Source organism: Cuculus canorus, chromosome Z (genome assembly GCF_017976375.1).
Source record: "Cuculus canorus isolate bCucCan1 chromosome Z, bCucCan1.pri, whole genome shotgun sequence".
Taxonomy (NCBI): domain Eukaryota; kingdom Metazoa; phylum Chordata; class Aves; order Cuculiformes; family Cuculidae; genus Cuculus; species Cuculus canorus.
The window spans coordinates 32491176-32563264 of NC_071441.1; positions in this window are offsets into that span (position 1 = coordinate 32491176).

Consider the following 72089-nt stretch of genomic DNA (forward strand, 5'->3'; position numbering starts at 1 on the left):
TATTTCCAGTTACTGGGGTCTTTGCCTGACTGCCATGACTTTTCAAGTATCATAGAGATTTGGCTTGATGACTACATCAGCCAGTTCCCTCAGAACATACTCTCAGATGTATCTCATCCAGTCCCACAGACTTACACATATCCAAATTCAAGTGGTTGCAAACCTGTTTCTTGCAGCGAGAGGGACTTTGCCCTCCCAGTCCTCATCTTGCAGCTCATCCTGTCAAACAGGAAAGACAGTTTGTTAGTGAAGGCTGAGGTAACAAAGTTGTTGAGTACTTCAGCCTTCTCTTTGTCTGCCAGTCTCATTTATGAGGGCAGACACAATTTCTTTGAACTTTCTTTTCTGATTTATATACCAGTTCAACCCCTTCTTGTTATTCATTACATACCTAGCTAATTTCTGCTCCAGGTGGGCCTTGGTCTTCCTGATCCCAACTGGGCAGCAGTGCTATACTCCTCTCAGGGTATTTGACCTAGCTTCCATTTCTTGTGCTTTTGCTTCTTGCGATTTAGTTTGAGCCACAGGGCACGACTCAGCCATGCTGGTCTCATGCCTTTCCTTCCGAACTTCTCACACATGGGGATGGTGAGCGCTTGTGCTCTATGAAAAGCATCTTTAAAGACCTGCCAGATCTGCTCTGCTTCCTTGACCCTGAGGACAGTTATACAGGGAATCCTATGGACTAACTTCTTGCAGAGCAATTTCTTTCCTGAAATTCGGGGTTCTGACCTTACTCTTCTCTTGACCCATATCTTTTGAGAGCACAAACTCTTACAGTGCGTGATCACTACATCCCAGACAGCCTCCAACCCTGATCTTGCCACTTAGCTCACTCACATTGGTGATCACCAGGTCTTCAGTGCATTCCGGGTGTCTCCTGGATTGCCTACAGTTTACTGTGTTACTCTTCTAACAGATGTCCATGTGGTTGAAGGCCCCTAGCAAAACAAGAGCCTTCGAGTGTCATGCCTCCTGCAGCTGGAGTAGGAAGGCTTCATCAATCACCTCCTCTTAATCAGGCAACCTGTAGTATGTTCCAGCCACTAGGTTCCCTCTGTTGCCTCAGTCTCTGACTTCTAGCCACGAGCTTTCAATCTATCACAGTGGTTCTTCAGAGACTGCAATTCACAGTCTATCCATTTCTTGTTGTACAGAGCAACTTCTCTGCCCCTTCTTCCTTCCTTGTCTCTTCTGAACATGGCGTAGCCATCAATAGCCACACTCCAGTCATGAGAGTCATCCTACCAATTTTCAGCAGTGGCAACTGGGTCACAAAGCATGAAGATCACGGAGTATTTGATATTATGAAGTATTTGTTTATCTCATTAAATATAAACAAGTTTTAATCTATTCACATTCTCTGCTACAAATAAAAAATCCTGTGTATGTTAGACAAGAGTTTGAAAAGGCCATTTTGTTGTATTTCACATTAAATTGAAGGTACTCACAAATACTGCATCAGGATGTGCAGAACATTTGCAATCAATTACATTTTCACATTCAGTTTTTGGAAGTAAGTGGGAAAGTCAAGTTTTCCGGTCATCCTCCTGGGAAAAACTAATAGAGAAAGAGAAACAGGAATTGCAGCTAGAAGAAAATTCATTCACTAAAAGAAACAGTAAGGATCAGAAGGAAAAAAAAAAAGCATCTGTGAAGGTGAAAAAAGTTTCTGAATAAAATCTAAACCCCATAAATTTTTTTGGTTTATATCTCTTATCTCTAGCACACACAAATGTAATCTAATTTACTAGAACTTTCTTAATTTTCTCTCTCAAATACATCCAGTGTGAAAAACACATTCAAAGGTGACAATAGGGAAAAAAAAAGATAGAATATCTATCAAACATAAATTCCTCATTAAAAAGGCATAGGCTTCAATGTGGCACAAATGGTTCAACTACCATTACAATACTCCTATTTGCCTTATCAGTTGAAATATGTGAGATTTCATCCCTGTCAACTGCTGAATTCAACTTTTTCTTACCAGTAAGCATACACCCAGGACAGTGTCTTCTTTCCCAGCTGTTATCGTTACGATTCCTGATACAGAGAGTTCAGTGTAATACAGAAAAGAGTTGAGGGAAACCTTGTTGGAGCCCATAACAGCTGTATGGTGGGGAACCATATTCCCTCAGAGAAAACACAGCAGATACTAGAACAACCTTTAGTCTTCACCTTGCATTCTCATACTGAGAAGATAACAGAAAATCACTTGGTCTGATCAGGGATGTTGCATTACCAGGTCTTACTTGGACCCAAGACATGACCCTGATTACTAGCCCACTCCACAGCAGAGCTCAGTGTCCTATTCCAATCTCCTGAGCAATGAGCTCCAAAAATGTTTTCCATAGTGTGAAAGTTCGGGTTTTTTTTCCATGTTCTTTTAAAATTATTTAGCTGTTCCTAACTCCTGCGCATAACATTCCTTTGTCTGCTGCAATGAGAGTTTTATGAGTGTGTTTAAGGTGTAGAGTGAGTGAATACTCACAGCAGACAAATGACCGTTGGATTTAAGCATCTGCAGGTATTCTCAGACATGAGTGACTGAAACTCCCCCCAAAGAAATCATTGCAAGCTATTGGATTACAAACTTCCCTTGAACAGGGCTAAAATTAAGAAGATTTGAACATGCTGAAATATATTACAAAAAAAGTAATTTCTAAAACACCCTTAAATAAGACATCTAAATCTAATGTTGAAAACATACATGCTTTTTCTATTATAAAAAATAAACTAAATGAGTAACAATTTTTCTATTCCTGATTCCTACAAGAGTTGCATTTTTTTGTAGCAAGAATACTTTTTTAACGCGTTTTACAATAATATTTTAGAGAAAAATAATTTTTATTCATAGCTTATCTTCACATATCATGCTTTTATTCCTATATTCTTTTAAGAAAATACATTGGAACTGAAAAACAGTTTTTAAATTAAGCCAATTAAAGTACATGAAACTAGATAGAAAACTCATTGCTATCCTTCTTCACCTCAAATTTAAACTGAGATTTCTCTCATTCATCCATTTAAATTTTGAAAATCAGAATTAAAAATATATTTGCCTCAACTCCTGAATTTCAGCATTGATCACATATATGCGATGTGTTTTCTATGTATCTTGTATGATTAGATACCAGAGACACAGTCTTTGTCTAGAGCAGGAAGCCTTCTAGATCATATGATCTGCTATACAGGGACATGACAGAATGAGTTAATATGCAGATCTGGAAGATTAACTGAGAACATCTTGGTTTTCTAGCATTTAACCTGGTTATTACAATAATTTTAAACAGAGTTTTTATGTGTGAATAATCTACATCACCTGTTGAGAGTAAAAACATCATGGGAATAATGCAACCTGGACACAAAAGCATTACTTTTACTACTATATTTTGTGAACAGATGCTTAGAATAAAGTTCAGTTCCTGGAATAAAATATGTATTCAGGCACAATCTAAAGATTAATAAACTTGTACTGTTCTCACACATCCTAACCCTTCAAAAGGCTGAATATGAGAAAAAAACCTTACCAATTATGTTCTTTGAGTAGCTAAATTACATAGGAAATAATGCTTTTTTTTTTGCTCTGGTGATTTTAAGAAATAGCTGCAAAAATACCGAATGGTAGAATTCCAGTGTTTTAAAAAGATGTGGTAGAAAAACACATAATGGAATAAGAAGGGAGAAGAGAAAATAAAATCAGCAAATTAAGTAGCTAAGCTCAGTATCTGGATGTTTACAAGTTTTCACACCATGGCTAACAGTGTTGATCTTACACAGACCCAAAGGTGTGGTGAGTTTCCTACCACAGTCAAGTGTTTACATATGAGTAGTTTTGTTTGGTCACATGTGAGACTACGCATTGCAAAACAAATTAAAAACTGAGCAGATAACATCTATGCCTCAAAATACAGAGGTTTATGAAAAAGACACAAACATCTGAAAAAGACACAAGTAGGTAATACTTGCTTTTGTCTTGAGTATCTGACTGTAATTTTAATTCTGATCTCTCGGCAGCTACCAAGGTAGTGTGAGTTTCATTGAAAGATATCCTGTTTAACTTAATTACTCATGTATGATTCAGGGTATTTTTGTTCCTACTGTGTTCAAAATGATGGTGAAAATAATATACCCTTGCTGCTATTATCCTTTTTCCCATAGTCAATTGTTGAGTTTTCTTACTGAGACCAGACTTTGGCCCTTCTCCAGTGACTTGAATTTTGCGCCTTGCTTGAGCCACTGGCCATGGATCTCACATCCCAGACTGAGATGTGCAGGAAGATGTGGTGGATTCATCCCCCGTGATAAAGAAAATAAAGGGTTTGTTAGCAGTAATGTAAACAATTTAGGACATAGGTACATACAAAATAATTAACATAGACAAGCTGCATAAGTACTTCAGAAGACTTTACAAGAACTCAGTGGTAAAATGGTATTTGCTTCAACCATTCTGGTACCATTTTTGTGTTGTTAGCAATTGAACAAGCGAACCATAAAAAATAGAGAAAAAGAATTTCTCACACATATGTGCTTATGCTAGTAGAGCTCAATAGATTCAGAAAAGAGGCAGGATTTTCAAACCCTAATGGTGACCTACAACATATAGCAATAAACATGAAAGGAATAGTTCTCACTACTTCCTTTGTAGATAAGGTTTTATGTGAACCACCTCAGACCACAGCACTCTAGAACAATGAATGTATTGTTTACAGTGTAGTACGACATCTCAAAGCAGAAGTTTTTCTCAGTTTCTAGACACTACCACCACTGAAGGTCGTGGATTTAACAGGCAAGTTTTGACTGCATCCTTCAAAGTGGGGGACTGAAATCTTATTTTGGGGGTAGGTGTAATAAGATAGTTTACATAATTTCAGCATTGACTGCCATTACTGTAATTTTATGTTAATCTACTTTCTGTTCATCTGTAAGGGTCGGTCAAAGGATCAATCTCTGTCACAACATTTCTCATCAGGTGCTAAGCCTCAGAAATCACAGATGCAGGCCTTATGAAAATGGCCAAAGCGGGTATGTAAAGAAAGCTTTGCACCCACCAAAGCTGGTACAGAACAAATGCTTTGTACCTGTCTCCAAGTCTCCCTGCTACCTCTACCTAGCTACTATCGTGAAAGATCCATGAAGCAAGACAGAAAATTAATGATAGGACTCACCACAGACCCCGACCACAGACCCCACCAGAGTATGCACACAGACAAGTTCATCCAATGTTCAGGGTAATGATGACTGCTGGCCTTCGTCAGGGACTCCAAGTCTACCACTGCCGTCAGGGGAGTGTACAAGGGAGAAGACCTGCCTCCAAAGACCACCCTGCTTCAAACACTCCTCTCTTGGCATGTGTGGCCTGCTAGGTGGAGATTGGCATATCTCCACAGGACTGAGGTGGAGCAAAGGCGGTTTGCAAGGAGGAATTTTGAAGATCTTCCCTACTGTGAGACCACATCGATCGAAGACAGAAGCAGTAGAAAGCCTTCTGGACCAGGACTCCCAGAGACACTGGATGTCTGTGGACCCATGGTGGTACCTATAAACCCCTTTTTCCTTCCCTTCGTTCCCCACCTTTTTCTTTATTCTCTCTCTCTTTCTATCACAAGCCCCTTTACAGGCAAAATTAATAAAGTTCCTGTTTGGATTGAAATTTAACTCCCTTGACTTGTTGAAACATTGCTTTTTTGCTGTCCGAGATCACAGCTGAAACTAACCATCACATGTCCACTTATGAGTGGACCGTGCATCATCTCCAAGTGATACATAGATCTTTTAATCTACAATTGTAAGGGTTTAGATCTTAATAAAAAGCTATAATCCTATTCATAGGAGTCATTTACTTGCTCACTTTTTTGCTCTGAGACATTCTCATTACTCTTTTCTCCTTTCACCTAAGTAAGACAGTTTCAGAAGCTATTTAGTTTGGGTTTGTAATATTCATATTCTATTCACAGGGTTAGAGATACAATGAGACATCAGAACATTTATATGTCTAATCACTGATTAAAAAACCCAAAATATTAAAAAAGCTGACAAGATTGACTTATAGAAGACTTAGATACGTGGTTCTGTGCAACCAAAAAAAAGGCTTTGCTGGATTAATCTGGAGTAAATTGTTTTCCAAACATGACTGCTCTTCCATTAATACTGCCAGGATTAACTTTTTTGATTAATTTCTTTAGTAAAAATCACTAAAGTTCTTATTATCAACACTTGGATGCATCAGAGAATTTAAGAAAAACTAAAATACCTTTATAGCATAATTTGGTCTGATTATTTTATACAGGTTCATAGAACTAAAATACATGTTCTTCTATCACACATTCTTTGGAGCTGACTTTCTAAGGAGGTCAATATTTTGGAAAAAAAATTAGTAAAATTAAGCAATATAGTAAAAACTGTTGTCTGCTCTACACATGCTGCACAGTTTCCAAGCTAAAGTATTATTTTTAAAGGCTGACTGACTAGTTGAAAAGCTCTGAATTTTTTTATTTTTATGTACAAGCATTCCAACGACAGCTCATTTCTTTAGTTATAGTTCAATGTTTCAAATAAATGGCTTTTGGAAAAAGAGTTTCTGGAGAGATTTATATTGGAGGGACTTTAAATGACTTTTATCCATCCAAATATATCCGCAAAGACAGTGTGATTTCCCAATAATGAAGTTAGTTTACATACATTTCTGGACAAAAGGAGAGTATTGATGGGAAAATACTATTAAATTTGATAGCCAACAGTATCCTAGAAAGTAAGTTAAACTAATTTTATTTATGCATTTTTATTTCCCAGAAGATGAACAATTACAAGCTTTGTGTGAAACCTACAATTTCTATGTAGCACAACTGCTGGAGTAAAATCGACTCCTTCAGATAGAAGTGAAATGATAAAAATGAAGTGAGTTTGCAATAAATGAGTTTTTTGATAGTGATGCATCACAGAAAGAATCTTAACTACATCTAGTTTAGGGTTATTTCTAAATACAATTTTGTTCAGAAATACCTTTCAGTCATCTGTAAAGTTCTCATAATGTATTACTATTATTTGCCAGATGGTGATGGTGGATGTTGAAGTGCTTAACATCTTATAAACAACTCACAGTAATCTGCAGGAACGGATCATCAAACACTGATCTGAGGAGAAAGTTGGGAAGGTTTTATTCTTGAAACAAACAAACATACAAAACCAGCCCAGACTCCTGACAAGCAGGTATTTTATTCAGAGTTTTATGATCTACTACTCTATTCCTAAATAATTTATCATCTACAAAAGCCACAAAGTAGATCTATAACTCTCCAAAAGTAAAGCAATCAGAAAGGCTGTGGTAGGTAGAGGTGAATATCAGAGTTGCTTAAGTATGAGAGTTGTCAAAAACATGAAAAAAATATCAGTTTAAAATGACCTATTGTCTACTGCAAAACAGTAGGAAGCTGTCTCTGTCTCTGCATTTTACAACTAATAAGAAACACAGATATGGAAAAAGCACTGTCTATTTCCTTTGAAGTGCAAATTTATGTATAAAGTTTATATAAAATTGACACACAACTACCTATTTTCCATTTTCTTTAAACATTGAAAAAGAAAAGTATAATGCAGGGGTAAGGGCAACACAAGGTTTACACAATTATACTAATTTATATACATTCTACAGCCTTTAACTTTTTACAAACAAGGTTATTTTTTTTTTCTTTTCATAAAGATGAAGTCTCCGGTTAATAGCTAGTCAATGTCTGGCAACCTGGAGCACTACTGGCCTAATAGATCACCCAAGGACACACAGTAAAATTATTAGAAGTTGAATATAAAAGGGATTTATAAAATGAAGGACAGAAAACCTCAAAACCCACAAAAAGTAAAGGATGTTTGAGTTGTCATAGCTGAGATGAAGTAGAGCAGAAACACATGAAAATTAAACACAGCAGTAATCTTGGTGCTAAACGTTTGGGTTGGCCTATGAAACAGAGCATTCACTCAAAGTGCTGAGCAATTTCAATTCCCTTGGGCTTGAATTCTTCCAGATATCATTCACTATCTTGCATTCTTTCTGGCTATTTCAGTCTTATATTTAATTTTGCACAAGAAATTCTTGCTGATCCTAGCCTGCCAAACCAAATGTAATGGCAATTAATCCAACAGTTTTTAAATTATACTGACCTGAAAAAAAACCTTTTTGTACAGAGAACAATTTGAGACAATTGAAGTTTTGAGTTTCTGAAGAGTTCGCATCTCTACAACAAGGATTAAACAATCAAAAGAATGAGGGAGGGAAGGTGACTTCTTAATGAAATGCTCTGCAAATGTCTTAAAACCATAGCTAAAATTCTGTTGCCTGTATCTGTAATTTGAATTCTGAGTATGCTACATGCAAAGATATCGAAATTATGTATCAAGCATACACTTTACAACGCTGTCTATGTCTGTAAGAGTTGTGTCCACTCCAAAGAAAACATTGGGTTTAGTACAGGCATATGTTTTAAATAATCTAGGGATAGTGCGCAGTCTGAAATGATATATTATGCCTTCTGTAAAAATGCTGCATTTTAAATAACACAGCTTTTGTTATAGTTTAACATTATTTACTTAGGAGGAGGGGAGAATACTGACAGTTTTAACAAATCTGTTTGCTTCCTTAATAAAAAAGAAAACAAAATCCTCAACACTCGATTCAGTCCACATTATATTCGATCATTCTGCATGGTTTTGTGACTTTCATACTTTTCAAATGGTGAAACAGAGGATTAAATCTCAAAATGTGCATTTTTAAATGGAAACAGCTTTTAACAGAAGCAGAGAGAAATCTTTGTTCCAAGCTTACAGCAAAGGGCTGCATTTTGCCCTTGACACAGATACACGCTACTCATCGGCGTGAGGAAAGCCATGAGAACGAGCTGAAGGGCTTGCTATTCTTTGGGCATCTGCTCTGCTTTCTTTTATTTTTCTTTTGTTATGTGAGGGGATGGATTCTGTTGGAAAGAAATTTTCTATCTCGCTGTGTGGAAATATCATTGGTAAAGGCTGCTTATGATTACATTGCTTCAGAGCAACACCATGGGAGAGCCCTGCCAGCACCCCTTAGTTCTGGGAAGGTGGTGACTCAGTGCATGTTTCACTTCCTAGAGCTCAAAGCAGCCCTGGCCACACAACAGCATGGACATCTTAAGCAGGAGTCCTCCATGGACATGTAAATGCAAAAGAAAATCTAAGACATTCATAACCCTGCAGAAGGGGAGAACTATAGATTTTAGATTTTTCTATTTGGAGAAATTTATCCCTGGTATGATAGAAAGGACAAGAACTCATAGCATTTTGCAACCGGCAGAACAAAGAAAGTACGCTCCAACTGAAGTGATCAAGTTACCTTCTGTAGTTCTACATAATCACAGCCTTCCAGTCCTTGTTTCCCACAAGTCACACCCCTCAGCTTGCTCTTGGCATGAGAAAACTGCAGTTTCGAGCCTGCTGTTTTACTCTTGCCCACAGATCCTGGAAGCTTATATCTCTCTGAATGTGATATTTCTAAAGGAATAGTGTTTGTCTGTTTGGATAATATTCCCATCTCCCTATATTTATTTTCACTTCCCGTCTGCATACAGAGCACATGCCAGATAGGAGTTTTGAAGCCAAGACATATTTCCTGAATATAGTACTAGTGGGACATCCTTCTCTTGAAGGAGCCACCCTTTCTATCAAATTCCAACTCTTATTCTTCCCTGCTATCTATAAAGGCCAGCAGTTGCACCAAAAATGATATGTTCTATCAGGCATCAGTACATAATTTTGCCTTCTGGTATAATGTTAAGGGTGGGATTTGGAACTCCTATCAACTGTGCTTTACCTCTTGCTACTAATTTCAACAGATTACCTGGAAAAGTCATCAAAGATTCTCTCTCATATCATTTCTCCTCTTTTCCAAATGAAGTAGCAACTTTTCTGTACTTTTGGCCTTTGCGTTAATTCAATTTATTTCTTAAAACTTAAAACATTAACATTATCAAGTACACTTATTAAGCAATTGCATAATAAACCTGTGAGAATGAAAAATCTTCCTCAAGTTTCTTCATATATATTTAACAGCAAATAAAGCTTTCAAACAACATCTTGGCAGAATTATTTGACAAAGATGCATAATCTAGAAATATCAATAAATTTCATTTGGATATAGTCAGATTTCATAGACAGTGCGTTACAAAAAATGTAGGTTTAGGTAACTATGAGTTATGTACTGCACAGGCAAAACATCATCAGGAGTAAAGTTGCTGAGATTAAATAATAAACATATCAACAATTTATGGTGTTAACAGAAAGTGGAGGATACAGCATCTACAGAACTGCAATTTGACAGAGAGTTTTTGTTCAGAGCACAAACTGGTAAAAAAAAATAGGAATATCAATTTAAAAATCCATTATTTATAATAATTGAGTGTTCTTTACTGGAAGGGACCTTTAAGATCATCTAGTTCATGCCCACCCACCGTGGGCAGTGATAATATTCATAGAAGAGGTTGCTCAAAGCCTTGTTGAACCTGGTCTTGTACATTTCCAGGAAGGGGGCACCCATGACTTCTTTGGGCAGCTTGTTCTAGTGCCTCACCACTCTCACAGTAAAAAAATTTCTTCCTAATATCAAGTCTAAATGGATAGTGTCAGCTCATATGTTTTTCACAGGTTTAATTGTACATATAGATGTGATCATTAGCAGTACAACATTGAAAACAAGGTGCTGTATTATATTGTGTTATGCAGAAGCAATATAAATATGCCCGAGTTCGACATCTTATGATTTCAGCATCTGTTATGGGAAAAAAAATGGAATGACATTTTTGGTTTTGCTCTGGCTATATCTTGAGAATAATGGTAATAGATTAGATTTTGGCACTCATAAATATTGCACAGGTCTCTCTGTGATTTAATATAATCTGCGTTATCCATTCTAAAGGACAAATTAGAAGGTCCCTCCTCCTTCCTCCCTCTTTCTTTGAGAAGAAATGAAAAGATAATATTCTAGGAAACAGGAGTGAAAAGAATCTCAAGTTATCAATTAAATCTTCCCTTCTCAGAATGTGCAGTCCAGTGGAGACATGTAGACTGCCACAAATGATGTTGCACAGAGTTCCCAGCAGACTAAAGGGGCATGCACTGGTAACTGACAGAGGATAACTGACCCGTTTAACCCTTATGCTGGAATAAACTCTGCATGTAGACTAAAATATAGAAGATCTAGAAACAGAAAAGATCTTAAAGATCACAGAAAGATGACAGCTAGAGATGTCAAATCATGACTAGAGACAAAATTACCCTCCCTAAAGCCATACTATATCGCCTCTATTAAGGAAATATCTCAAGTAAAACTCTGATTTCTGGACTTAAAAGACTGCAAGTATCTGACTACAAGTATTTGAGAAAACAAAGTACTGCTACAGAAGTCTATAGCCCGTGGATCCACATTACCTGACTATACTCAATACAAACTTTGTTCCAAATAACAATATTCCACAGGGCATATAGTGCTAGTAAAAAGAAAATTAACTGCTCTGTGAAGTCTGCCTTCAGAGTTTTCAGTCTATGGAAACTATAAAAGCTCCATTGCTCACAGTTTCTAAGTAAAAATGAAAATCGTAGAAGTTAGGTTTTAATTATATTAATAATAATTTCTGTATTTTTAGTTGTCACTAGCTAGACTAACAATGTTGTTAACAAAAATAATTCATGTAAAAGATATTCGCTGAATGGTTATAAAAATATGTCCCAGTCAGAATCTATCAAGACAATTACCTCAGGATTGGGCCCAAATACAACTTCTATGTAAATTTAGATTTACTAAAAAGACAAATATAGAGTCTCACATTAAATCCATTCCATTTTACTCATACTAATCATAACTAAAATATAATAGCTATACAGACTTCACTGATAAGAAAATGCTTCTTATCTTCATCCTACTAGAATCATAATCATGCACACTATGTAGATACCACTAAGAAGTGACTGTGTATCATACATTACCTCTGCTGTTAATAGTAACATATATCATGGTCCAACAAAGTCAACAGGCACTCAACAATTATACAAAACTACACTCTGTGTGTTAAAAAACATCTAGATTGTGTCCTGCAGTTTGGTTTAATTTGCATCACGTGTCTTCTTTAGTATATTACATTTTACATGAATGCCCATGACATTTAATATAAGTATCAGCAGAACTTTTCTACAAACTAGAACTTGTTTTATCCTTATTTTACATATTAGGAAATGAAGTATGGATAAAATGATTGATTTGCCAAGAATGTTCAAAAATTGTTTCAGAGAGAAGAAGTAAAAGCAAGATCACATTGCTACCCAAAACACCGGACCATCTTCTTCAAGATATTTTCCATTGTTTATTTTCACACCTGAAGTGAAAAGAAAGGAAATAACTACATTCCACCTAAAAAATAAAATTCATTTTACTAATGTTTATAGATTAAAAAAAAATACAATACCAGTCAAAAAACAGTTAACATGAGCATATCTACATTTATTTCTTTTGTGATAGTCCAGTGCAGTGTGTTTTGTTCTTCTCTATATTTTTGCTCTTCTACCCAGCATTTTGAGAGGTCATTGCTACAGTGGGACTTTTTTGCTAAAGTTAAATTGTCCTTCTTAGAAAAGAACATTCAGTTGCAAAAAAGAAAGCCGCAAACAGAACTCTATATCTTATACAAAATGAAGCTGCATCTGCCAAAATAATTCTGTTAAGGTCACTGAGGTACCACCCTTTTACGCAATTAAAAGATGCCACCTTGATTTCTGTCTTTTAACCTTGGCTTATATCCTTTCTCTCAAAAACGCTTTGGCTCAAAAGTATTTTTGTCATGACTTATAAAAATATCCTGTTAAAAAAAAATCATACTGGTATATTTTGGTGAATATTGAGCTGTTTTTTATTGTAGACAAAATGTTTTCCAGTAGCAAGATATTTCTCAAAACATTCAGATTACAAATAATCTTTCTATGTTTCCTTCTAAACACTGTTTCAAAGACATCAAATAAACACAAGAAAATATTTTCTACTGTTTTTTTTTTTTTGGTATTCCTTCTTTAGGCCAGCTAAACATATTTGGATGTATTTACCCTTTACAACTTTACATTTGCATTTACAACTATTTTTGAGGCTTTTCATGAGCTTCTCCTACAGCCTTCTGTTAAGTCATTTTGAGGAGCTTAGTTGCAAAATAGAACACGAATCATATTGGTATGATTCATATTGCTACATGCTTCCAGCTTTCAAGATGTATTTTTGCATAATACATAAATTAAAAGCTGTTTGTAAGGTAATATGACATCTAAGTTGGGCTTTGCTTTCTTTAGGAGATTAAGATTACTGCTTTTTCCAAGGACTGTAAAATGTTCACAGTTTACTAAAGGAAACAGTTTACTCTCACAGAAGATATTCAACAGTTGTAGAACAGTAACAGATGACCAGAAACATTTTTGGGGGTACCACTTCCAAGTATTCCAAATGCATGGTCAATTCTTGCTGTTGTCTTGAGTACATGAGAGAAAGATATTGACAACAGTGACAGAAAGCAGCATAATGGAGCGTACCACAGACAAATTACTGTGTTCTTGGTACAGGCACAAATGAAATCCTTCTTTTGGCAGCAAGTGTATGATAATTTGCTGGAATTTTAGAATATCTAGAAATTTTATAATATATTTAGCTCATTAGTTAGTTATATTTGTGGCTGCAGAGAGCATTCATTTACCATCTGATTATCCTTGTTCTATTGCTATTTAGCAAGCAGGTAAAGATAAAGTGAAAACAGAAGTCTTATAAACCTTGCAGTCCAAGAAAAAGAAAATACTTAGCATTTTTTCAAATAAAGACTCTGTTCAAGGACCGAATTACTAGTATAAGAAAAAATTACTGAAGAAACTAGACATGAATTTGGAACTACATAGATTGGGCATTTCAACCAACATAGAACCATGTTGAAATCACAAGTTTTTGAAGCAGAACATTTCAGGTGACTTCATTGCAAGAATGCAATCCTTTTTGCAGTTTAGTTTATGCATCATCAAAGGCCAGTCTCCAGCAATGACGTTTCAGAATTACTTAATTTTTTCAACTGGTCTTCCCTGCCACAGGGCATGTCTCCTCCATCACCAGCAGATGTTCACGTTGTGAACTACTCCTCATTGCTTCACCTGTGATGTATGACATGAGACTAGTATCGGTGTTAAGATGAGCAATTTTGCCTGCAGTTGCCCTTAAAGTGTTGCAATCAAGCTGTCTAACACTCCAGTGTCATAATCACCTACCGATCATGTTGAGGTCTTCATCTTTCTGTGTTCTGTCTTGTCGTTTAAACAGATTTGTCTATTTTGGTTGCTTTTTTTGCAATTTCTTACTGCAGAGAACATCTCAACCTTTTCGGAGACAACCTATTTCTAGCAGACACAGAAGCTCAGTTATTATTTATCTTCAGTCCCATTCCAAACCCACAGTTGTGATGCCCCTACATGCCTTTATTAATAACACTAGGTGCTGAGGTACAATTCAGGACTACATTTCTCTGTTTTTTCTAAATTTCCACGAGATCTGAAAGTCAAGCACATGTGTATATACAAATTGTGGTCACCTTCACCTACATATTTTTCAGGTCAGTTTTAACAGCTGCTGTGACTTTCTGTGCACTAAGGGATGCCATGAACCTATTTTAAATCCTGTCTGTAGAATTTTATATATCTTTTTACCCTCTTAGGCATGATGGGAAAATTATTGATACTTGCCAGCACACTAGTTGCAACCTGTGCTTGAAGTAAAGTTATTTAAAACCATTTCAAGTGTAGTACATCAGCGTCTGGGAATGGTTCATCTTTACTCACCATTGATTCACAAACTTGTCCTGCAGTGAGGTAGTTTTATTTCCCTCTACTTCTCATTTCTCCAAATTTTCCTTTGATTGTTCATTAGTGATTAATTTTTAATTATTTTAGCAACTCAGTCATCCTACATAATTTAAAATTAAGTGTCCTCACATTTTTTTTACTTCCTCTTTTTCCTAGGAGATATAAAACAGACCTGTTCAATTTCAAGTTGGCCTCCAATAATTCAGTTTCTGTCATCTCTTAATTACTATAGAATTAAGCCTTTCACTTATGTGTGATAATATTAAGAAAGCCTTTCTATCATTGTTAATTATGACTGTGAATAATTATTCTACAAGTTTGTAAGGTTTATTTCACATTTACAGTGGAAGAGCTATAATTTCTTTTAAAACTACAGTTAGACTCAACTTCACAATAAATAATGCAGATGATTAAGAGATGTGAAGCCTTCTTCTCGTAATAGTCATATATGTGGAAAGATTACAAATCAGTTTCTCTGACATCAGCAGAATTATTCCAGATTCAGCCCACTTTAATTCTAGCATAAATAGACACATAAAATATGTAATTTCCAATGCAAGGTACTTAATATAGCTAAATTTGCCTACCTGGTGACTGGATACTTTTGACATCCCAGGTACATTTGCATACCATCTGATTCTGGTTATATTTTTGGCTTTATTTATGTGTAGTAAGCAAGTATACTACAAAAAACCAAGGCTGATAATTAGTAAAGTCTGTAATAACATCTGGTTATCAGTTGGTAAGCACAATATCACACAGATATAATTCTGCCTCATTCTGCTCATAGAATACATCATAAAGTATGAATCTTACTTATGACACTCAGGGATAAAACACACAAATTTTTACTTGTTCAAAATGGATTCTAGTCACCTATCTGATTAACAAATTGTGTTTCTCCAGTGAGACATTACTATGCATATATAATTTAAACTAAGGAAATTAGGCCTAATTGCATCCCCATGGCCAGCATCTCAGGAACCATTTGTACACACTTGAAGGTGTTTGTTAAAAAACAAAGTCTTCACAAAAATGAGAGAGTAATACAGGTGCATTCTCCAAGACTCTTTTGTGTGCAAATAACTTAATGCAAGAATTTGAGTATATGGCAAATGAGAGGAAAAGCTGCAAAGAGGTGGTTATCTAAAAATCTACTAGACCTGTGCTATCCCATTGCAACCCATCCACAGGCCAAAATCTTTGACCTAAAGCCAAAGTATATACAAAAAAAAAAAAAAAAAATCAGGTGGGCAAAATACAGAATACACAAGTTATTGATTTTCTTTAGAACACAAGGAAGCATGAATAGAAGTATTTATGGTACTCAAAAAGCCCCAAAGAGGCCTATCACTGATGAAGCAGTGAGAAGAAAGCTAAGGACCCTCTGAGAAGAGCAAGTATTTAATTGCAATACAGAGCCTAAAGGTAAACAGGCACCCTGATTACAAATTAGGGGTTTGGAGAGTAACATTTGAAGAGTGCAATTAATAACCCTGGATGGAAGAGACAGAGAAGTCTAATTGAATCTAGACAAGTTGGTTCTTCCTGGTTTTGAGAGAGGAAAAAAGAACAAAATACTGTGAAGTGTTTGGTTCTAGAACAAGACAATTCTGAAAGACAAGAAGAGGAAGATACAGAATTTTTTTACATAAGCAATGGGTTTATTATCCTGAAAGACTTAAACTTCTACAGTAAATCAATTTCTCAGTAAAGATAAAAATTGGCATCAACTCCCAATGTCAAATAGAGAGCAGACATTGCTATAATTAACTTTACACAATATATTAAATTTTATAGTCTTGGGTTTTTACTCTTTGTGCTTTTCTTTTTCTACATTTGTAACTGAGAAGTAGTCTTTGGGAGAAATCAACTTGAGAAAGTGATGAGATAGTGAACTGTTTCAGAAGACTATTATTGACACATAGGAGAGATTGAGATAATTTGTGACAACACTTTTGTAAAAGGAGTCCATTTGCAAAACGACAAGAAATCTATTGGCTTAAAATGGGCCTGCCATTGAGGAGACAATAACCATGGTATTCTATGTCCTCTGTTACTAAAATATTTGTATGCCTCACTGTTATTGATGTATTTACCTTCACAGTACATCTTTGAGGCAAGAAACTATTACAAACTACATCTTTCGCAAAGGGAACACAGCAGAATTGTAAGCATTTGTCCATAGTCACACAGGATTTATGTGACAGAAGGCTTGTTTGTCAATCCAATCAACATTTTAAATGTACAAGGCTGCCTTACCTCTGCAGGCCTCTAGCCAAAACTCAAACTGTGCTCCATTTGGGACTTTTTGTGAACTATTCAGATGACTGTTTTCTTCAAGGTATTCTTTCTTTATAAGCAGTGGGAGGTGGAGAAATGGAAGCAGGTAAAATGACAGTAAGAATATAACATATTTAAAAAGTACGAGTTCAAGAATCTTTATCAACAGGAATTGCGAGTACTAAGCTTCCGTAGGTTATTAACTACACATTTAGGAACCCTTTTCTCTAAAGATCTTCAGGTTAGTTTTATATAACCTTTCAGATTATTTATTTCAAAATAAATGAATACTACACGACTATACAAGAAAGAGATAACGTGGGACCCAGCATTGGTACACTTCCCGTAAGCTAAGAACTGTTTTTATTACGAACACTATGGTTGTTTGCAAAAAAACGTAGCAAAAACCTAATTCTGCCCCTGACATATTTCCCCCTGCAACAGCATTTTTAGGCGTTATTATTTGAACAATAACATTACTCCCTCTGACTGGAAGACTGGCAAGTGGCTTGTGGCAGGTGACAAGCAGGAGACGGGAAACTTGATTCTCACATAAGTTCAGCTGGCACTAACATGATATGGGTCACGCAGTTATCACAGAATGCTAGTATGAACTATGCAGCTTTTGCTTGGGATCAGACCTTTATTATCTTTGTTAGGTGTAGTATCTTTCTAAAGTTATTTATGACTCTGTCTCTAACCACATTCCCAGAAGACAGGAATTCCAGGAATAATGTCACTGCTGGAAGCTTTCAGTACAAACGTACTAATCCTGGCAAGGCTGTGAAGTGTGCTGTGTGTATACTTGTGTGTATGCATTTCACTGCCTCCACTTATATGTGGATGTGATTTTAAGTATAAGTATCTATTAGAAAGCCTGGTAGCTTTTATTCCAAAAACATATACAACTAGAAAAAAATTACTCTTGAGGATCAAGGCAAGAATTAAAAAATGTGAAATAATTCTATAAATTCAAGTCATATTTTCTATATGACAAATAACTATTATCAATCTCATGCTAAGAGAGTGCTTAAAATTTTAGAAGTCAAAACAGTTGAAAAATTGAATCCTTTATCATAAAAGTCAATATGATAATTCATCCTTCTCAAATGCCACACAGCCTAAATATGAATTCATTCTGGAATAATAAAATGAAAAGAGTTCTAAAAATATATGAATGATATAATCTCATCTCAAGTGAGTCCATGCTCTGTATCTGCACCTTTTTTGTAATTTAACAACTATTCTGGGTTTTTTACATCTATACTCTACATTGAAGAACAGTGCTGAGAATTAAACTTATAATCTTATACATTACAAAAGAAAAATTAATCAAATTATAATGTTACATTCTTGCTTTATTCTGAAAAATAAATATTAGTTGGAAAAGTGCTTCTTAGCCTACATATATGCTGCTGAGACCTCTTGGGATGTTTTTTAGATTCATTCCTTGAAAATTAATCTGTCAGATCATTTTAAAAAAGCAGTGGAAATGAAAATTCATTCCTGTCTTAAACTCCTCTTTTGTGGATGATATCACTGTGACCTTATTTATGGTTTCATAAGGAAATTTCATAAAACTGAGATTCACCATTTTTAATAATCACTTCTATGGATTTTAAATGCCCGAGGCTGCCACAGTACAACAGAGAATCCATGTAGAGGCTGATTTTGAAAGCCACATTACTTCCTTACATTGTTCTTTATGTGACATGTGTATGTCGCATGTCTCCAATGTGACATACAGAACTGTGCCTCCCTTTTGAACATTTGTTTTACATCATCACATACTCCTATTGTAACAAAGAAAGAGAAGAAGAAAAAGGACCCTGCATGTTAGCATCTGTAGTGCAGTGAGGCCTGAGTAGCACATTTTCTCTCTAAAAATTGACAAAAATACCTTTTAGTCAAAAATTTGGTTCTGCTCTTTACTGTCTTTCCTTCTGTGTCACTTGGAGATTCCAATCTTATACATTCATAACTAATGTTCAGTGACCTGCTTTTGTGTTCCATCTTTCAGGAAGAAGACTAGAATTTTTCGGCATAATATGACAAAATGAGTAACATTGCTCACCTTCACAAAGTGGCAACAGCAATTGTAAGCAAGTTCTTTTCAGGGGCACTGGCAGCACGAGAATCATCAGCATAAGTCAGCTGCTCTCTCAAATACTTAGTGGTGCACCTTGTAGCAACTTGCACCCAGCTTTAATATGGTAGTGGAGATTGCTGTATACTATTTAGTATCATACCATGCCAGGATATCAGAATACACGCTAAAAGAACTCATTAAAGCCTGAGCAGTTGACAACCATGGGGAGGTTTTTCATTTGACCTGTAGATAAATGAAAAGCATTGCAAAAGGGAATTATACAGGATTGTCAAACCTAAGTGACAAAAGAACAAATTTGTTGAAAATACTAGATCAATTACACTATATTGTTTGGAATTGAAACCCGTATACTTGCACAGTCAATTACCTTGTCTCTCCTCACTTCTGCTGAAGTAATTTTTGCATTGACTAAGTTTTCTAAAAGAACTGGATCTGAACAGAGGAAAGTGATTTAAGACAACATCTTTGGTAATAGAAAAGGAAATGACACTCTGTGAAAGACAACCAGCACGTAGAAATACCTAACTGATTGCAGGAATATTTTGGTTGCCTGGTAGGGCATGTGCACAGCTTCAAACTAGCTATGATGTGCACTATTTCTCACTTGCATGCGGGTCTTGAAAAATACATTAAAAAATCAAGATTTTAGGGGTTTTTTTTGTAAATAAATAGAGGGTTTTAACATTTTTGTTAAGTCTAATTATAGTATTATATGTACAGATTAGATTTTACCTTACAATATATACAAGTACAAAACCAAAATACAAGACTAGCTGCCATTACAATCTCTAGTATGTCCAAAGGAAGGAAGTTTTGCTGTAGGAATGACTTTCCTTTCTCCTATACACAGGCTGTCTCTGATTTATTCCCCCTCCATCAGAATAAGGAACTGAATCTTTTGTGTTCAGTACCTGATCAGACACTAACAGCATAAGAGAGGATGCCAATTCCTGCTCCCTAGAAAATTGTCACATCTACAGCCTTATGACAATTAAATTGAATTTAGAATTAATTTAGCATTTAGATGATTTAATCTGCCTGTTACTCAACTTAAAGGAAAAAAATAAATATGTACTTGAATTTTAAAAGTGTCCATATTTTCTAATTATCATTCAACCAAGAAGGATGATTTTTTGTCTATCATTATCTTTCTTACAATATGAGTATTTCAAAATATTACCATTGTTTTTTCTCAAATACTGAACATTTAGATGGGTAAGGAATTTATAAAATTATTAAATCAAACAGATTTTTCCACTTTCAGTTATAGGAAGTTATGTTTGGAATTACCCTCCTTTATCTCGTGTTGTCCTTCTAACTGCCATAATCCACAAGAGAAAAGAGGTCAAGCTAAAAGAAAGTAACCTCAATCTCTGTCTAGCCAGCCCCCATTTTTGAGATGAATTTTAGCATTCAGCTGCCAAAAAATGCAGTATCTTTTATTGTCTCTAAACCTATCAGAACAGTGTTCCCCACATTTTAGACTGAAGATTTTCATCCCTTAAATCCATGCAGACAGATATAAAGACCTGAAGAATATTAGCAGCTTCACTGTAAAAACTTCCTGGTGCATTGACAAACCAGCCATAAAACCACTCAGCTGGTTCTCAGTGCACTCAGTTTGTGTCAGAGGGAATCTCTAAGATACATAGTGCCAACCAGGAAATTTTACCCAGTGCAACACGAAAGATAATTGGACTATGATGCTGGAGAGGATAATCAGTCTGTAGGAGTCTCCTGCTGTCATTACAATCTGGCTTGTCGTCAGGAACAGCAAGTACCGGAAAATCAGACAATAGAATGATGGACAAATAACGGTGACACTGCCCTTTTGTTGACTTCTTGTCTAAGCAAATTCTGCCTAGACTGGATCATTTTATTCTTTAGTTTAGAAACAAAGAGGTCATAGAAGACCCATGGTTTTCTTTTGTGTGTCTGTGACTGAAAATTGATGAGAACTGCTATAACAGAGGTCATAGTGAAGCCATGACCAATCACTGGAGATGAAAAAAAAATCATTATTTTTCATAGTTTTTTAAGTCATATTTAAGACCTGAGTTTCTCTAATTTTATTCTAATAGTAGAGTACATATACATGGTCAGAGTAGAAGCAGGTTCACTACAGCAGACCAGGGTCTACTTCAGAAGAATGGAAGATTTGTGGAAGTTCTTCCCAAGAACTGAATTATTACAGAAACGATTTGCATCATCTAATTCACTCTCATACAATTGCTAGGTAAGTAAAGAAAATTGCTAAATTAAGATCGTATTGATTATGTTTTTCCTGTAGCAGTTAAACTGAGCAAGAATCTCTGATCATGACAATGTTCCTTCTGTGAGTCTTATGAAAAGAAAATCAGCTCCTGAAAAAGTAGTGTATTTAAAGCTCATTTCATCCCTTGATGGAGGAAGGAAACTAACATTAGACGAGCAGGGAAGAATTCATGCCTAGAATTCCATAGGAAATTTCTGTGTTTTAGATGACAAAAACAGTTAATTGTAGGAAAGCCCAGATGCATGCTGAGTTCCCTATTATTTGGAAATTTGCAATATACACAGATAACATATTACTAAGAGTGCTTTTCTAGACATCTATACATTAACAGAGTATTTTAGTTAGTTAACTTCATAGTTTTCTCCTCAGAAACTCTTCCTCGGCTGCAGCACACGTATCTGTGTACAGAACTGCAGGCTCATAAATAGCCCTTTTTGCCAATGGCAATTCTGCTGTTGAATTTATTTCCTTGAAAGTTACTTCCTTCATTCCCTTACAAGTCAAAAAAAGCATATCACAATTTCCTTAAAATAAAAGAAACTGATTGAACATAGGATGGTTCTGAAAATAATTAACGTCCAGCAGTGTTCACATAAGTGACGGGATAAAATAAGAAGGTGTTGTTTCTTTGTATAAGAAAGAATTCATAAATGAGCTTCTTGAGAAAGTGAGCCCTTTCTTGGGCTCTTAAGAGTCTGTTAACAATCACTACAAAATGCTAGACTGGATATAGATGCCCCCACACTTCAATGGGAAATGACTGGTAATTCATCTTCTCAAGAGTACGAGCAAAATTAGAGTGGGAAGAGTCATACAGAATAGTCACTGTCTGATTCATCTTGATACACATCAATATTAAAACATGGTACAGCTGAAGCTCATTTGTTCACATCATCTTGCCCATGTCATCATCAGTCTTGATCTTAATTACCACCGTGCTATTTAAATCATAGTGGTTAAAGAGTACTTGAAGAAATCCTCCTGAGTAGTCTCTCCTTCTGTTGTTCTGAAACAACCACTGAATCTTTGATAGGTAAGGGTGCATAAGTGTGGTAGATGGTTGGTGCCTATTTGTATTCATTCTGATCATTTTGTGGTGGGGAAGAAGGGGATAAAGGGAAGGGGGGGTGTTAGCGGCATATGTATCTATTTTTTTTATTAGCTAGGTTTGCTGGCAGAAATGGAGCAGTTTGACTGTACAACATACTTAAGACTGTACATCATAGAAAATCCTAACAAAATGCCCTCCAAATAAACAAACGTTACAGAGAAATTTAAAACTGCTGTCTTTCATCGGGTGAGTCTAGGCTGGTACATTGTCCTTCTGAGGAAACACTCAGTGTATAAACAGAAAGGAGAAGGATTTCTAGGGTTCTCCCTGGCAGGACACTAGGCCCAGAGCCAGCAGACACCTATAAGCTGCAGTCTACTTTACTTCCATGGGAGTTTTGCTGACGTGAGCTGTGCCAGAGGGAGTGCAAAAGGCACTGGCTGGGCTGCAGACTCTGATCAGCAGCAGAAGGGAGAAGGAGACTGTCTCCCCAGTGAGGTGGGTGCCTCACAACACTCTTCCCTCTCTGTCAGAGCTCCCAGAGTTCAATTTGTCCTTGACTAAAACAAGGCGTTGGTGTAAATGCTTTAGCAAGATAGGTAGTCAAGTTCATCCCTGTTTTAGCACTGTAGCATGTTGTTTCAGCCTCTAACAGGGTTGTCAAAGCATTAATTTACAGTCTGAAGGCCAAAGTCATAAGAAGAAAAGGCAGAAACATTCTAAGAGTTTTTCCCCCCACAATGCCCTCTTCAAGGAAGCATTGCTTCTTTAGGTCATGCAGAAAAATACAAGTTTCTCAGTACCTATTGGATCCTCTCATGCCTGATAATAAAATGTACTTTCCATGGAATAAAATAAATCCTGTTCTATCTGATCCCTGTAAGTAAAAACATATGGGACTTCCATGGCTTCAGTAACTTTAAATACACACAAAAGCATCATAACATAAAAGCATGAAGCTAGGAGCAATAAAATCATGTTTCCAAAGGGATCTGCCTCCCAAGATGGTATTTATACATACAATATGACACTGAGCAGTAAGGCTGATGAGAGAAATAAATATCTTCTTCAAAAGTTTCAAACATTAGATTTAGTTATAGTTTTAACAGCAAACCACTTTGTTTTGATTCAGACTTCTGTAGATCAGAATATTTTAGTACTGTGTAAACACTAGTCTAAATAAGTACAAATAAAGCATACAAATAAAAGACCATGTAGAACAGAAACTTAAATATAATTTTAATATTATTGATGAGACAATGAGAATGTTGAAACAGTATGTTTAGATGTACTTTTTCTCTTCCAAGTCACTGCATTGTTTGAAAAATATTGAAAAAGATTTAAAATTGTAATTTAAAAATACTTTCTAAAAATACTATTTGAAATTTTATCTTTCAAGTGTGACTGTAGCAAGACAATTCTGAAAAATATTACTATCACGTGTTCAAATGTGTCAGAAACACACTACATGTGCTAATATAATACTACTTTGAAAAGTTTGTTCTGTGTTTATCCCCTCATACACTATGGCACAATGTGTAGAACCTATGGAAATTGAAGGCTAGATATTTGTCACCCAGTGCCCAATGTAACAAGTAAGGAAAACTGCTTTGTGTATGTCATGTGTCTCATGTGACATCACGAGCAGGAAAATTTGAAAATACAAAAGAGACTTCAAAAGGAGAGTTTACCAATCTGTTTAACTGTTTAACTGACTGACAGTGTAACAAGAAAAATAAAAGTATATATGGTCAAGCCTGCCAGTCAGAGTAATTAATGAGCATTGATACAAGGATAAGCAACTTTTTCCAGCTTGCTTTACACACAGTACTTAACAAGCAATGACACAAGGGTAATCAATAAAATATTATCCAGCATGTTTCATAGTTTCAGTTTGAGATTCTTATCAACAATATCAGAAAGACAATCAATCTTTTCTATCTTGTTTAATTCGAAATAGAGACTGCCTTTAAATCTCTCTAAACAGTTATGAGAGGCTGCAGAGACTTGTACAAACAAGTCAATTTTATAACAAAATAATTTATTATAGCAGCTCATGACTTAGTGATGTTCATTAGTGGCTGAGGAGAAGACGCTGTTTGTGAAAACACATTGAACAACTCTCTACATGACCCAACACCTGAACGTGTACAAGAATACAACAAGCAGTTACACTCATGTGGCAATAACACTCAGATGTAAGTAAGGTAACACAGGGATAGAATATATATAGTTAAGGTGGAAGTAGAGAGAGATACTAATAACTAGCGTGATGATGATTAGCTCAATGTTATGACATATATTTAGCACACATAACACAAAGGGATCCCAGTGGAATCTCGGATGTATTCTGGGGGAAGGTGGAGTACAGCCTGTCAGCTGATCTCAAATTTTCAGTCATTTGTTCCTCTCCTCAATTTTTTCCCTTTGTTCTAAACTATTTATGGTCACCTGGATCTTTGGGATGGGGTTTTAGGCGGAGATTGAGTGACTGAAGTCAGTACATCAAGCCCTGCTGATTGATGGAGAAAGAATTCTCACTTTTCATGCCAACACTTAGCTGTGCATGAGCAGGAGACATGGTTTTGGCAGTCTTTTGCCTCAGAGGCAGAGAGGAGGTAGGTAACCTTAGGTGTAGACGTATATTTTAGTATTGTAATGATGTTAGAATGATGAGTACAGGTCAGCTGGAGGTCTGGGTTGTCCGAGCAGCAGCTGCAGTCCATCTCCTTAGAAAATAATTAGGCTGCTGTCCTTGCAAGGATAAGCAGGAGATGACTACACCTACTTCTATTTCAGACTCTGATATGCCCTTGATGCATTCTTTTCTGTTGAAAGCCTTGTAATTAGCCCATAGCAAAGGAAGATGAAGGAGAAGAGTCCAGTCCCATTTCTTCCAATTTTTACCTTCTATTACTGCATTCAGCCTTATTGCCACAGTGTATGTTAATTTATTTCACTTGAGCTAGACGTGGGAATCTGAGATATTGAGAGGAACTAAAACAAAGACCAAGTCTGCCTAAGAGAAACATTTCATAATTGAAAAAAAAACTAAAGAAACAAAATAACTTTGATAAGCCTTTTGGCTAAAAGTTTTCTTAGTACTTAGCTAGACACAAAGCCAAATTTTTTCTCTGCAAAATTTTGTGCCCTAAGTTTTTCAGATCCACTTGGGTATTTTACAGTGATAAGTGTTATTAGCACATTTTTGCGGTGTTTGCAAGGAGGTGCAAAAGCCAGCAGAAACTGGCTTAAAACTCATCAACACCTTTGGACCCGGCATGTTCTTATGTTTTGCACTGAGGAGGACTGACTAATGGGGAATCTGATAATTCACGCAGCTCCTGCTCAGGTCTTGGCCAAATGCACAGCTTATGCCAGAGCATGATGTGTGCTGGGAGATGGCACCATTAGGTCTCAGCAAGAGTAAGTCCTAGACTGGACGCAGTGGACAGGAGGAGATACAGGCCCTCCTGTAGACATTATCAGCTGTACTCTGCTCTTTCCTCCAACTATCATCACCTATGTCGTCACATACTTACTGAGAGTTGAAGTGTAAGTAAGTCAGCTTGTCTAAAACAGCTTTTGAAATGGATCCAACAGCAGCCTCACCGATGAGGCTTTCGTGCCTCTCAGATACCTGCACCATGTCGAAAAATGAAGAATGAACACTCCTCCTGCTAGGTGACTGTTTTCCTCATAGGTGTAAATGTAGCAGAATTAATGAATTAATGAAGTAACAAATAATAGAATTCATATTATAATGGTTTTCAGAAGAGAGACTGAGCAGCTCTTTGATTTGGCTTGTTTTTTCTAATGCAATGATCTCATAAATTAAAGCTTAATTTACTAAACATAGGATAATATAAATTTGAAATATTTAAGCAGACGTGACAAGAAGACACCTAGAAAAAAGTGAGTTAGCCAAAAAACTCTTTAATACTCTTAAGCCCTTGTGAGGGGAGCTCCATGCACTTGTGTGCTGTTGACATCAGGAGTAAACGAACATCTCACAAGTCTCACTAGGTTGGTGAGACATTGTCTCCCATTACCAGCAAATTATGGAAAAATAGTAATTTATTTTCTCCATGGTCTTTACACGAGACTTATAAATGTAAGCAAAGTCACCATCCTCATTTCAGTAAGTTCCTTGTGAGATGTGGCATATGCTGAAGAAATATTGCTGTGGATTTGCCTTGTTTGTACCATCTTTCCTAGGCCTTGGCCCTTACAGAGTACAAAATACTTGTCTGAGGGGTCTTTTGACTAAGTGGGTTAAACCAACCATGTTTATATTATTCCATAAGCATATGAATGACACAATTGTCCTGCATAAAAACTTGATATGGAAGTTTAAATGTTTCTTTTGCATTTGATCAGATGCTTTTAAAGCAAGATGGCTGGATATAGGTGCTTGCTTTAGCTGCTAAACAGTTTTTTTTCCTCCAGTTCATTTAGTTTTGTAACAAACTTGTTTGCCTCTTAACAGTGAAAACACAGAAAAAAAAAAGTGTCATTATAAATGCAAACCTCATTGTTCTATGCAATTCACTAAGAAACTGCAGCACACCTTAGATATAAGACTTAGGTATAAGACATATCTAAGGTGGTAAAAGTGATCTAAGATCACTTACAGCCCACGCTTTATAACCCAGTCTTTTAATAGAGTAAAACCATTTGAAATGCAGACTCACACTGGTTTTCCAAGGGGATCTTCTCATCCCTGGAGGTATTTAAAAGACAGGCAAAAGAAGTGCTTAGGGATATGGTTTAGTAGTGGACGGGTACGGTTGGACTCAATGATCTCAAAGGTCTTTTCCACAGGGATTCTGTGATTCTGTGAAATGAAGTAGAGCATAATGTTGTTGCTACATTATTACTATTCTAAAGCAAAGGATTAAAAGTCAGAAGTTTAACTGAAGAAAGAAGTGGTAGTTTTAAGAATTTTCATTGACTGCCTTCTAAATTCTGAAACAGATTACTCTCCTTGGTTATTTCTTTCATACAAATCCATACATAAGACATACCTGAGAAGAAAATTGAAAAATGTAATAAATCTTTTTTTGAGTACTAGTGCATTGTTCAGTCACATCACAGGAGAACCGGTACTGTTAAAAGAAGATAAATTGAGGGGAAATCAATATTATTTATTTTCCCTCTCCATTGTAACTGTTGTCCTATGCTTATTACTGTGAATTAGAAATTTTGAGTGAAATCTAATCAGTATAGAAGGCTTTCAAACGGCATTCAAGCTTTTAATGAACTGATCAGTATGAGCTTAACAAATCCTTCATGTGCATAGAGCCTCTGATTACAATGAAACCATATCAGCATGTCCCTGGGGTATACTAGAGTTTTCGAGAAAAAAAGAAAATCTGCTTCAATTCACTAAAGACACAATGAGCTGCTTCAACTACAACTACATTTGGGCAGTTATTTGGAGTCAGTCAGATCAGCTATCTGATATTTATCTAAAATTATTGTAATTCAGCAACCCAACATATCAAAGAGACTTCAGTTGTGCAGAGATCTGCATGAAGTTAATTCACAACTTGATGCTTGCTATTTCAGACTAGACAGCACAAATCCACCATCCTTCCTCTAAGTGCGCACCAGAAGAGTTTCTCTATATTTTTCCAGAATGTTCACAGCTATGAATTTTATTGAAGTAAAATACATTTACAAGAAAAACAAACATTGACTTCTCTTTGTTAAGAACAAAATAAAATAGATGTGGAAATTTTAGAGTTTGCTGTTATGATATATTATTAAATAAATCTCGTTTTATTGGTTCCTTCTATGTCCCTTTCAAAATTATATATACATATATATATATATATATATATATATATATATTCATGAATAAAATAAGGAGGAGCAAGTGGCAATTTCAGTGGAGATCCAGATTTCTTTTTCATTTACAATGATATTTGAAAGGTCTGTTTTGCTTGAGAGCAAGGTTATCTCCTGGGTGTAGCAAGCAGAGAAAAATTAGAATCTGTCCTTTCCATTGCATATTTCACAAGGATTAGTAATTTTTTCATAAAATCATTGAATCATTAAGGTTGGAAAAGACCTTTAATATCATTTAGTCAAACCATAACCCTAACATTGCCAAGTCCACCTCTAAAGTACATCTCTACTTGTTTAATAGATCTATGCATCTATTAAATACCTCCATCACCTACAGTAATGAAAAGTGCCCAGTCTGGGACTACCTTTCAGGATAATGAGGAAACTGAGCTAGTGCAAATTATAGTTCATGCTTTTTTTGTGAGAATACTAATTTATGTTCCAAAGACCTTACAGCCATTTATTTTCACTTCTATGTTTAATTTGTTAAGTCCTGTAAGATAAGTACTCCTACTGAAAAATGATCCTAACTTCAGTATGTGAGACTTTTGAGGATGTAGGCATGCCACAAATTTAAGCCCTGATGTAGACGAAGGTGCTTGTAGCTAAATCCATTTTGACAAGAGGGCACAGAAGCAGATTCCAAATGTGAGAAGCAAAGCCAGGACAGATTAGGAAACACTATCTGTGCGGAGGTGTCTGTGAGACAGGACAAGTCTCAGAATTGGGAAACCTCATCTCATTTGCTACAACTCTTTATACCTGACCCTCCAGCCAATTGTTCACTCACTGTATTTGTGTACATGTCCAGCTGTATGCTGGACATTTTGTTCTGAAGGATACCATCAGAGACAGCATCAAAAGCTGAAAAATTTAAATCTGAATACTCTTTTACTGCCACAGCCAATGATTGACTCTTTTGTATCCTGAACATATGTTACTATAATTGTTGTTCAAAACCTTACATTAACAAAGATATACCTGGAGTAAGGTAGTTTCTTTTTTGTTCTGTATTGGGATAGGTTGTTGTGTAAGTATATTTATATTAATGTAGTATTCATCTGTTCAACAAATAGAAAAGAATTCCTGCATCACATCTCGCATGCCCATATGTTCACCACATGTCAACCAGCAGTTTGTAACACTAACACCAGTGTTCAACATAACCTACACAAGCACATAGGTAAGATTCGTATTCCTCCATATTTCGTCTCCCATACTATTGGTGTGGGTCACTATTAAATATTTCTCAGCAATCCTATGTAGAGCCAAAAAAAAGTGTTAATCTAGACTTTATTCAGATAGTCTGCTTTTTCTATCACAAATATCTGCATGCAGTGACTTGGAACACTTATTTCTTTGTTTATGAAAGTAATAAGTATTTATCTATGAAGTAATGTCTTTAAAATTTTGTACACAGCCACTTTTTAATGTAAACAGATATGTAAACAAAGTTAACTCCTAGGATTTAGCTCTGTTAAGACATAAAAAATACATACCTGATTACATTATTATTATTATGATTTTTATGATTTTTATGTTGATGATTATTATTATTATAAAACATTCTTTAAAACATATTTTCCAATTTAACTGACATACTCGTATTTTTGTGGTTGATCTTAAAACTAAGCTTTTAAAACAAAACTTCTAATCAAGAGTATAAACTAATTTCATATTTTTGCTGTCTCCTGTGGTAGAATAAGAATGGATCCTGCAGAGGGGTAATATGAAAGCAGGATTGCAGGTGAAATGATACAATGAAGTAATAGAATAGGTTGCACAGATAAATCTTGCTATTTCTTAGCTTTATGCAAAGAACTATAAAGAAACCCCATCAAATGTCTAGCATTTTAGCCTGAGGACTCGTGCTGTTTATTTATCCAACACACACAAGGTAATTGAGGCATCTCATTATCAGCATGTCCTACCCTTTGGATGAATCTGGTAATTTCTTAGAAATACTCTCTGTTAGCTATTTGTTTAGAACCTTGTATCATAACATCGTCACTTCTCTCTAAATCTCAGAACACATGTATCTGTTATTGATATACGACACAAAACTAATTTCCTCCTATTATCAGTGCTTTTTCAGGAAAAAGTATGTATCTTTCTAAAATGCATCAGTTGTTTGTTAGATAAATAAAATTAAATCTTTCTTTATTTGGAAATAATGTTTTATTCAGATATCAAATTAAAATAAATTCTAGACATCATAATTCCTTGTTAAATATATTTCCTGTTATCTACCCAGTTTTCCAGGGTTGATAAAGTGAAATTCTTCCCTTTCTGTCACTAAAATATTGATGTACCTCACTTTATTCCAAACAAACCAAACTAGAATAAGAAAAAGATTGTTTCCAACAAATCTAAATACCTAGAAAATTCTTTATTGTTCCTTTGGATGCAAGGTGGGTAACTTCAGCCTTTTAAGAAACATGGTTTAGAATAGCATTTAGAAAATTATGAGCTGTTCCACATCTGAACTGACTGAAAATGCCAACAGACTAATCCCTCTCACAGACTTCGGGACTTCTGATTCCATAAAGTCAAAACAGTCACATTTTTTTGAACTCAGTAAAAGATTCAATTACTATATTTCAAAATAGGCAGCTATTAAGTAACTTCTCAAGAGGAAAAATGTCTTGGTAAAAAGATTTTGTGAAAGATATCCATTTTGATTTGCATACTATAGCAATCTTCAGAGTAATGCTTGCAGGAAAACTAATGTGAAGTCAACGATAGCTTTTACTGAAGTGAGTGCATTACTACATTTCATTCAGATGAAAGATAAGTGCAGCCTCTTTTTATGCAAAAATACAAACTGTATCTTTTTTAATTCTAAATTGTATATAGTAATTGTGATGGTGAGTATTGTATAAACGTTACATGGTGATTTAGATTTTAACCTTCAATTTCAGTAACTTTGAACTTTTGAAAAACTTTAGACCTTCAGTTTCAACTTGATTAAAAATCTGCTATTCTCAGTGGAAGTCTATCTTTCTTCAACAGAACTTTTGGAGGCCAGCTTACTGAAAAAAAGTCATACTTAAATTAAATTTTTGTTTAATCTTTCTTCATGTTCACAGAATTTACTCTCTACTAAAAGACTATATTTTGAGGCAACAATCATTAAATGAATACATACATTCTCATCTGCTCATGTGCACTCTGTGTACTACATGGCAGGATGTTGAAGCTTCAAGTATTTCCCTGTCGCCTACATCATCAGCAACAGCTGAATGTGTATATTCCTATACAGTCTTTGTTCAAGATAATAAATACTTTAAGAAAAAAAACCCTGTTAGCTAATAATATATAATTGTCCTGAAAGAACTGATTAGTTCATTTATATATCATGTAATATAGACAAAATATTTTCTTGATTTACTCCCTTGAAGGATGTTTTATTCTGTGACCAACAGTTGTGCCAAAGTGACTTGGGCAAATTTCCACAGTCCCAGAAGTCCTCAGAGCATTACCTCATGTACCTTAGCTAAGCCATTGAGGCTTCCATAATCACAGGCCATCAGCTGAGAAAGGAAATGAACAACCTCATCATGATTGCATTAGGTGCCTCAGATTAATTGTCCAAGGCACCTCTTCACTCAAACCTGTGTTCAGGACTTTAAGTCTCTCTAGATCCACACCCTGTTCCTAAGCAGGCAGGAGGAGTCCAGCTTTGCTGAAAGCTCCATGTTGCCGTACTAGCCAGAGCTATACTGAAAACAGCAGCAGCGACCAAGAATAACCGATATTTTTCACTCTTATTGAAAACATTGAAGTATGGCAGATACTCAGAATCTTTGCTATGGACTGATACCTATGTGCAGATATTAATTAAAAATACTTCCTTTTTCTGAAGGAAAAGCAGTTAAAGAACATAGATTTTATTTCAACATCTAATCACATTTCTAGTAGATTCAATGGCCCATGAACTTGAAGCAGTATATTTTAAATCTGTTATCAGCTTGTTGATGTTTTGAGGTCTGTGTAAGTAATTTCAAGAGTTTCAGTGTAAACAAAAGCGTATTCTGCAATATATTACCTGTGACAAAATCATTTCACTTCTATGGACAGCTAGTTAGACAAACGTAACCAAGTTCTAGGAGCTTACTCTGCTCCAGCTGGATCTCACCCTTAACACCCTCAACACTTAGTCATTTGAATGGTAGTCTTAATAGGCAGGCAGAGTTGCCAGGCAGTAAAATTCTTTCTTTGTCTGTCAGAGACTTTTAAACAAAGCTCATCTGAATTTAAATTATAAAGTCCTTTTCTCACTAAAACTGTACTAATTGCTAGCTGAACTCAGTCTTATTTTGTTCTGAGATAAACCAAGACTTGGCTTATATAGCTCTGTTACCTGAGGGTAAGAAATAAAACTTTTAGTTTTTGCTTTGTTCATTTGGCTGGTTCAGTCAGCGTTCTCTTCAAAACCAAATATTTTTTTCAGGATAAAGGGTACAAACATGCAAAACACATTCTGGATTTCAGTGTGAGAAAGTAGAAGACTTTAGCTTGTGGATTACAGTACAAAATGCAAATCTTTATTTATTAAATTGATTCGATTGTCTCTCGACAAAAGTACTTTTGTTGGGACAGGATTTGTCTAGCTTCAAGAAAACCCCCAGCACGGATCAGTTGATAAAAGCAGACGTGCTGGAACTTGTCGGCCACAGGCCCTGGGAGGGAGTGAGATAAGAACTTTAACAAAGATTGCTGGCTTGATTGGGGGTACTTGTTGTTGAATGGCAGGAAACTGTCGTTAAGTGAGGCGGATGTTTAGAGAAAAGACCCTTTTGTATTAGCCAATAATGAGCTTGCTTTTTGCAATATGTATGAGCCTTAATTATCTGTAACTAGTAGTATAAATATACGTTAGCTGCGCAATAAAGACGACATTTGCTTGCATCAAGTTGCGTCCCGTCTCTCAATCGCGGCATAATTTTACCGTGCTTTTTTTTTAACTCTCTAGACTGACTTGAGTTGAAGCAAATCAAGATGCTATCACTATGCTCAAAGATACATACCCTATTCTACTACAGAGGCATGCACCTACGCAACAGGCAAGCTGTAACATTTAAGCATATCAACTGTAGCAGTTAAGCAAGTAAGAAAGGTATGGCTCTACAGCTCTCTTCTCCTCTACCTTCCCCTTCCTCCTTCTTACCTTCGTCCTCTACCTTCCCCTTCCATCCTTACTTCATACTACTGTTCTCAACTGTAGCTGTCATGAATTATGTGCAATACAGATTAATCTCTTTTCATTCTATATTACTGGTGAACCAGATATGGATAGATGGATTTCCAGATCTCAAAAATAGTCCTAAAGAGTCCATTCTTGATGTTTGTTATGCTACATTGTTAAAAATCTGAAAGTTTTCTTCTTTGGAGCTATTTTTAATTAGTTGTTCAACAAGGATTAAAATAAAATGAGGTCTATGCATTAGATATAATGAAAAGATTATCATATTTGGGACATATTGCCAAAATTTCAATATATTAAATCAAATGAGACAAAAATTCAGAAGGCAAAACCTCTTTTCCTTTATACTACACTTGTCAGCAGAGTCAGTCAAACAATATTATATTATAACTTCCAGTTTGTATGGTTTCTTCTAGTTTAACTTATTTTCCTGAAAGTTAGTGACTGCAAAAGCTATGATAATAGATCTGCATACTTGGAATTACATAGAATAAGTTCTTTTAAACATATGAAGATACTGATTTCTTAAAATGAGTTTCCTTCTCAAGGAATCCACAATGATTTTTCTTGTATTTGTAGTTTTGTCGTCTACAATAATTACAACACATTTGCTTCTCTTTGTGGCAGTGTTAGCGTAAAGACAAACACATAACCATACGAAGAAGGTTATATGCGGTGCTTTATTTCGAGGCCCCGGGAACCAGGGGTACGCACCCAAATCTGGTTCAAAGACCGTCACATCGCGTTCGCCATTTATCCTTAAAGTGTTGCTCAATCTGTTACATATTCAAAAGGGATGCAACCTACATATTCATTTCGGTGATTGTCACATCAGGTCTAGCAACATTTTCAGCATTCTTTACATTTTTATGCAAACTGTTATCTCTTTGCAAGTTTACTGCTTGCATTAGAAAAGATACCAACTCTATGTCCTGTTAACATAGATAAGATTTCTTCTGGCTCAGTAAGAGTTTTCAGCATTCCTTCCCAAATAAGGATACCTGAGACTATACCCTGGAGCAAGCGAAATTTCAACAGAGTAGTTAGTTTTTAACTATATTTAATAGAATTGTTAGAACTATTAGTTATTCGACTACATTTTAGTAAGACAAACTAGAGTTTTCCAACAGCAGTATGCAGCACTACCTGGGTTCTCAAAAATCAAGACCATGACCTATACTACTTCCAAAAATCCTGGGGGGGGGAAATGAAATTTGCTCGGATGAGTTTTCAATTGTCACGTTCCCAGACCATTACTCCCTCAGATGTTACATACCAAGCACCATCCCAGTTCAGAAGCAGTGTCTGAAGTAGCGATCACAGCTTGATGACTCAGCTATGCTCACAGTGTGTGCATGTCTTCCATTACAACAGGAAAAGATGTCCGTGATGAGAAATTGATGATGCAATACTAACATTAAGAGATTTTCATTATGACATTTGCTGCTTCTTAATTCTGTTCACTAAAGTCATCTAGAGGTTTTATTAAACTTGAATCTGCAAACAGAATACCTTATGCACTTTATACAGTCACGCTGGGTTAAAGGCTCACTCAACATCTGCATATAATTCCACTTACAATATTTATCTAATTTATTTATGTCATTTTCTGAAAGATGATGAGTCAAAGGCAGCTTGGGAGTCCTGTAAGATGGTCATTCCCTAGGATATCATCACTCATCTAAAGAGTCAATGTGTTCTTTAAATCACCTTCTGAATTATAAAAACATTATTCAAGCCTGAAATATTTTATAGTTTGAACTGCAAGATATTTACACGCTGTAGGAATTCTCACATTTTAAATTCACTCTAAAGCAATAATGTCTGAAAAGCATCTGTTGTTTACTTTTGAAAAGAAATCTAACATTGTGCCTGCCTGCAGATGGGATGGATTGAACTACATTTTCTATGGCAACTCTGTTACTGTCTTTCAACTGCGAAAACATTGGTCTTTGAATTGGTAGAATTCTCCCAGGAAACTAAGCAAGAGGAAATATTGGCAGGAGGATCCCTATTTCAGCCTTGCATGAGTCATGTGTCTTGTAAGTCCTAGCATGACGAGGGTGCTGGAACCTCTCTCTTAGAAGTCAGAGATGAGAATTAATCCAAAACACTGAATTATAAAACCAGCAATGTTATTGTTCAACTTAATCTTCTAAACAAAACTGAAACAACAACAGAATAAAAGTGGAGGCAGTCCCTATATTTTAATCTTTATTTCTTTTGAAATGCAGAGTGCCTTCAGCAGTGTATTTGATATATTTCACAATACTTCAATCCACTGACTTTGACAAGAGATGATAGACTACATAATAAGCCTTCGGTGTACGATGAAGCAGAGGATTTTTAAGGGTTTTCTTGCAGATCTTTGCAACTTTTATCTTACTATTTTTTCAGATTCTTCATCACATTCAGTTCTCCAAAACTTTGGTACTTACTATTCAGTTTCAAGCATGAATCACAAAGATGATATAAAACACTTGCTCTTGCACTCGTTTTATCACCTTGGGTAAATTTGAGGCTGGAGCTGAAGTCAAATCTGAGTTTCAGAAGTCGAAAACTAGAGGTTTTGCTGATGTGGCTGAAGCACCCCGGTTCACAAACAAGGTCATTTAAAGTTAGATTAGGCAGCTCTGCATTCCAAAGCAGTCAGGAATGACTAGCTCTGATCTTCAGATCTGTCCATCCAGTATCACACGCAGAGGCAAGCAACTTCTGTGACTTTGCTGAGTTTCCAAAACTCCACAATGCAGACAGATCCTTCAGACAGCTGAAATACAAGTCAGTATTACATTCAAGTCAGCCAGGGACTGCTCTGTGCCTGGGGGATTTTTTAGCTACCCAAGCTGTGCAAATGTATCCAAATGATATTGAAAACCTGGACACCAAGATTGTCATAAAATTGCCATTAAAGGATTTTGCAATTCTTCGTTTAATCCTTGGCTTCTTATTAATAATTAGAAATTTGTGGATAAGCAGTATAATTTGAGTATCTGCAGCTAAGCTACTCCAGTTGTTAGTAAACTAATATGATGTAACTGACACAGCATATCGCTTATTGTCCCCTAGGACCTGCATGGAGAAAACTTGTTTTATCTCCTGAGATCACTAATATAGGGAAAACACTTTAATGAGAAAACAAAATAGTTTTAAGTAGCATTTTGATGTCATAATCCAAACCATACTTTTTAATATTATGAATAGAAACATGGTATCATGGAATCATAGAATCATAGAAACATAGAATCATAGAACCACAGAAACATAGAGTCATAGAATAGATTGGGTTGGAAGGAATGTTAAAGATCATCTAGTTCCATCCCTGCCATCATGCGCAGGGCCACATCCCACTAGATCAGGCTACCCAAGGCCCCGTCCAACCTGGCCTTGAACACCTCCAGGGATGAGGCACCCACAACTTCCCTCGCCAACCTGTTCCAGTGCCTCACCACTCTGATGGTGAAGAAATTCTTCACTATGTGAAATCTAAATCTGCCCCTCACCAATTTATAGCTGTTGCCCCTAGTCCTATCACTACATGCCCTAGTAAAAAGTCTCTCTTCAGCTTTCTTGTAGCCCCTTTCAGGTACTGGAAAGTTGCTATAAGGTCTCCCCAGAGCCTTGCCTTCTCGAGGCTGAACAAACCCAACTCTCTCAGCCTGTCCTCATATGGGAGCTACTCCAGCCTCTGATGGTCTTTGTGGCCCACCTCTGGACCCATTCTGACAGTTCCATATCCTTCTTATGCTGAGGACTCCAGAACTGGACACAATACTCCACATGAGGTCTCACAGGAAAGGAATAGAGCGGCAGAATCACCTCCCCTAGACCTGCTGGCCACGCTTCTTTTGATGCAGCCCAGGATATGGTCGACTTTCTGGACTGTGAGCACACATTGCCGGCTCATGTTGAGCTTCTCATCAACCAGCACTGCTGAGTCCTTCTCTGCAGGACTGCTCTCAATCAAGTCATCCCCCATCCTTTCCTGAAATCAGGGATTGCCCCAACCCAGGTGTAGGACCTTGCACTTGGCCTTGTTGAACCTCAGGGGTTTGCACAGGCCCACTTCTCCAGCTTGTCCTGGTCCCTCTGGACGACATCCCATCCTTCCACGGGGGCTACTAAGGCATCCTGGAGTCCTTGGCAAACTTTCTGAGAGTGCACTCAATCTCACTGTCTGTAACATTGTTGAAGAAATAAAAAAGCACTGGTCCCAGTACAGACCCCTGAGGGACACCACTTGTCATGGATCTCCATGACAAGACTCATTCGAGCCATTGACGACTACTCTCTGAATATGACCATCTAACAAGTTTCTTATCCACCAAAGCATCCACCCATCAAATCCATAGCTCTCCAACTTAGAGAGAAGGATATTGTGTAGGACCGTGTCAAAGCTGTTACAGAATCACAGAATCACAGAATCACAAGGTTGGAAAGGACCCATTGGATCATCGAGTCCAACCATTCCTAACGCTCCCTAAACCATGTCCCTCAGCACTTCATCCACCCGCTCCTTAAACACCTCCAGGGAAGGTGACTCGACCACCTCCCTGGGCAGCCTGTTCCAGTACCCAATGACTCTTACTGTGAAGAATTTTTTTCTGATATCCAACCTGAACCTCCCCTGATGGAGCTTCAGGCCATTTTCTCTTGTCCTGTCCCCTGTCACAGGGAGAAGAGGCCAGCTCCCTCCTCTCCACAACCTCCTTTCAGGTAGTTGTAGAGAGTAATAAGGTCTCCCCTCAGCCTCCTCTTCTCCAGGCTAAACAACCCCAGCTCTCTCAGCCGCTCCTCGTAAGACTTGTTCTCCAGCCCCCTCACCAGCTTTGTTGCTCTTCTCTGGACACACTCCAGAGCCTCAACATCCTTCTTGTGGTGAGGGGTCCAGAACTGAACACAGTATTCGAGGTGTGGTCTCACCAGTGCCGAGTACCTGGATGAAGGCATTGAGTGCACCCTCAGCAAGTTTGCAGATGACACTAAGCTGGGAGGAAGTGTCGACCTGCTGGAGGGTAGGGAGGCTCTGCAAAGGGATCTGAACGGGCTGGACTGCTGGGCCGAGACCAATGGGATGAGGTTTAACAAGACCAAATGCCGGGTCCTGCACTTGGGGCACAACAACCCTATGCAGTGCTACGGACTGGGGGAAGAATGGCTGGAGAGCTGCACGGAAGAGAAGGACCTGGGGGTGCTGGTTGACAGCCGACTGAACATGAGCCAGCAGTGTGCCCAGGTGGCCAAGAAGGCCAATGGCATCTTGGCTTGGATCAGAAATGGGGTCACCAGCAGGTCCAGGGAGGTTATTCTCCCTCTGTACTCGGCACTGGTGAGACCGCACCTCGAGTACTGTGTTCAGTTCTGGGCCCCTCACCACAAGAAGGATGTTGAGGCTCTAGAGTGTGTCCAGAGAAGAGCAACGAAGCTGGTGAGGGGGCTGGAGAACAAGTCTTATGAGGAGCGGCTGAGAGAGCTGGGGTTGTTTAGCCTGGAGAAGAGGAGGCTGAGGGGAGACCTTATTACTCTCTACAACTACCTGAAAGGAGGTTGTGGAGAGGAGGGAGCTGGCCTCTTCTCCCAAGTGACAGGGGACAGGACTAGAGGGAATGGCCTGAAGCTCCGTCAGGGGAGGTTCAGGTTGGATATCAGAAAAAAATTCTTCACAGTAAGAGTCATTGGGTACTGGAACAGGCTGCCCAGGGAGGTGGTCGAGTCGCCTTCCCTGGAGGTGTTTAAGGAACGGGTGGATGAAGTACTTAGGGACATGGTTTAGGGAGTGTTAGGAACGGTTGGACTCGATGATCCAATGGGTCCTTTCCAACCTTGTGATTCTGTGATTCTGTGAGTACAGAGGGAGAATAACCTCCCTGGACCTGCTGGTGACCCCATTTCTGATACAAACCAAGATGCCGTTGGCCTTCTTGGCCACCTGGGCACACTGCTGGCTCATGTTCAGTCGGCTATCAACCAGCACCCCCAGGCCCTTCTCTTCCGTGCAGCTCTCCAGCCATTCTTCCCCCAGTCTGTAGCGCTGCATAGGGTTGTTGTGCCCCAAGTGCAGGACCCGGCATTTGGTCTTGTTAAACCTTATGCCATTGGTCTCGGCTCAGTGGTCCAGCCTGTTCAGATCCCTTTGGAGAGCCTCCCTACCCTCCAGCAGATCGACACTTCCTCCCAGCTTAGTGTCATCTGCAAACTTGCTGAGGGTGCACTCAATGCCTTCATCCAGGTCATTGATAAAGACATTGAACAGAGCTGGACCCAGTACTGAGCCCTGAGGAACTCCACTTGTGACTGGCCTCCAGCTGGAGTTAACTCCATTGACCACCACTCTCTGGGCCCAGCCATCCAACCAGTTTTTCACCCAGGAGAGTGTGCGCCTGTCCAGGCCAGAGGCTGACAGTTTCTGAAGCAGAATGCTGTGAGAAACTGTGTCAAAGGCTTTACTGAAGTCCAAGAAGACTACATCCACAGCCTTTCCCCCATCCAGTAGTCGAGTGATTTTGTCATAGAAGGTGATCAGGTTAGTTTGGCAAGATCTGCCTTTCGTGAACCCATGTTGACTGGGCCTGATCACCCGGTTCTCTTGCATGTGCTTCATGATAGCACTCAAGATTACCTGTTCCATGACTTTCCCCGGCACTGAGGTGAGACTGACAGGCCTGTAGTTCCCCGGATCCTCCCTGCAACCCTTCTTGTATATGGGCACAACATCAGCCAGCCTCCAGTCTAGTGGAACTTCCCCAGTCAGCCAGGACCTCTGGAAGATGATGGATAGGGGTTTGGAAAGGACATCCGCCAGCTCCTTCAATACTCTTGGGTGGATCCCATCCGGCCCCATAGACTTGTGGGCGTCTAGCTGGGCAAGCAAGTCTCTAACCGCCTCCTCTTGGATCACGGGAGCCTCAATCTGCCCCTCTAACTCTTGGATTTGTAAACAGAAGGAACAACTTTCTTTGCTATTAAAGACTGAGGCGAAGAAGGCATTAAGTACCTCAGCCTTGTCCTTATCCCCTGTCACTGTTATTCCTTCTGCATCCGGTAGGGACTGGATATTCTCCCTCGTCCTCCTTTTCCTGTTAATGTACTTGTAGAAAGACTTTTTGTTGTCTTTCACAGACTTAGCAAGTTTTATTTCTAGTTGGGCCTTGGCCCTCCTGATTTTTTCCCTGCATGATCTCACTTCGTCCCTGTAGTCCACCCAAGATGCCTGTCCTTTCCTCCAAAGCACATAGAGCTTCTTCTTATTATTGACACATCTTGATCTCCCTGCTCCACCAAGCTGGCTTTTCCCCCCGCCGGCTCCTTTTCCGGAACACAGGGATGGCCTGCTCTTGAGCTGCTAGGATTTCATTTTTCAAGAGCGCCCAACCCTCATGGGCTCCCTTGCCCTGAAGGACTGTTTCCCACGGGACTTTGCTAATCAATCTTCTGAACAGGCCAAAGTCTGTCCTCTGGAAGTTTAATGTGACTGTTTTGCTAACCCCCTTCTTAATCCCACCTAGAACTGAAAACCCTATCATCTCATGATCGCTTCATCCCAGGTGTCCTCCAACCGTCAAATCCCCAACAAGACCTTCTCTATTCACAAACAGCAGGTCTAGGAAGGCACCCTCCCTTGTTGGTTTGCTAACCAGTTGTGCAAGGAAGTTGTCTTCCATGCACTCCAGGAACCTCCTAGACTGTTTCCTTTCTGCTGTATTGTACTCCCAGCAGACATCCGGAAAGTTAAAGTCTCCCACAAGGACAAGAGGCAGAGATTTAGAGACTGTCCCCAGCTGTTTATAGAAGAGCTCATCAGATGCTTCTTCTTGGCTGGGTGGTCTGTAACAGACTCCTATCACAAAGTCCCCCTTCTTGTGGGCTCCTCTGATTTTAACCCATAGGCACTCGATCCCATCCTCACCGTAATCCAGTTCAAGAGTATCAAAGCACTCTTTAACATAGAGGGCTACCCCGCCTCCTTTCCTACCCTTCCTGTCCCTCCTGAAGAGTTTTTATCCCAACATAGCTGTAGTCCAGTTATGTGAGTCATCCCACCACGTTTCTGTGATGGCAATGACATCATAGTCACCTTGCCCTACAACAGCTTCCAGCTCATCCTTCTTATTGCCCATGCTGCTTGCATTGGTGTAAATGCACTTCAGCTGGGCTGATGAACCTTCAGCCCTCATAAAGGGAAGAGAGTTTATTCTCGATTGACTGGTCCTTGGAATAACTAATTCCACAGACTCAGTTTCATCCTTACTGTCCCCACTTGTACTCACCCTCACTTGCCCTGTTGCAGTGTACTGGTGGTCCTCTCCAGCACACCATTTCTCAGCCACCGGTTTCCCACTTCCAGGCTCATTCCCAACTAGCCTGGTCTCCTCCCCTTCCCCCTTCACATCTAGTTTAAAGCTCTATTTAAGAGCCTAACTAGATTTTTAGAGATAACTTTAGTCCCCCTTGGAGACAAGTATGACCCATCCGTAGCAAGAAAACCTGGGGGTGGGTGGGTCACCCCATGATCAAAGAAGCCAAAGCCTCTCTCCTCACACCAGGCTCGGAGCCAGGCATTAATCATCTGTATGTTCCTGACCTCCTGTTCCATATTCCTTAGTATTGGGATAGAGCTAAACACCACTTGTGCTCCAGAGCCCTCCATCATCCTCCCTAAAGCCCTGAAGTCTCTTTTGATGGCTTTCAGCTTTCTGCACTGTAAGTCATCATTACCTATTTGAAATACTAACAGGGGATAGTAATCCGTTTCCTTCACCAAGGAAGGGAGTTTTCTATTGATATCCCTCATTGATGCCCCCGGTAAGCAGCAGACCTCCCTGTGGAGCGGGTCCGGTCTGCAGATGGGTCCCTCCACTCCTTTAAGAAGGGAATCCCTTAAGACGATCACTCTCCTCTTTTTCTTGACAGAGGATGTTTTTAGGGCCCTCTGAGGATGCTGGAGCCTAGGGAATGTTTCTAGGCTGTGGGGACCATCTCCTTCTTCCTCTGCTTCTTCCTGGGGGAATTCCAGATAGATTTCATTTATCAGTGAAGAGCATTTATCAGTGAAGACTGAGGCAAATAGTTAAGTACCTGGGCCTCCCCTCCCCTCCCCTCCCCTCCCCTCCCCTCCCCTCCCCTCCCCTCCCCTCCCCTCCCCTCCCCCTCCCGTCCCCTCCCCTCCCCTTCCCTCCCCTCCCCTCCCCTCCCCTCCCCTCCCCTCCCCTCCCCTCCCCTCCCCTCCCCTTATATATATATTTTATTACTTTCTCATTATTATCATTATTATCATGATATTTTTATTAAATCTGTAGTTTTAGTTTCCAACCTGCAAGTCTTTTTTCTCTCATTTCTGTCTCCCATTCCCCTATGGGGTGGGTAAGGGATTTTGGAGGCTCAGCTGCACAGTTTTAGCTACCACACTTGGCTGGGTGGGGCTAAACTGTGACAGCGTCATTCTGTATTTTAAACACTCTAAAGATAAGGCACAGCCTTGAACTTAAGATTATAAGTTCCAAGGCATCTGTGCAGGGTTTATGAAATATAAAGAAATATGCAGTACTGACAGCTTCATCACACAAGGTTAAGACACAAAAAGTTGTGAACATCTGAGTTGTTACAACTAACTTTCTTTCTTTTCTTTCTCTTTCTTTCTTTCTTTCTTTCTTTCTTTCTTTCTTTCTTTCTTTCTTTCTTTCTTTCTGTCTTTCTTTCTTTCTTCCTTCCTCCCTTCCTCCCTTCCTCCCTTCCTTCCTCCCTCTCTTCCTTTCCTGTGCTTTTAATTTTGATGCTTGAATTTTGCTGCCTGGCAGTGACAGCTGCTTCATCAGCAGAGTGTTAAGGTTTTATTTTCCTGATGCCAGTGAGATGACTCACTTGTTCCATTTGCATCATACAATCCGCATTTTATTGTTATCACATAATTATACACTTCCAATTCAGAAAACAGTTGTACAGTAATGTTTGATTCAAACATATAAAATATTCTGTAGTCAAAACATTATTGTGAACCTGAACAGTGACTCAGTCTGTTCATTTTTTCTTACTTTTGTTACATTGTAATTTGCCAGAGTATTTTTTTATACTAACATTCTGATACCTTTCCAAATATAATCCTAACATCTCAAGTATTTACCATCCTATAGAAAAGTGCTAATAGTTTTTCACACATTTAAAAATAAATCTCTTTAAAAAATTTTCAATTTGGTGTTTTCATATGTTGTCTAGTACTTCAGAGAAGTCTATATCTTCTTACACTATAAGTGTGAAATATTTCATGTGCTCAGATTGCATTCTGCATAATTTATTTTTAATATGTTCCTAAACATGTATAAAAATAATATAGTCCCTGTTGCAAAACAATTGCACTCTGTTAACTTCAAGTACAAAATATATTTTAAAGAATGATTTTAATGGAGAATCAGATTCAATAAAGTATTTGCTTTCAACATAAATTATTAACTCCAACTGTGATTTTGAAGATTTCTGTTTAGTTTCTTACTGCTTTTGCTGCCTTTCTGAGACCCACAATCATAAGGTTACTAAATTTTTTCTGAAACTGGTAACTGCAATTTTGAAACCATGCAAATTGACAAGAGATATGAACTTCAGTCTCCTCCATCCCTTATGAGAACTCTACAAACAGCATAATATTGTATAAAAGATGGAAGCAGAAAAACAGTTTATTTCACCTGGCTACTTTTTCTAACTCCAGCTTAATTTTTGAAAAGTAAAACAGACATCAATGCCCCTAAGAAAGGCCCCTAAGAAAGCCCTGTTGTCGCCTGTTCAGTAGCTTCTCATATTTCTCTCCGGTTGAGGGAACCTTTATGTGAAAATTTCGCATAAAGACCAGGAAATATTCCCAGCAGTTTCACAGATATAACTAAAATGCATTACTGTGCTACTCAATTACCAGCTCGGATATGAATCATCCTCAAAATGTACTTCTCTCTCTGCCTATGACTAGAGTTCTTATGGACTCTAGTCCATAGGAACATTACAGTGAAGGTTCTCCTATGTTAGTGCTCTCTTTGGTGCATTTATCAGGGTGTACACCTACAGCATCTCACAAATTGCTTGTTTCATCTGAGATTATCATCTAGAAGTAGGATGTGTTGATCCTACACCAAAGAAGCTTAATTCTCCATTCTTGGAGAACAAATATTAAAACAACAAAAGAATAGTTACACTCTCACTTATCACAGTTAACCTAAATCTTGCAGATATTGACATACTAATTTCACTATAATGAGAAGGTCCCTTGAATGGATCAGGAATAGTAATAAAATGTTCTTCAGATACCAAAGCCTCAATTCTTCAATATTCTGCTCACTCATCCTCTAGAAATGAAATCCGTTTAAGATCCACATAAGTATTATATATAAATAGTAAACCACTATGATGTTTTAGCCAAAATACAGAAAAGATGCAACCTCTAATGCCTCTAAACATTAGTATCATCATACTGGCAATGCAGGCAAGCTAATGTAATATGGTGTTACAACCAATGTTCAACAAAAACAAAAGCTTGCACTTCTTCCACTGACCACAAGGCTTGGTTGAGTCTCTTTATCTCAAAGCTTTAATTTCTTTTCCTGTTACATCATACATGCATTTATAATAGGTTATTCATTTGCTTTCGGATAAATAGGGAAACAGCAAATTTTACCTTCCAAATACTGGCCACATTTCTGAGTATATTATCATCCATTATACAAATACACTGCTTGAATTAGCACCAGTAACTTTGACAAGCATGTTCTTAATGCAGTGAATATTACATTTGTTGGTTAAATACCTACACTCTGAATCTGATATTTTGTGATCATTTGGGGTATGTATTTTGTGTTTACAAACCTACCTCTGTCAATTAAACTCCTATTTCTATTTTATTGTCAATGAAATGTTGTGAAACAAAGAGAGAAAAAAAGAGAATGCCAGATTCATCTTTAAACTCAGTGTTAGGAAGAAATCTATAATTTTAAAGATCTTAAGTTAGAAGAGGATATGAATTATGTAGATATTTCTGCAACAGACAATATTAAAAACGTGTATACATTCACATACACAAATCCATGCATTTCATATACTTTTTTTATCATATACACAGAGAGAAGAAGAATATGCAAACATTACCCTTTTGCAGTTGTATACAGTCCTCCTGCTTGTATCTTGTTTCAATGTAAAGTTTAAAAGTGTGAGCTGGACACAGAGATGTTCAGTTTCTGAGAGCCTGTTTTTTTCACAGGGAAGAGATTATCACAGTGATGATACAGGAACAGCTACAACTACCCTTCCACACGTCTGTCCTATCTGGATGTAAGCAGGAAATATACTAATTTACTTTACATAAACACAATTTTAACTCCTTTTCTTTCCCTCTCTTTCCTACTTTCTTCTCTTTACTTTCTTTTTCTTCATGGTGGTGCGTATAGAAGGATTTCCTGTGGGTTGTGTCTCTTCTGTTCAACAAGGACTCAGTATCACATTTTGGGGGGCTTCTAACTCAAGAAAGAATGGTTCATTCTGCTAAGATTTTCCAGGTGAATTCAGAAGTTATATAAAACCCAGTATTTAAATACAGTCTTTAGCATGAGATAGCGTAGCTATCAGAGGGTACTATTGATCTCATTCACCTACTAAGGAAGCTAAGAAATTGTAAGCAAATTATGAATGGTGTAAGAAATGTTTGTCACTTAACATTTTGGAGTTGCTTATCTTTCAAACATTTCAATTTTACCCTAGTTTTCTTGCCTTGTATTTTGTTTGTTACTCTTATTTTTTTCTTAGACAATGTAATCCATACAAAATCCCAGTTTGTTGAATTATAGGAACTGTCGCTACGTGCTTGGGCCAGTCACCAGTAAGTCTACCGACATATGCCATGTCAGCTGGTCAAATATTATCAACAGCGTGTTGCTATGCACCTTCCGCCTGGCCATTTAGTGTGTTAAACTGTATGGGATTCCAGTTCATGAGCCATCCAAGTGACATTCTTACGGCAAAGCTTTATCACATGAGGAGCAGTTCTCTACTGGAAAATCCAAAGCTGAAACAATGAAGAAGTAGCAGACGCCATAGGAGGAAAAAAAAAAAATTAGAGGTTTTTAAGGACAGTACCGCAAAATTACCTTGTATTTCAGATGGATGTCAAGCCTACTCCCACTAGATAGTGGACTATGAGCCACTAAAGATTTATTTTCATTTCTGTCCCAGTACTTCCTAATCCTTGACCACATACACCAGGATAACTGACTACTCCTGATTTATTGTCCTGTGAATATTCTGAGGTACAGAAGAGCAAAATATCTTTTGTTCATAGATTGCATTATGTAAGAACAAAACAGAAACTGATTAGTTTAAATCAATATCCTGAATAGAAAATTCCCTTAACAGCAGGTGTATTTCCTTCCTTTTGTTTACAGGTCTCCGCATTGTGATTTCCCTCTGTCTCCTGTGCCAACCTGACTGTACCCTAATCTCCTTTCTCTGCCAGTTTATCTCATAGTTTTTCAGCACGCCTCCTCTTAGAGGCACAAATTTTATTTTCCCATGGTGCACCCAGCAAGAACTTCACTGATCAGTAAGGCAGCCAGCCTCCCTGCACAGGAATCACAGAGCAACCCCTATTAAACTGCAGTTTGAATTTTCCCACTCTTAGTATTATACTACACAGCACCTGGCATCCTAGAGGGAAAATTACAGAAAAGGCGTTGTTTGACTACTGAGCAGAAAATGCCTGCTTCACCCTGCCTGTGATAGCTCTGTGGAGTTTTAGCATGCTCACAACAATTAACATTGTAAAGAATTTAACCGTCAGCCTCTGATAAGTTTTTTTTCTGATGTTTTGTGAGCTGAGCTGCAATTTCAGATGGTTATACATTGTTCAATCTGGACAATGTTTCTTAAAATCTCAAAGGACATTTCCTCTGTACTCAGTAACTTGGATAGGAACAAATGTCACTTTTTTTGTAAACTAACATCACCACGTGGAGTCTGGTTGCTCTCTTGTGCCCTTTAAACAAAAGCATGTAACCAGCATGAAAATTCATTCCAAAATGGTTAAAGCTTGGCGACATTTAAGCTGAGGTCAAGGGTACTGTAATAGACACCATTACCAAACTAACATTAGGTATCATTGCCATTGCCATCTGTTGCCTAAAGCGCTTTTAGGAATTTGTACAGTGCTGATGCAGTGTTATTTTTAGATGAAAACATTTATGATAGAAATGGCAAGTAATAATAAAATATTTGGGGGTTCTGGGCTTTTGTGTTTTGTTTTGTTTTTTTTTTTCAGTGGAATCCCATACTTTGTCTGTACATCTGTACAGACACCTCAGGAATGAAATCATTAAGTTCTCTACCTCAATTAGAGCCAAATCATTCAAAGGCTTAGAAATATGGATATGAAAAGAGAAAGAAACTTAGACTTATTAATAATTTTCTTGCAATTCCATAGTTTTGCTTACTGTTTCAGAAAATGTTTCTTAAACTCTAGAGATATACAACATACACAAAACAAAAGTCACGCGAAAATATTCCATAAGTACAAGGAGATGATGGTTAACGCTGTAACTGCCTAATAAGTCTTAGACTATTATCAGATGTATGGGCCTATTTCTGTTTTTTTGAAGAAAATGTAGATGATGCCATAGAGAACAGACATTTAATAACATTACAGAAATAAATGGCCCAATTTCTTCTGCTGACATCCTTATAAAATGTATGAATCTAATCAAACACAGAAGATTCTTGGAAATGAACTAGCACAGACTAACCTGGGGTCTTGTTTTAATATTGCAAACATAATGATTAGCAGCTGCCCAGAGCTTCTAGAAAGAAAACTGTGAGAAACTGAAACCTGTCTTTTATTCTGCATTTTTCTTGTGAAAATTAAGGTAATATACTTTTATCTTTCTCTATCTAATCAAACACAGATGGAGAGGAGCCAAAGGGCAAAACATGAAAGCAAAAGACATGCTATAGTTATGGAGTCTACTGAGGATGTAAGTCAATCTTATAAAACAGACACTAAGACACTGGCCTTTCATAAACTGTCTCATTGTCAAATTAAAAAATACTGAGGTTTTGTATTACTTCCCACTGGCGTTTAAAATAACCCCATACACAAGGATGTAGTGAATATTTGTAGGAAGTCTGTATAAGTAAAATAGCTTACGTTAGTCTGGTTAATTTCTGAATGACATCTACTCTGTAATTTTAAAAAACATTTTGAAAATAAGGGACATATAATGTCTCCGGAAAATTAAAGATTTTCTTTCAGTTGGAACAAAACATACTTCAATGTGTTTGTTGAGAGTGAGAACAAATTTTAAAGCATGTACAATAAAACAACAAAAAGGAAAGCCAAGAAAAAAATATTAAGAATGTTCTTTAAACCCTCTCTATTTCATATGTATTGTTGTTGGCATGCAAAAATATTTGTTTTTTCATAGTGAACATTCTACCAACGAGAGTTTTTGTAACCAGTGAGACAATTACCATGTCTCTACTTTATGAAATGGGAATATTTCCACAACCCTTTTCCTCATATACATATGGTCTCAGTCCAATCTTCATATTAATATAAATCCCAGACATACCATCCTTCTACTTAGCCAAGCCCCGTTTCTTAGGATAAAAGAGAAAAAATTAGAAAGTAGGAACACAGAATAGAAAAAAAAGCAATGCTCGTTCACATCAGTCAATGAGATGATGGAGGCAACTGGCTTATAGGTAAAAAAGTCTTACATGTGACAACTCTCAGACAGTTCCACCCCCTTAATCTCTGGTTAAGAGTTTTCTCAAGCATGAGTAGTCATGATTGTGTACAGTCAAAATTCCAAGCACCCTTCTACCGTTCAAGATTCTCACTCCCAAGCTGGACTCATTGGCTCCAGATCTGAGCAGAATCTTCCAATGTAACTGTGTGGTGGACTTTAATGTCTAAAAACACAGGTCCAGGAGTTTAAGTATCTGGCTTGTAGGAGAGAGTAAATGTTTGGGGGTTTTGTTTATATTTAAATTCCTCTTAGTATGTTTCCACTCTAATTACTGTAATAAAAACAAAAATTAAAATTGTCTGGCCAGATGGTACTTCAAAGTGCCTTCTTTCTTTATGATTGTCTATGAAGTTAAAACACTTATATAGCCAGTTACATGCACTCACTTAAGTTACATCTTAAGATGATGCTTAATCTCCGGATTGCCATGAAGTTTAGGCAACAGATAAATCCCTATATCCCCAGATTTGAACATTTCCAGAGAAGAAATTTCAAAAAAAGAGCTTTCAGGTCCAAACACAGAGCACCCTATGAGTTTTGAACACAGTGAGTGCGAGGAATTTCTGGCTGGTTTATGTGTAAAAACCCCTTGCATCTAAAATCTCCATAAGAAAACAACAATGGATCTAGTAATACCGTTTAAAATGAGAAAAATTACAGCACGGTGGCTACCTGTTAGCCCGTCATAAGCCAAAATGATAATGTTATAACCACAGAAAGAGAAGCAGTTTAGAAAATGGTGCAAGTCATGGGCATAGTATGCATAGGTTGTGCACTTCTGAGAGTAAAATTAAATGAAGATAATACTCCTGATCACTGGGCTGCAAAGAAGTGCAATGGGAAAAGCAAGAAATAGAGACATTCAAAACACATTTCCAGGATCACAGCATGCTTTAGAGAAATCTGAGAATGTACCTGCATCCTCTGTAAGGTTTCTTTCATACAAAGTACTATCTTCTTTAGGAAGGATAAATAACACCACTTCCGAGGCAGAACAAAACCCAGTTAAATAGATTTTTCATAGGAGTTAAATTCTTGCAAGAATAGCTTAAACCATTTCTGTGTGATACAAGCCCAGTTCAGACCTGATTTAAGTAGGTCCAGTTCTGTCTAACAAAGCTGTGCAAGTTTGATTTTAGACCTTTTTCATCACAAAATCATTACCCTGTGTGACCTAAAACGAAAAGTGGCCTTTCTTCTAAATTTTCCCTAGTGAGAAAGTGAGAATTAGTGAACATTACACGGATATTAAAGTTCTAAACGAAGTCATGTGGCACATTGAAAGTGAGCTCTGGCTCCTCGCTTCCTATACAACACTGGGACATGCAACTTCCATCGAAAGAAGTAAAATGTATGTTTTATTTTTGTAAATGCTTCCCCATACCACCAGAAAAATCTCCAAAAAAAGAAATGCTTCTCAAAGGCTGTTGCTGAGGATGTATTAAAGGGACTGAAAGCTATACAGGTAAAGGGAGAAAAAGTGAAGAACCTGGGCATAAAAAGAAACTATTAGGTACTCAAGAACCCAAAAGTTAAGTATTGGAAGGAAAAAGGGGGGCTCTGGAAGAAATATTTGCAAAACTTACAATGAAAAAAAGTGTTTTGATGGCATTTTTTCAACTGCTAATGAAAGCAACATGTAGTTAAAATGTAAATGGTTTTGCCTCAAAGGCCAATGTATTGTGCTACTGTGTTACAATGCCTGCATGTATAATACATATTTGTATAAATAAGACACAGCAGAGGACGTAAAGGGCTCAATTCTTTGTTCCTGAAGACTGATGTTAAAGGTAAGTCTCTCTGACTGTAACAAATCAGGCTCAAGCATTCAGTAAACTGTGTCTATAAATTGATATATGTTGGCTGTAATAAGTTAGAGGAAATACTAGGACAGTATCATACAATAAAATGAACATATTGAAGCTAAATTTTGGCCACCTAATTTCTCAGAAACTCTACAATATTTTACCTCTCAGAAAATCTATGCATCTACTTTCATAGTCAGTTCTCATTTTTATTTACAGATATTGATATATTTTATATTTAAATGCTGTGAAGTAATCTTACTCCTATTTGGCCTTTTTTTTGGAGGGACGACGGTGCTAGTATTTGATTAATGTTGGTCCCAGTTACTGTCCAATTTGATTATATTGCTTTACAATCTTACTTATTGGATAAATAAGTCTTTACAAAATGTAAAGAATCTCTGGTAAATGAGATGTTATTAAAAAGAAGAAATTTGATAGAAAACAACCCCTTCAAACTGTATTTTTAAAAAACAGTAAAGAGTATTGTGTGAGACATACCTTCCCCTTTTCTGTTCTTTCTAAATATTGTGTTTTCAGAGTTTATACAACTGAAAATAACTTCTGAATGTCTGGCTCATGTTGCCTTATGCAAAGACAAATGAAAATTAGTTTGATGAAATTTGCATGGCTCTTTCTTTCTTGCAATTATGCTGAATATACAACACAGATGAATATATTTTCTCTCTGACTACAGTTTCCACTTCCTCCTTTGTCTTAGGGCTATTTGAACATACCAGTTGTAATGTGTACGAAAACAAAAGTATCATGTACTTGCTGTTTCAGTAGGATGAAAGAGGCTAGACAAACCAGGATATTTATTAGTCTTCCCTATTATTTACATGTAATGGATGCAATGCAGTAATTCATTGATGTATGCTTCACAATGAAACATAAAATCAGTATCTTTACTAAACTAACATTACACTTTTTTCTGTGATTTCAATAAGCAATGCAAGCTAAGGTTGCTCTATTGCTCTTCGTTTAGTGTTCACCTTGACAATCTCTATTTAATACATGTAATCTTGGATTTTTTTCCATCCGAGAATAATATAATCCATCTGAATGCTGTGTTAATCATTTATTCTTCTTTTCCTACCAGTACTAGCTGCTTATTTTGTGAAGGATACTCATTTTCTTGAGAAGCTGGTAGAGATAACTCATGTATACTTACTTAGAAAAATTAAAATATAGTAAGCATATTAGTTTCCTTTTTTTTAGCTGTGCTTTACAAGTAAAGACAAACTTGTCATATTTTAATAACAATATTTCAGCAACTGGCCAAAAGGTGTATTTGATGAGAAGTCATAAACAATCATACAGAGAGTAGGTGAAGTATGGGTCTTGAATGATATTAATAAAGAAACTATGCTGTGGAGAACAATGAAAGCAAACTACAGATGATGTGAATCATAGCAGAGATTTCAAGTTAAGTTTTAATCTGTTCTTCATTAAGTGGTAAGAACACAACATGTAATTAAATTCATTTCAGATCTCTCGTTTTGTCCACATCTAGACACTATCTACCCCCTCAAAAGAAGTGACTAATACATCCCAGAGTTCTGTAGGAATCAAGGTTTCAGTCTTGGAGAGTTTTTTAAAGATGTCAGGGAGTCATTGATGTTGGAATGAACGAAAAAATGAGTTGTCAGAACTTACCACAAAGAATTAAAAAAATAGTTTCAAGTCCCTTTTCTTGTCCACTTTTGAAAAGAAAACAAAAGCATTTGTTGCCACTTCATTCAGATTATTCACTTTGTATATCTTGATATTATTATGATTAAGCTGAATTTAAATGTATTTCAAAATAGGAATATTCTGTTATAAAAAAATAAACTTACTAAGGACTTCCAGTTTTTATTAGAAGAGTTTTTTCATCAGAGGTAACTGGTTTCTATGAAACATGTTGCTACCAACAAATTCCTCCAACAGAAACTTCCACTTAGCTCCACTACAGACTTATATCATCGTTAAGTAATTTGCATAGACACAGTCCAGGTGAAAAAAATATAATAGAGTAAAAAAAGAAAGGAACACGTTCTTGAGTAGATATATTTTCCTTCCTGTGTTTTCTGTCTGTAGTCAAACTGAACCCAACTGGGTTTAAAATACATCCTGCTGACAGCATTTGTCTGGAAATGTTTGAATTCAAAGGATAAAATCTATAGGTTTTTATGAGGCAGTGAACATCACTTTTGTAAGATCAAATATTTCCAAAAGTTGCTGACAGCTAAAGGTGTAGAAAGATTAAAAACTTTCGGAAAATATTGGGAAACATCCAAATCAGACAAAAGAAGTTAAATGTTCCCAAACATAGCACTCAACTGGGAAATAGTTTCAAATTCAAAGAAACCAATGCACATTTCTACATCCAACAGGAAAAGTTGAGAATTTCACTTGTGCATACAATTATAAGACCCTAATTTCTGTGATAATGATAGTAAAACATCTTCATTGCAATTTTAATTCCTATGAAGCACAGTCAGAGAGCTGTCACATGGTGAACATGTTCATTATTTTATCCTGAAAATGTGGCGCAAGTCATTTTCCCTTCAATATTTCGGAAGTAAAAATTTGAGTCTTGCAGTCTAAATCTTTCCTTTGCATTAAAGCAGATCTTTGCATTTAGTTTTCTTCTGAGAAGTTTGACCTCGAGTACAAGACTTATTGTGCATAGTGAGATGACTAATTAACTATTACTACTTCATTATTTAAAACTTCTGTGTCTGTGACCTATTCTATACATCATTGACATCGGTAAGCAGATTTCTAAAAATTAAATTATTAAGTGCGTTTTATTCTAGCATTGCATTACTTCAGCAAGAAACTTTAATATTTCAGTGAATAGGCCTAATGTTCAAAGCATTCCTGAGAAGACAGAACAGATTTAAGGCTAGTAACTCTATAATGCCGTGTTTATTTCATTAGATCCAAATATTGACACCCTTTCTTTAAGTTTTCCTGATTCTAGAGACAGTTATATTCTACATTTGAGCTATGGCTACATAATTCTTGTAGTAGGAATATTATGGGAAATAGAATGGATTTGGGTATGATTTAGCTTCCAGGTGCCTTACAGGAAAAGTTCTGATAATTCAAAAACCTGTCAAAGAGAAAGTAGTTAGAATTTTTTCTGTGTGGGTTACACCAGAGCTTAATAGCTACCTTGTGCAAGAGAAAAAGGTGAAGAAACAACCTCCACATTTCTGTAATATTTTCTCTCTCTATCCTCTGGCCATCACACACAGCTGAGTGTGATTTTTATTAAACAAAACCCTGCATTGTTTGAGACTGGGCTGTTGGTTGGTTTTGTTCTTGATGGGTCAGTTTAGGTAATACTATCACCATCTCTTAGTTCATGAAGTGCACTGGAGACTTCAGACAGATGAAAAACAATAGTTTATGATCATGCACGCTTTAGGACAGCATTTTGTCCTGGAATCAATGTTCTTTTGATCTCCAGTAGTAAATCTGCCTTGTTCCAATTGCAGTGAGATCAGGTGTCCTTACTTTATGCACAGTGAGGTAGTTCAGTTGTATCTGCACATGGAGAGGAAGAGAAGTTGGTGTTGCTGAGCTCTAATATTCTTCCTTGCAGTATTTTTGATACACACTTAGTACAAATCCTACAGTAGCAACATGAAAGCAGACATGCACTGTCTTCCAAGCAGCTAAACATTGGTGTGTTCTAGCAGTAAGAACATAATACTGTTCATGCCTAAGTGGTTCAAGACTGCAAGAACAGTAATGAAGTTACGGGACAGCTAATTTAATTGCTTTGTTGCTTACAAAGAAAAAAATAACTTTTAGTACAAGACTTATGAAAAGAACTCCATGCATCTCACATGTATTGTTCTGTCTTTCCACAAAGATTTTAAATAATTACTTTTGCTGGAAGCACATTTAATTCAAGTCTCCAAAACCTCAGCCTATCTGGTAATGAACACTTTCAATGTCCTTTTGTTTTGTAGCGTTTTCACTTTTATTATTATACCACTATTTGAAAAGCCAAGAAAAAGAACAGATTTCATAGATTATCAGCTTACATACATTCCATCCAGAGCTGTTTCTTACCTTAATTTACTTCTGTGTCTTTTACTTTCCTTCCCATTTTAGGTTTGCTAGAAGGACACTCTAAGTAGACAGTTTCCTCTACTTTACCTACTCTAGTATTCTCTAAACTGGCTCTTCCCTGCTCTGGCTTGAATATCTTTTAATATGTGTCTCTTGGCTCATTCTAAACAGGGGCTTGGTGTAGCAACAGAACATGCTCTCCTAGCAGTATGTGACATTATTCTGACCTTGTTCCTACTCACAGAAAGCCTAGGTCAGATTTCTAACATTTTGAGGATAATTTGCTCTTCATCAGAACTGAAGAATATGCAGTAATATTCTGAACTATGCTGTACAATAAATATTATTGAGCTATGAGCAGAGAGAAAGAAACAATGCTTTTCCTGGAACAGGGTACACTTCATAGTTATCATATTACAGTGAAAATATAGAATAGCCTTAAAGACATATGTATATATATATATATAGAAAATCTTCAAGTTGGAGAGATCTACAGAAGACATCTAGAAAAGATCACTTATGCCAATAACCAATTTCCTGGAAAATGGAAAACACAAGACTAATTTAAACAAATCCCAGATAAGGATCTCTCCATAAATACTATAAACTTCGTGTGTTTTAGAGAATTTATGTACACACTAGTGATTTAATTCTCTATGAAAGTGAATGATCCTTTCATAGCAATATCGAGAGTATATTCAGAGCCAAGAAAAGATCATGTGCTGATTAATAATTGTAGTATCTTACAAGTACTTGATCAGGTGATGAACTCTGATGATAATCAACAAATACGTCTTGTTTTGGGATGCAACATGGAAAGAAACTTTTTTTTGTTCTAAAAAATCTTGGAATAATTTAACACAAATGGCAAGCCAGTGATAAAAATAAAAATCTCAATGGCCACTTGCATGAGCAATTGCAATTACATCATTGTTTCATTTCACTAACAGTAATCGCATAAGGTTTATATCATAGTTTTAGAAAGCCATTGCATTCCTTCATGCAATACCTTTGTTCTAATTATTATCCTTATATAAGCATTATTTTCTACTTCTGAATTAATGCATGTTTCTGCAGCTTAGTCAGTTTCACTACTAAGTTTATAGTTTTTATACGTAACACAGCAAATCACCTTTTATAGGTAACACAACAAGCTTCTCTCTTATGTAGGAAAAGAAATGTGGAACATTTAATTATCTTCTGTAGGCTTTACGTCAATGGTAGAACTTAGATCTAGGCTAATGCATTCTGGCAGGACTTAGATCTAGGCTAATGCCCCATAGCCCCAGGCATCATTAAGGGATACTTCCCAGTCATGTACAGCAGCACCGCAAAATCAGTATAAGAGCAAAAACTGAAATGTAATAAGTAAAAGTTTTACAGAATTTGCTGTCACTTTAATCCTGATATGAGCTGCAAGTCAGGCTGCAGTTAAGGGTATTGATATCTAGATCTCCACTTAATTATTACTAACTACAAAAGGACTTTTTTGTACTGGAAATCACTTATAGCTTCTTAGATCTTTAATGAGATGTAACCTGAATAAAGACTTATTTCTTTATCAGCAAATGTGGGTGTGACAGATAACTAGCCATAAATATTTCTTCACAATAGTCTTATGGCTGTTACATAGGCATGATTCATGTTCTTGCAGTTTTGATTATTTGTGTTGCTGTAACATAGAGGTGACAATTGTAGTCTCTAATGTTTTGATTATTTTAATTCTCCTAGATAGTTTTTTAACTCTTTTACTAATTGCATTTTCCTTGAGTGAAGTTTATACAGTTTATCTAATAGTAATACCAAACACTATTTTAATAAATAATGTTTATTCAGGGAGGTAGTTCAATCTAAAATTTAAAACCTTATGACCTTATAGGTCTCCATTATGCCTTACAAATCACACATCTGGAGAAGAAGCTTTCAGAGAAAACAGTGAAAATCTTTTTACATGTAGCTTCCGTAGGTATTAATACACCTTTAATATTTCTCTTTTTATCACCCTTTTTTCCCCTTATTCACAAGGACAGGGAGTTAAAAGCATGAAAGAGAATATGTATCAAAATCTTGACGATGTTAACCTTGAGATATCTTCCTTTTTATAGAAGAAAGCATGGCACAACAGAGTGGGTAGTCCAAGCCTGTTTGAACGTCTTGTGTTTATGTACTAGCAATTACAATGTTTCCTTAGCCTCCTCTTTCCTTCTGTTACTTCCCCACAGAGATACCCCCAGGTATCTTCCTTTCCATAACCAGAATTTTCTCAGGTCTACTCAGAGTCTATACACTCCACCATAACATTCATCTCCAACCACACAGCCCACACCATGATGAAACTATTTGTTTTTATCCTTTCTTATCAATATAGCAATGACTGTATCTCTATCTCACTTCAGAAGCCTAGTTACTGCCATATCATCTGAATTGTTTACCAATACACGCCTCTCATGTACTCAGACCGTGAATGCGATGATGACACCCATTACTGTGAGTGCCTCACATTGCATCACTGCAATGCCTCTACTTCTTCAGTTCCACCATCATATTTGAAAACTCCCCCTCTATCCAGCCTACAACAAACTTTATTTCCCCTTTGCCTCTGAATTCTCACTGCTAGAAGTACAGTACTCTCAAATGCTCTTGCTGGGAGGAAAACACACACTGTGTTCTTTTTTGACCAACCATAGATGAGATACATATGTGCTGACTGATCAGCTGCAGGATGAATGAAACGCTATTGTCTCTCACTATGAACAACACAAACCTTTAAAGGCCACTCGTGGTTATATACTGTAGAGTACTTGTGAGTTAAGAATACCACAGAAGCTGAAAAAGCAAGCAAGTGGTCGATATTGAAGGATTCAAAAGAACCAACCATTTATGCTTTGCTAAAGTTTCCGGGAGAAGTTTACATGCCATTACATGCCTCAAAAATAAAATCACGCTGGACTCAATTGCTTCTGCTGGCTCAGCCCAACAGATAGTTGTATGGACCCAGCATGGCATTGGTTAAAATGTCCCAAAGCAAGTGATTCTGAGATGAGACTCTACACCCCCACACCAAGTTGACAGTGGGCAGAGTTACACGTGTGGAGTGCTGAAGGGCATATCTCAACCTGCTATCAAGGTGTAAGGCGGAGACAGAGAGCGCTTACACCTGCAAACTTGTGGATACCTGCAATCTTCTTGGACCCACAGGACGAAGGACTACACACTACAACATGTGGAGCCCTTAAGGCTTTTGTGTTTAGTTTTGACTCAAACAACATCAGGCTATTTTTCAGTTTTGCTAAACAGATTGTTATACAGTGTTATCAGTTTCTAGGTTATAGATTGCTGCACACATGAGACGTATGATTGTTTGTATACAGTGTTTCAAGGCATGAACCTCTTCTTAGTAAAATATTGTTTGCACCTTTGTCCTCAGTCATTTGTGTCGCTCTGCCACTATATCAGTGATTTCAGAGAGCTCACTTTAAGTGGGACATGACAACAGGATGTGACAATATTTACTGAACTAGAAGCAAATATTTAAAATTGATAGAAAACTTTTAGTTTCTGAATTCCTGTGGGAATGAAGGCTAGAGTTAAAACTCTACACTGATGTCAAAATAAGCTAATTCCAGACATTGTCAGAAGTGGAAATGCAAGTATTACAGGATTGTAAGTGTCTCCAAGGTTAAGCAGCGAATCAGATTATGTTGTGGGAAACAAGTAGTCTTGCAGGATATAAATCAATCAGAAGCAACCTAGTTATGACTCTAACAGCCTAGCAAAATTCAGCCTATAAATACAGGCACTTTACAAGAGAATTTGAATCATAGATTCATAGAATCGTAGTATGGTTTGGCTTGGAAGACACCTTAGAGATCATCCAGTTTCTATCCCTCTGTCATGGGCAGGAACATGGATCCCTAGATCAAGCTGCTCAAGGCCCCATCCAACCTGGACTTGAACACTGCTGGGGAGAGACCACCCACAACTTTTTTGGGCAACCTGTTCCAGTGCCTCATCACGCTCATCATGAAGAATTTCTTCCTAAAAAGAAAAGGACTTTACACCCCTGGTCACCATCTTGCTATCCTATGACATAGGAGTGGTGAAGAGAGACGTTATCAGTGAAGACTGAGGCAAAATATATTGTTGAGTACCTCCGCCTTCTCCTTCTCTGTTGATACGAGTTCACCTTTTTCATCCATCTGCTGTGGGATGCTTTCTTTACCTTTCCTTTTCTTATTAACATACCTGTAGAAGCCCTTCTTGTTAGTCTTCACTTCTCTTGCCAAGTTCAGCTCCAGCTGCGCATTGGCCTTCCTGACCCCATCCCTACACAACCGGGCAGCATTCTTATACTTTTCCCAGGTTCCCTGTCCCTGCTTGCACTGCCTGTGCAGTTCCCTCTTGGTGTTCAGTTTGACCAACAGGTCACGACTCAGCCACAGTGGACTCTGCCTTTCCTTGCTCAATTTCCTCCATCTGGGGACTGAGCAGTCATGCTTTATGGAAAAAATCTTTAGATATTTGCCAACTCTTTTCTGCTCCCTTGTGCCTAAGGACTGTTTCCCTACTCCCTTGTCTCTGAGGACCGTTTCCCAGGGTGTTCTACTGACTAACTTCTGGAAGAGCTGGAAGTTTGGTTTCCTAAAACTTAAGGTCTTGACTGTACTCTTTGCCTGTCACATATCCCTCAGGACCTTGAACTCCACCAATGCATGATCACTGCAGCCCAGGCTATCTCTGGTCTTGATATCACTGAGGAGCTCATTTGCTTTGGTAACCATCAGATTCAGTATTGCATCCCTTGGGTAGGGGTGTCTACTACCTGGGTTAAGAAGTGATCTTCAATGTGTTCTAGGAGTCTCCTTGATTGTCTACAGCTTGCCTTGCTACTTTTCTAGTAGATGTCAGAGTGATTGAAGTCCCCCGTTATAACAAGAGCTTGCAAGTGCGAAGCCTTCTGTAGCTGGAGGAAGAACACTTCATTGGTAAGCTCCCCTTGGTCAGCTGGCTTATAGTATACACCAACCACAAAGATCATTTTTTTTGACTTGTTTTTTTTATTCTCACCCATAAACTTTCAGTCTGTTTGTCGCTGTCTTCAGGGACAATTCTTCACACTCTCTCTATTTTCTGATATAAAGGCCAACACCTCCACACCTCCTTCCCAGCCCATCCCTTCTGAGCAGCCTGTAGCCATTGATAGCCACACGCCAGTCATGAGATTCATCAGACCGAGTTTCAATAATGGGAATCAGATCATAGCTTTCTAGAAGCATGGTAGCTTCCAACTCCTCCTGTTTGTTGTCCAGGCTACACGCACTTTTGTAGAGGAACATCATCTGGGCTGTTGGCTGCATTGTCTTCTCAGTGGAAGACCCCTTATTTCTCTTGAGGTGTTCCACAGAAGTGTTTTTGGCGGCTCCTGCTAACTCAGGAAATCCCAGTTCACCTCTACAAGACTTCAGCTGTCCTGTAGCATCCCCAGCACACACCAGGGTAACAGGTGGAAAGCCCATACTTAAACGTCATCCCTCCAACCACAGTGTGTTCTGCAGCTTGTTATAGGCAAGCCTGATGTTATACTCCTCCACTTTTACATCTAGTTTAAAGCCCTCTCAATGAGCCCTGCAAGCTCCTGAGCAAAGACCCTTGGATTTGGATTTGGATAAATCTAGATGGCTGTCTTAAAAAGATTTTAAAGAAATACCTGCAAAGCATTACTGCTGCTCCCTACATGTTCCTTCTGTTGCAGCAGCAATAATCTCACCTTTATAATTGTCTTTGCACCTAAACATTTCCACTGTATATTCTTAAATGTTTCACCAGTTCCTAAGTCCAGATATCATTTCTACCAGAGTTTCATGAAGAAATTCCAAGTTCAAATCCCAGGGCTGTTTTCAACTCCTTATGCCAGAAGAAACTGGAAGCATTATTCTGGGAATGTGCCATTGTTCCTTTTTGCAGTTCTCCTTAGCTTAGGGAAACATTTTCTACAAAGATAAAGTGTAGTCTTTCATAAAGAGGTGAGGCTACATTTTCCTAAGTTCTGCTCTCTGGTTGCCTATTGACTGCTATAACTAGTCAGTAACAACTGTAATGCAGTGCATTTCAGTACACCTCATGTAGCAATTTACACAGTACGTTTATTCTAGGTTATACCAAGAAGGAAAATCATGTTTAATGACAATAAGCAACACACCCAATGTCACAAAATTAGAACAGGCTACCTGTTCTAAAGAGAGGTCCTGTTATTAATTAAAGTTATCATATTATACCTACAGCATTCTGTTCTATAGTTGTAGGGTTCAATGGTTTGTTCTAGATAATAAAAGAATTATAATGTTACAATCTTTTAATTCAGTCCATTTGTTATAAATATGGGTATTTAAATGTTGCCATTTATGTGTCATCTTATATTGTTGATTGCTTAAAAATTATGTGTTGGGAATACTGGAAATAGTTTCTCCAGGCACTGCTGCAAACAGGAGGAGGACATAGAGGACAACTTTCTATCCCATCCTTAAAGCATCTAGCAATGTTATATCAAGGGGTTAAAACAACTTCCTAAGACATACACCAGAAAGACACAACTATTAGAGAGAATGAGATGAAACTCGAATGGTGAAGTACTATTTTTGGGACAGCCCTTGAATGATGTTTTTATGCCAGCTGAAGTAACATCTTGTCATCTGCTAAACATCTCTTCATAGTTTTGGGATTGCCCTCTAAACATGAGACCATCTAATACTGAAAAACCTTGGAGATCTCATTTCATTCCTATTAAGAGTACATGGATGGATCTTTCTTAGCTATAGACAAGGAAAGTATGACATGTGCTTACATAAAAGACTATGAAAGTATTTTTTGGTAAATGGTTCTGCAGCCTCCAAACAGGTGCTACAGTCCCAAGTAGATGGGACCTGGCACATCCAATGTTAACCAAGTATGCCTGATCTGTATTTCCAATTGTAGATGTCTCCCAGGATGTCCCTCCAGTCCCAGCAGTGAGGTGTTAAGGCACAGATACAAATGCAACAAATCTGGAAGACAAGAGCCAACTCAACCATCTGAATGAAGCGTTCTCCTCTGCTTTAGGGGGAGGCTAATGGTTTCTGCAATGCACATTCTGTCACAGAAATGTCAGTGTTATTTCATAACACAGACAGATCAGGATACCAATCGTCCTACAAAATATTTTTGCTAGGCAACCTCACAGGGCCACCTGGGACCCCTGAAAGGCAGCAGATGACACAGCACAGAACAGGGCTGAAGGGGATGACAGGACAAGTCTTCCCCAATCCTTGCCTGAGATAATCACATGGTTCAATTAATCCATACCAGGCCACTTCATATAGAAGGTACATAGACATTGTGTACAGTAAGACACAGGAACACTTGTTCTCCCTGACAGATCTCATCACACAGCCAGTGACAGTCAGCTAGACACAACACTTAGTCTCTTGTTTTATGCTGCTGTGCAGATTGCAATCATAAGGAGGACAGGCAGTGGTTTTGTATGCCTGGAGTGAGGCCCTTCTTTACAAAAAAAATGCTGTCGCAGCTGCACTCCCCTTTTAAGTATTCCAAGACTGTTGACAGGACAATGGCTGTTATAAGTCACTATAATCACTGTTGGTACAGCTATGCCCTTGCTTCCAGTGGCAGGGATACCCACTGAAGTATGTCTCAGATTTATTAAGCAATGCATCTGAGATCATCGCAATTGTTTCATCAATGAAAGTAATTTCTCTGTTTGAGATCCATGTTCTCTGATACATGATGCCCAGTGGATGAATCCACCTTATGGACCCAATATCCTCCCTAAGAACTCTCCTTGTGCAATGGGTGGGGAGGTAGGGGTGGGTTTGGTTTAGGTATTTAGATATCTCAGATCTATTTGCTATTATTATCACCAGACAATATTTCCTAATTAACTTCTAGATTATCAGAGAAATATAATATTCATATTGATTAACTACAAGGCAAGAACTTTTAAGTCTGCTTGGTGATTTGACTTTGGCTAGCAGTTAAGCACCATGCAGTCACTTGTTCACTCTTCTCCCATCCAATGGGACATGGGAAAATAAGAAGAGTGAAAGTGAGAGGACTCGATGGTCAAGGTAAAAACAGTTTAATAAGTGAGGAAAAGAGAACAGGAAAAAACAAAAAACGTTATGCAAAGGCAATTGCTCACCACCTTCCACAAACAGATAAAGGCCAGCCAGTCTCTGAGCAATGGCTACCACCCCAGACTGCCTTTCTCTCAATTTTCATTTCTGAACACAAAGTTATATGGCAGGGAATATCCATCCAGTGGATCTATGCCAACTATTCAGGTTGTATCAATTCCCAGCTTTTTGACCACTCCTAGCTGATCCCTGAGGGAGTGCAAAGTGGGAGAAAGAGGAAGCCTTGAAACTGTGCAAGCATTGTTCAGCAATAGCCAGAATTTTGGTGGCTTAACAACAGTGTTATAGTCACAAGTCCAAAACATAACACCATACCAGCCACTGTGAAGAAAATTAACTCCATCTCAGTCAGACTCAGTACAGTCCTATGTTTCCAGGAGTTTTTGGGCTTATGCAGGACTTCAATAGCCAGCTAATCCTACCCAGGCATATCGTTGTCCCTCTTGACTACAAAGAGAGCATTTTAAAACAGTAGTTCTCCAAATAATATGAAGTAGAAGAAACCGCAAGACATATCCTCAGTGAGGTCAAAATTCCTTTCTCTTGCACTGGCTCAAATATATCTTCCCACCTGTTTCTTTGTTGAGTGATATCCAGATTAAGGACGTTTAGACCTAATCAATCGTTGTTCTTTCTAGTGGCACGCCCTGTAGCATTGCCGTTCCTACAGTGTCTAATGATTTTGATGCACTCCTTGGTCAACAAGTCTTTCTTTCTTGGCTGAAAGTTTGAAATTCACATGTGGTCTCCCTCATGTGACAATGTTTTCATCATAAGAATAGTAGTACAGAACTTTCCTGGCCATGAAACATAGTATGCTGACTTTCACACAGAAACCATATGTAAACATAATGTTAAGAGCTCAAGATTTTGCACAGCCGAAAATGTTCTTACAATATGTTGTTGGAAGTTCCAAATATGTGACTAATTGAAGTCTTTTTTATTCATATTTACTTTCTATAAAATCCTGTAGGTCAGCCCAGCCATATCAGCCCAAAGTACAGCTGCCACAAACCAAGACTTTCACTAAAATGAATACAGATATTTCAGAGAAAGTACCATGAGACAAAAAACATTCTAAGACTTAAGGCTGTCCAGGACTGTCTTTAAGTCTTCATACACTCTCCTGTAATGTGGGAAGACACAATGCTGGACGCCCACCATTTGATCTGCTCTTATGAGCTGTTAAATTAATACACTTCTACAATTTACACATACCTCCTCACAGACACATATATCTGTACTCAGTGTATATATAAGACATATATTACTACCCTAGACAAATGTAACTTACAGATTTTTATTAAAGTATAACCTGTATTTGAGATCTGCAATGATTTTTCATCATGTTTAAAATTTCAATGCGACTGTGCGTATGCCAAAAGGAAGAAGATTCATAAAATTGTTCCCAAGTAGTTATCCTAAATGTTGTACACAAAATCCAAACTGAAGTTGGAAAAGAGTCTTCCATCTACTGAGAAGCATTCATGGAATCTTTTCATCCTTCTCCACCTACTGAACAACCTGAATAACAGGAGATTATGTACCTTCAGCAGGTTTTGGATGACAACAAAGGTAAAGAATCTTCAAAGCTCTGGAAGAAAAGATACCAGTTGAGAGTACTTCAATAAATTGAAGAAACAGGCTGACAGAAACCTCATGAAACAAAGACAAGTAGAAATCCTGCACCTGTGATGGACTAGCTCCATGCAGCTAGGTAGCAAATGTCTAGGGTGATCCTTTGTAAAAAAGGACCAAGTGATGCTGATGGACTATTAGCTAAACATGAGTTTGCAGCAACACCTTACAAGAAAAACTGATCACATCCTGGGCTGCAGGAAAGCTTAAGGAAAGCATTTTTTCCCCCTCTAATCAACACTGGGGAAAACACATTTAGCATACTGTTGTAGGTTCTCCACTGCAACAAACAAGAACTCAGTAGATAGGTGCTAGACAGTTAGAATTGGACCACAGTACACGTGAGGAGAAACAGGGTAAACACTTCAGCCATTTCATCCTGGAGAAGAGGTTGATGGGGAATCCTACTTTTACCTTCAGCTACTTTAGGGGCGTCATAGAGAAGATGGAGTCAGCTACTTCTCAGGCACACATAGAGAGAGGATGACTAGCAACAGTAACAAGCTACAAGGTGGGAAATTCCAACTGAATGGAAAGAAAACAGTATTTCATATTGAGTGTTTAAGCGTATATCTTCCGAAAGGCGGTACAAAATCTATCTTCAGAAATCTTTAAAAATTGCCGGATTCGCATTAAATAATCTGATCAGTCTTTGAAGTTGGAACAGAAATTGGAATTAGACACCCTCCAGGGGTCCTTTCCAGACTGGTTTATTCTATGATTCTCTGTTTCATCTGGAGAGAATACTTTATTATTAGAGAGGAAAGTTCACAGAAAAATCAGTTCAGTGTTACCATACACGTTATAATGAAGAGCTTCATAGACTTTAGTAGCCAAAACAGGCAGTCTTACACTCTTCTGTTTCTCATTTCATTCTTTGGTTTTTAATAAATTATGCATATACCAAGACTGCACTGCTTGAAAGCATTTCTCATACAAATAAAAGTTAAAAAAGATATAATGGGATAACTTTAGGGAAGGATAGAGATATTACTCAATTAGTTAAGCACAGGATATACAGGATATGTATATCCTATATAGGATGTATACAAAATAATCTTCAAGATCAATGGTAACCATTGTGTTTCTAATGCTTCCCCTTCAAAGGGTATTGCACTTTTTTCTCCAGCAGTGCCACTTTCTGTACCTTGAAGAATGGAAGGAGGGTTCTCGTTATTGCTTTGCGAGGTGGAGTGTTACCAGCCAGTCCTTGATTTCCTGAGTATGAAAAATCAGGGAAAGCTAATCCCAATTCTCCTGGGAAGGTAAATATAGCCGTATATGCACAAACTGCCTCATAAATTCATTTACAAAGCAAATCCACCACATACTTAGCAATGAAAGAATGGATTCATTATTCCAGACTACTGGCAGTGTTAAAGGCAGCTTGATAATACATAACGTAATATAATCATAGTGTGAAGAATTTTCACATATTTTTGTTGAACTTCACTTAATAAATTCCAGTTGAAACTCACTCCAGTGAAAACTCATTAGAGAAATTTTGACAAGATGAAAGTCTGGAATGCACACATGTACATGACCCCCAAATTAGCACTTCCTTATATTCATAGGTGCAAGGAAAAATGAACAAAACGTATAGCATTGCATTTCATCAGTAACATTCTTCTGGGAATTAAGACTTCAGAACTGAGAAAAAGCAGGAATTTACAAACATTGTCAGGTGATCTTCATTAAATGTACTGACACAATAAAGGCCTAAAAGCAGCTGCTCCTTTTCTTTTTTCCCATTCCATCTTTTACATTTCTCACAGACCTTTTGCCTGGAAGAACTGTTAGCAGTGATTAGAGAGAGAACACTGATAGAAAGCTGATCATAATATAAAGATAGAATATGTAGTTTAATCCAATGCAGAATGAGATAATGTATCTGAATTTTACCTTTCTTATTTGAACATTCATATACGCCTTACAAAAACATTCTTAAATCCTTACACAGCTCCTCCCTTTTAACGCAGGCCTCATTTTGAATGCTAGCAGAAGTTTATTGAGTTAAAGAAAAATACATATTCTTTTCAGGCTGCTCAGCACTTACTGTGTTAGAGATTTATTATTATTATGGTTTTATCTCCAAGGATAAATACTAATGGAACAGGAAAATTTTTCTGTTTGCCCTTTGCTGAATCATTAGTCAGAACTTGATGATTTTTTTCTACTTGAAATACTTTCTATTTAACAAGATTCAAATCTTTTCCATGACAAAAACCAAAGGTAATTTACTGGCTTAACATAAAAAATCCTCAAATAGATATTACAATAAAGAACTGTTTTGCCAAAATTCTAGAGAAAGACAGGAAACAGCAACTTAAACATAATAAGATTTGAAAAGCAATCATAGAAGTGCTAACTGTAGAAATTTAAGACCTATATTTCATTTCCTTATCCTCTTGGAAGCGTTCAAAATAGAGATAATTCAATGAAATATTTCCCGATTTTTTGCTTTTTCTTTTTTAATCTTTGGAAATCTAAAGACCAGAAATATATCAACAACTCATCTATATTTAAGAAAAATGACACTCCATTTTTCAGCAAGTGTGAACTGGCAAATCTTCTGCGGACTATAGCAACATACATGAACTCAAGATCTGATCCAGCCAGTGAAATCAGAAACTATTTCAAACCCACACGTTTGAAATTAAATATAAGAAACTTTTATTACATAGCAGGAAAAAGAGATGCTAAGTTTGGGCAGACTACTAGCCATACATATCGGTAAACACTGAACTTATTTCATACAAGGAAATTACAATGGAAGTCAAAGCAGGGAAAAAAAGGAAAAGAAAGATCATGCTTTCAATACTACTGGCACAAAAGGTTAAGAAGTAAGTCATGAGATAATAGAACTCTACAGACGTTTAGTGAGTTACTGCATTATTGATGGTAATATTCTAAATTAGATAATAAACTGGCTTAGTGGTGTTGCTGATGGCCAGAGAAAAGTGGTAAATGGATACGGATGGAGCAGGAAGGTGACAAGTGGATTGTCAGTGGGACTGCACTATGACTAATCTTGTTCATACATCACTGTATATCACTAACCTTCAAAGCAATGTTTCATCAGCTTCGCGATTGCCAGACAGTTTGAATTCATTTTGTTCTTTTTATAACTCAGAGGAACTGTATATTAAAATCTGAAACTTGAACTATTTAATAAGCCTCGCTTTTTTATTTTCTGCCACTCTAGAACTAAAAAATATGAAAATAAACTGTCAAGAGAATTGCTGGATTAAAATTCTGCAATTTATGTGAAATACTGTAATAATTTCAAGAGTATGTGATAACATGATTACAAGAACATTTCTCTATCACTGACATTATGATTGGAGGCAGCCTGGGCTGCAGTGATCATGACTGGTGAAGTTTGAGATCCACAGGATATGGGACAGGTGAGGAGTATAGTCAGGACAATAAATTTCAGGAAAGCAGACCTCCAGCTCCTCAAGGACCCCCCAGGACTCAGTCTTTGGGGGCAACAGAGCAGAACAGAGCTGACATATATTAAAGGAAGCTTTCCATAAAGCGCAAGAGCGCTCAGTCCCTATATGTAGAAAATCAGGCAGGAAAGGGATGAGAATAGCATGGCTGAGTCAACACCTGCTAGTCAAGCTGAACACCAAGAGGGAACTGCACAGGCAGTGCAAGCAGGGACAGGGAACCTGGGAAAAGTATAAGAATGCTGCCCGGTTGTGTAGGGATGGGGTCAGGAAGGCCAATGCGCAGCTGGAGCTGAACTTGGCAAGAGAAGTGAAGACTAACAAGAAGGGCTTCTACAGGTATGTTAATAAGAAAAGGAAAGTTAAAGAAAGCATCCCACAGCAGATGGATGAAAAAGGTGAACTCGTATCAACAGAGAAGGAGAAGGCGGAGGTACTCAACAACATATTTTGCCTCAGTCTTCACTGATAACTTCTCTCTTCACCACTCCTATGTCATGGGACAGCAAGATGGTGACCTGGGGTGTTAAGTCCCTCCCACTGTAGGGGAGGATCAGGTTTGTGATCACCTGAGGAACCTGAATATTTCTAAGTCTATGGGACCTGATGAGATGCATCCCAGAGTCCCGAGAGAATCGGACCATGTGGTTGCCAAGCCACTCTCCATGATATTTGAACAGTCATGGCAATCAGGAGAAGTCTCTGGTGACTGGAAGAAGGGTAACATTGTGCCTGTATTTTTAGAAAGGGTAGAAAAGAGACCCTGGGAACTACAGACTTGTCGGCTTCACCTCTGTGCCTGGAAAGATCATGGAACAGATACTTCTCCTAAAAGACATGGTAAAGCACATGAAGGATGGGGAGGTGATTAATGGCAGACACCATGGCTTCACCAGGGGTAAATCCTGTATGACTAACTTAGTGGCTTTCTATGACAGGGTAACCACAATGGTGGACATGGCTAAACCACTGAATATGGTCTACCTGCACTTCTGCAAAGCCTTAGACAGAGTCCCCCACAACATCTTTCTCTCTAAATTGCAGAGCTATGGATTTGATGGGTGGATGCTTTGGTGGATAAGAAACTGTTTAGATGGTCATATTCAGAGAGTAATCGTCAATGGCTCGAAGTCCAGATGGAGATCCATGACAAGTGGTGTCCCTCAGGGGTCTGTACTGGGACCAGTGCTGTTTAATGCCTTCAACAATGTTACAGACAGTGAGATTGAGTGCACTCTCAGCAAGTTTGCCAAGGAAACCAGGATGCCTTAGTTGCCCCCGTGGAAGGATGGGATGTCGTCCAGAGGGACCAGCACAAGCTGGAGAAGTGGGCCTGTGCAAATCCCTGAGGTTCAACAAGGCCAAGTGCAAGGTCCTACACCCGGGTTGGGGCAATCTCTAATTTCAGGAAAGGATGGGGGATGACTTGATTGAGAGCAGTCCTGCAGAGAAGGACTCAGCAGTGCTGGTTGATGATAAGCTCAACATGAGCCAGCAATGTGTGCTCACAGTCCAGAAAGCCTAGCAACCTTCCAGTACCTGAAAGTGGCCTACAAGAAAGCTGGGAAGGGACTGTTCACAAAGGCTTGTAGTGATAGGACTAGGGGCAATGGGTATAAACTGGAGAGGGGCAGATTTAGACTAGACATAAGGAGGAATTTCTTCACCATGAGAGTGGTGATGCACTGGAACAGGTTGCCCAGTAAGTTGGGGATGCCTCATCGCTACAGGTGTTCCAGGCCAGGTTGGATGGGGCCTTGGGCAGCCTGATATAGTGTGAGGTGTCCCTGTCCATGGCAGGGGGATTGCATCTGGATGATCTTTAAGGTCCCTTCCAACCCAAACTGTTATATGATTCTATGTACTTTCTCAAATAGAAAAAGAGTGAAGTTAAATTTGGCATCTGTATCATAGTTCTAATCTGCTGATTATGTTGAAATAAACTGGTATCTTAGGTTATTCTTGATGATCTCTTTTATTCCTCCAAACTTATATGAAAGCAATGTCAATACGAGCCTACATTTGCCTGAACACTGCATTATTTTAACTGAAGGCAGTATCTCTCTCTCCTCAATATAAGAACTTTTCCTTGCACTTGATCTAAGACATTCTGATTTGTTACGCCTCGCTTCACTACTTGACTCAGATCCTGTGGTGGTATTAAGTTGGTAGCTTGATGATTAGAGCTTTGCCAATTATACCAGTGTCAAACAGAAGAGATTTCTATCATCACCAAAGTAGAGTATAAAGGAAGTCATACTTTCAGGTTACAGAGTTCAGCCTTGAAACAGAGTGAATAGACTGGAGCATTGAAAGTAGACCCCAAACTGCATTAAAGGGAATTATAGGAGGACACCTGGTAACAAGCAGTCAGTAAGGCTACAGGAAGTCCACCTACAGCCAGAGGAGGCAGGATAGCTCTCTGAAGGAACAAGCACTCCAATAAAACTTTTGACATGCAGTCCTTTTACTAAACGTATCTATAAGGACGGGCAACCTAGAAACTATGAGACTGATGTCTGACAGGATTATTTCATCTATGTCTTTCATAGCTGAAACACCAGGAACAGCAAACTACTGAAAAATGCATGATGGATTTTTGGTAAGTCAATATATCCAGCGTCTGTTGTTTCCAACAGTGAGAGTATATAAGTCATCTGTGTTTGAGTGGTTGTTCATTCTTTACCACCCCTATCCTGCTTTTACCGTCCTGTGCCTATTAACATAGCAGATGATTCTGTTCAGTCAATCATTTCACTTATGCAGGAATCACAGCTACTAGAGAGTGGTCAGGAAGAGAAAAATAGGGCAGAAAATGACAGTGTGTGGGTTAGACATTCCCAAATTATAGATTCCTACCTTAGTAGAAATAGCCAAAAATTTTAGGGTGACCAGACAAGCAGATCAATAACACTTAACATTAATCTGTAGTTTGCAGACTGAAAAAATTAAGTATTTCCTCCCTAGGATCTCTTCTCTTCCTTCTTGGAACCAGGTATCAGAGTTAAGCCAGCCACATTCCTGTATTTCACCTTTTCTCAATGTATTCGAAAGAGTAGGAAAAATGTACATGTAAGGAGATTCATAGAGGTCATGTTCTAGTCAAACACAGCTTTCATTGCCTTCATGATTTTCATTAACATGTGTTAGAGCCTGATCCTGACACCAGTAGTGTTCAGGCCCCACCAGCCTGCACAGTTGAAGATATCTGCACAGTGAATTGGAGGTCAACAAATCTTCCAGGGTAAACTCAAATGCAGTATTTATTTAGGGTACAGCCAAAATAACAAAGCAGATACTCATGTGCACTCCCAAGTCACAACCTCTCCAAGTTGCAAAAAGTAGATCCCAATCTGTTCAGATCACAATGTGATGCTCTGAACACAGCCAAAGTTCAACAACAACAACACCACAACTCAGATTTGGTCTGATACACCTGACACACCTGACACAACGTATCATGTGCTAAGGAAAAAAGAAGGTGCAATAAA